The sequence below is a fragment of the Prinia subflava genome, chromosome 15 (assembly GCF_021018805.1).
Source record: "Prinia subflava isolate CZ2003 ecotype Zambia chromosome 15, Cam_Psub_1.2, whole genome shotgun sequence".
Classification (NCBI taxonomy): domain Eukaryota; kingdom Metazoa; phylum Chordata; class Aves; order Passeriformes; family Cisticolidae; genus Prinia; species Prinia subflava.
The window spans coordinates 1,565,957-1,635,402 of record NC_086261.1 but is presented as its reverse complement, the minus strand read 5'-3'; the positions used below and the strand labels follow the sequence as shown (position 1 = coordinate 1,635,402).

Sequence of the window (69,446 nt, the reverse complement as noted above, 5' to 3'; positions counted from 1 at the left end):
CAGCAGTGGGTGACACCACGGTGGGGGTTCTTTGGGCTTGAAGGAACCATGTGCATCCTCCAGTGGTCTCTCAACCCCACACGTGTGACACAGCCAGGCTGGAGAGCACAGCTCCCCCAGAGCCATGTGTGGGCTCCTGTTAGTCATTGTTTGCAAGCGTTTGAGTGATGGCCAGCACTGATAGAAACGTCTGCACAGCCCTGGAGATTCATAACTGTCGGCACAGCAGAGCCTCCTACAGAAAATCCTTAGCCTTAAATCCCTAAATCCAGGTGCCAGGCCGGTATTGGCAGCTGGGTAGGGATGCCAGCAGTCTCCTGTCTGGCAGCTGGGAGCTTGGACAAGACAGAGTCAGATGTTGCACGGAGTAGGTGTGAAATTCAGTTTAATGATCTTCAAACAGAGAGAAAAAATTGGGGTGACGTTTGCAACAAACCCCTGGGTTCATTGCAGTGCATTTACTTGAGGATTGTTTTGTTCTTCTCTTCCTTTGTGCTTCCTCTGTCTCTTTTTAAAACTGTCTTGGTTTTCCTGTCTTTTCCAAGGAGTAACTACACCAAATTTTGCAGCGAGGTGACTGTCAGATTTCACATGAAGTTTGTTTCTGATTTCTTTGAGCTGCAGTTTAACAGCGCGTGTGAAGCTCAAGGTGTTCGGGTGTGTTCTTGGGTGGGTACAACCCAGGTGTAACGCACTGCTTAATACAAAAGGGAAAAAAGGGGATTTTGTTGATCTGATGGGTGGCACTGGCTCTGACACGTGTGGATGCCTGGTCTGGGCATCACCTCCTCCAGCCAAAGAGAAAGCAAAAAGATACAAATGCATTTTTTGCAGGCCTGCTGGGAGCTGCATTTCTGTGTGTGCTAAACCAGGCTTCAGAAGCAAGTTTAGAATTTCAGCTTTCATTTTGAAGGATGACCACCAACCACCTCTATGAGGGACATCCTGTCTGGTGCTGCTGCTGCAGGGAGTGTGGGCCCTGCATTTCTGGGAGCCAGTTTGAAAGCCAAGTTTAAACATGCAGACCACTGTTTATTTCAGTGAATCATGCATGCTTAGGACCTGATCCTGCGAGCTCCAGAACATCTCCTGGGAGATCTTGAGAGCTCTCCTTGATACTGCAATTATCCCTTTTCAACTGGAAGGCTAAGGCAGCAAATGTCTTGCTTGGAGAATTGCAGGGGAGGGCTCGGTGGTTTGGGTTGTGCTGATGAAAAAACCCATTAGGGGCGAGCTCACCCCGTTAATTGCCCTGGTAGCCTCTTGCAGTGTGGACAAACATGTGGTTACATGAACAAGAGAAGCAGTTGGATGCACAGCCAGGGGTTGTTCCTGCTTGTTTGTTCACTGTTTATATCACAGGTCAGTTTGAGGAGCTGGCTTGAAGACCATCACCTTTTCCATCAGCAGAGCCCGCCCACGCAGGGGATGAGCACAGCCACATTTTGTCCCATCACATTGTCCATTTTCTGCCTGGCGTGAAGCTCAGGGCTGCCAGCAGGAGGACAGCCAGGGATTTCCATAGGTTTGAATCCATATTTACTTCAAATCATCACCTTTCCCTTCTCATTCAGACAGAGCAGATCTTGGTCTTTAACCACTGGGCAAGATCGTATAAACCCAGCACAACTGGAGAAACCTTCCCATGTGAAGGAATGAAGCTGTGGCTGCCCCATCCCTGGGAATGCCCAAGGCCAGGCTGGACAGGGCTTGGAGCAACCTGGGATGGTGGAAGGTGTCCCTGCCCTTATGGGCACAAAATGAGCTTTGAGATCCTTCCAGGATTCACTGATTCTGAGAGCACACCCCTGTTCACGTGGGTTTATCTCTTTCCTTTACTGCACCTCCTGTTTGCTGCTTGGCAACTGGAATAATATTATTGCACACACACATTAACTGAGCTCTTACCTGCAGTTAGGGTTTATTTCTCATTCCAGGTGAGCAGATCCAAGCCCTGCCATTTTGAGGGCTGCTCTCGTTGCCATACAGAGCAGCTGCCAAAAAGGAGGCAGCTTACAGCGCCGAGGGAATGAGTCACGTTCTTACACACTCGACAGGATTAGACATTTCACTCCTTAATGCTTAAATGGAAGGTCATTAAAACAGCCCTGTGGTTTGGGGAGGATAGCAGTTCCATGAGTTGCTTATTTTGGTGGCAAGTGAAAAGCTTGGTTTGAATCTAAATTGGTTCTCAGTGTCGTGGCAGGGCTCCTCCGTGCTGCTGCCTCTGTTCTTTGTGGTGTCCAGCTGTGTCCCAGGAAAGTGGGAACTTTCCTGGTTTATAGCAAGGTCCTGCTGGCAGACACACAAGAGCCCCTGCTCCAAGAGCACAGCGTCAAGGGATCAGGGAAAACAAGGGATATGGGAAGCTCTGGGGAGAGATCAAGGCTGGAGGGAGATTGGTGTGCTTTACCTGGGGTTAGTGGTCACCACCCCTCCAGACAGAGGTTTTAGAAAGCCAGTGGTACCTCCCCAAACCTCTCAGAGAGAATCTTTTTTTATGATGATAATAAAAATAACTTGCTCCATGAGCAGCAGAAATACTGAAGCTCTGGTTTCCTCCCTATTTTTACCTTGTGATGGGATTTCTGGGTGACAACAAAAGTGCAGCTTCCAGTTCCAGCTTTTTCTGACACACTGCTTCCATCCTGCCAGTAAATTCTTTGGTGTCACATCTTCTGGGCTGTAGATTGATCCTTCCCCAGCTGAGATTCTCACAGGAATGTTCCAGCTGGAATGTTCATGGAGCCCTTCACCTGTGGCACAGATAAATTCGGTGGTGACGGACCCACGACTTTAAAAGTCCCTGCCATGGCTGGGGAATGTGTGCACGTGGCCACATCCCCTGAGAGCAGCCACACAAGCTTAGAAGACCAGGTTTAAACATGAGAAGTGTATTCTGGATAAGGCCATGCTGGGGGTGATCTCCTGGTTTCCCAGGCTGAGCCCAGGCTGGGCTCACCCAGGGCACAGAACACCTGCAGCAGGTTGAGGTGAAGCAGCCTGAAAATCATTTTCACAGCCAACGATCCCCGTGGAGCTGAGCCCTGTCAGGCTGTGTCTCCATCCCCTCCGAGGGAGCTGTGAGCAATTCCCAAGCGCCTTTTGCCTCCTGATGGAGTGGTTGGAGCTGAGGGCTGGATGATGAAACGTGTTTCTCTTTAATCTGCCTGGATTAGGAATGTCTCATTGCTCGCTGGGAAGAACCTGCAGCAGGGTAAGTGATGTTAACTGCAGCTAATCAGATGGTGCCAAAGCAAGTCCCTGCACATCAGGCAAAGCCTCATGCACAGGGAGAGGGGAACACGCTCCAGTCTGGCAGGGGAAGCACGTGAGGGAAGTTCTGAGGGCCAGGAGAAGGACAGGTGATCGTGGGGCAGGTCTCAGCCCTCATCCTGGACAAAGAGGGATTTCATCCCAGGACAGGCAGGAAAGTAGAGGTGACACACCTCAGAGTTGTTTGGGGGCAGTTAATGCCAAGGGGAGGCAGTTGTTATATGCAAGGGAAGCTGCCAGGCCTTCTTGACGCTGGAGATAATGGAAGAAAGTGAAACCTGTAGCTGTTTGGGGATTTCGAGTAAAAGACCTGCTGTTCTAAAAATTACTGAATTTTAGGCTCAAGTTTACTTTGGGGGTCAGGTGGGGGACAGGTGCTGGTTTGTGGTTTGTGAGTGCAAGTTGAACACTTGGCTTGTGTTGTTTCTTGTTTCAGATCTGTGTTAATTTTATAAATTTTTAAAAGGAAAACAATCAAGCCCCTCTGTTCTTTGGGAGATCCATATGGGTATGGCACCTGGACTCAGTGTTCAACCCTCTCTGTCAGCCTTCCAACCATGTGTCAGTTTGGTGTGCATCCCATTCCAGAATTGGTGCTAAAATCTGATTTTGGCTTCTCTAACACAGATCCAGAGTAACTCCATTGGCTTCAAGTGAAAGATCTGGCACGTGGTCCTCTTCCTTGTGTTTCCACGGGACCTCTGCTCCCACCTCTAGGTTGGATGCTGTACTCGTGTATTTTAAATATCATCTCACCACTACCAAAGTAACTCTCAGCTCTTCCTGTCACCCCTGACTGTTTCCTGCTGCTGGACACCCTTGGGTTCATCCAGAGTGGTTCAGCCTGAGAGTCTGATCCTGTGCCTGGAGTAAGATTTAACATTGAATGGGGAGCACAGGCTTCAACTGTTTTCATCCCCATTGGCTGCTTGAATTCGACCTTGGACTCCAAAATAATGGAGCTGTTTCTCTTCATAAAACCCAAAGTTTCTGTTCTGCAGAACCTGGTGGGGCCAGCAGAGAAAACCTTGACACCAAAGCACTGAGGCTCCTCCTCCTGCTGAGCTCCCCGAGTTCAGCTCTGTGCCTTAACCACAGGGCCACCCCTTGTCCCTTTGGCAGGAACATTTACTAATGAACCAAAACCAGGCTGATGGAAGCCACCAAAGAGTCCCAGCCCAGAGAAAGCCTCTGCTGTGCCTGCAGAGCTCGTTCAGCCCGGGGCCAGCACGGGCAGGCTGGGCTGTGACTGCTCCCAGGGCCAGCACGGACGTGGTGACGTGGTGGATAATCACCACATGTCCCTCGGAAGGTTCACAGGGATGAAAAGGCTCTGTGCAATTGTAGATTTTATTTTTTCCCCTCTAAGGCCAGCGTTTGGCTTGGGCTCCCCAAAGCAGAAAGTTTATTAATAGTCTGTTTCTGGAGCCGAAGTGACTCCGTAGAGGGGAGTTATTCCATGCAAAACAAAACAGGAAAAGAAAACAATGTCCAGCTCCTCGGTGCTGGAGGGGTGCTCAGGGAGCTGCATTGTTCCACCTTCTCACATGAAGCACAGCAGACCCAGGACACAGCAGCCCTGGCAGAGGAGGGGGGTGAGGTCAAGCCAAGGGACAGCGAGAGCATTTGGGGACGAAATGTGAGTGAAAATGAGCCTGTTCCTGGCCCAGTCACTGGTGTAGGGATCAGGGAGAAGCGAAGGGGAACCTCCCGGGCAGCAGCAGAGTCTGGTATCGATGGGATCCGAGTGCTCATTCCTGATCCGTGAATTCCCACCCTCGCTGGCCAGGAGCGTGCTGGGCACCAGACCTGCCCGAGCCCAGCACTGCAGGGGAACACTTCCCTGTCTCTCAAACATGAGGTTTTGTGGGCTCCTCATCCTGGACCCAGAGCACTCCTTTTGCACCCCTCTGCTGTTGGTGGGATCAGCACTGCTGGTTCCTCACCTCACCCTGGTGCTGCAGACACGGGGAGGAGGTGGAGCAGGGGCACAGGAGGGACAGGAGGTGCAGGGGGAAACAACACCCAGGAGCAGGCAGGAACAGGCTCTTCTTCCAGGGCCTGTGAAGATTAAAGGAGACCTCTCAGCTCAGGAGAGCCTGGGAGGATGAGGCTGGAATGGAAGAGTTTAGGTTGGAAAAGGCCTTTATGATCACAGAATCCCCAAATGGTTTGTGTTGGAAGGGACCTTAAAGCTCATCCCCTCCCACTCCTGCCATGGCAGGGACACCTTCCACCATCCCAGGCTGCTCCAACCTGGCCTTGGACACTTTCAGGGATGGGGCAGCCACAGCTTCTCTGGGCACCCTGTGCCAGGGCCTTGGCACCCTCAGAGCCAGGAATTCCTTCCCAATATCCAACAGAAAGTCCATCCATCAAGTACAGCCATTAATCCAATTGATTCTTTCTGTAACTGCTGTTGTGGGTTTTGTTTATGCTTCCCAAGTCTTCTTCCCATCCTGGCAAATAAAGCCACACTGAAAGGACACAGAGAGGGTAGGATTGCCCCAGCTCTGTATCTTAACCAACCTGGTGGGAAACACAGCAGACAGTTGTTCCTCAGGAGAATAAAACATAGAACCTTTCCCATGGCAGGGAGAAATGTTCTTTATCATGAAAATCCCAACATCATCCAGCTCCTGCCTTCCCCTCCTCTGCCTAAATATAAAATATTCCTCACATGCCTCGTTCCGCTGGGATTCTGCAGTGCTTTGGGCACTGCTGGCTTTTTTCACTGCCGTATTTCAGACAGCAAAGTGCCTCCCACCAGGTTCAGAGCTTGGGATCATTTTCCTGCAAGAGCAGAATAAGCTGTGAACGTCCCCTGAACGGGGCTGCTGAAGCCTGGGGTGAGTTTGGGAAATTCCATGAATCTTGGTGCCAGTACAAGGTATCCACTTAATGACACCTTCAGCAGTTCCAGAAAGTTTATTGCATTAAGTCTGGGATGAAAATGGATCACTGGCAGTTGCAAATTTTTGTTCTAGTTCTGAATAAGCCAAATTATTTTCTGGGAAATGAGGACTTTAATAAAAGTGTTGGTTGAATGCATGGATGGATTCGCTCTCCAAAGTTTAGAGCGCTTTAAAATTGGAATGAAGTGCTGGTTAGAAATGGAGATGATTTCAACTCAGAGAGTCAAAATGCTTCATTCTGAAATTCTCTGAATTTCTTCTCATTGAAATTCCACATCCATATTGTAAGGAGGTGACCGACCTTGCACTGGGGCACATCTGAGACAGCTAATTTTGAATTTTTAGCTTAAGATCACTGCTCTGGGTGGAGGAGCACAGGGCCCACCAGCAGCCAGGTCTGAGGGAGGGTGAGCTGGGCACCAGGTAGGCTGGAGGCAGATGAACTCATGAACAAATTAACAAATGAACTCATTAGTGCACAGGCTCATCAGCTCCTTCCCCCCTTGAACACCACAGAATTCCTCCTCGTTAGTCACTGTTCACACAGTCGCACACAGATTCCTTCTTAAGCATTCACATATTTTATGAAGTCAGAAAACACTTTTAAGATGCAAAAACCCCGATGGTTCTCATGAATTTAACAATAAACAGGCAGAGACTGAAGTATGCACAGTGCTGGGGTCAAACCCACACTGAATTTCCACTGGCCTCAGCTCACAGGAGCTTCAAGCCCGTGCTTTCACTTCCAAATCACGCTGGGCTGGTGCAAACAGAGTTTTCACTCGTGCTTCACACATAAATGGGGAATTCTGGAGGGCTGGGGCTCACTCGGAGCTCATTGCTGGGTGCTGGGTGCTGCTTTGGCTGAGTCTCTGCAGAGGAACCCTTCGGTTTAGGTGGCTGCTGGCACCCAGCGCTGATCTGGCAGCAGAAAACTTTCTTCACATGCCTTTACATTGAACTGAGGCAGTTTAATTGTTACTCAATGAAAGCCCAAATCTGCAGCAGAGGCATCACTCCCCGCCAGGGAGAGGAGCTGGGATTGAAGAGCTGGCAGGGAGAGACCCTTGTGCAAGGGCAGGAAGATCATTCAGAAATATCCATAAAACACGAGACAAATCTTTAAATATTTATTAAAAACAAAGTTTGACTGGTAATTCCCCCTCACACATGACCCGTGAAAGAGATTGTAGAGATGGGGAAATGAAACCACAAAGCCAGTCAGGGATTTGCCTGAGGCCTCAGCCATAAATCAGGCTCTCAACTGGAGAGCAGCTCCTCCTGCTCCCTCCTGACTCCGTCTCCTCTCCCCAAAAAGCACAAAGGGCCCAGGCTTTGGCCGTGTCCCCCGGGTGTGATGCTCAGGGAGGTGTCAGAGCTCAGGGATGAGCCCTGCAGCTACACGGGAACACCAGGGAGTGGCTGGGCTGTCCTGACTTCTCCCCAGGCTTATCCTGCCCCGATGGAACCCCCAGCCTTCTCCAGCTGGGATGAAACAACTGCCAGTGCTTGGCCCCAGCTTGGGAGTGCTGTCCTGGCCTTATCAATGAACACATCCCTGGGTTTTATCCCGTGTGCTGTGTCCTTGGTGGGGAACATGATTGGTGCCGGCAGATTTTTGTTTAAAAAGAGGGTTTAAGTGTCTTTTTGGAGTCTTTCTGATTTTACCCAGCTGTTCTGTGATTTTTCATCTGGGTGGCTCAATCCCTACCTGCACAACCACGAGGCCACCTGTGGACCAGGAACCCCGGTCCCTCTCCTGGAGACAAACCCATCTCTCTTCTGCGAGTTGGTTGAGCTTTACCCCCAGCACCCAGGAGCAGCCAGGCTCCCCAAACCCCCCTGTGTTCCCCAAACCCCCCTGGGCTGCCCAAACCCCACTGAGTTCCCCAAACCCCCCTGTGTTCCCCAAACCCCCTGTGTTCCCCAAACCCCCCTGGGCTCCCCAAACCCCCCTGGGTGCCGTGGCTGTGCCGTGTCCCCGCCGTGTCACACGCCCAGATGTGCCTGCGGAGCCTCGGCCAGCGCCGCTTCCTCCCGTGGGACTCTCCAGATAAGTCACTTGTGTATTAAAAGTTGTTTACCCCGTGCTCGGAGCAGGATGCTTCCCTTATCTGCCGGCAGAGCCGATTCCCCCAGCGCCTCCGTCACCGCTGGCTCCTGGCTCCGGTGGCTCTGCGTTATCTCCGTCTGCAGCACAGCCAGAGCCTGCCCCGAGCAGCCCCCGGGCTCGCAGTGCCCACTCCGACGTCTTCAAAGGCTCGCAATTGCTCTGTAATTTGAATCTTTAACAACACGTGGAGAAATCTCCCGGAGCCGGGCCTGTACCGTGTCTCCGAGTGGCTTCATAAATACCACGCTGAGGAATTTGGGTTTTCTCCTCTCTGTGAGTGTGTGTGTGTCCGTCAGGGATGTTTGTGTTCCACAAAACGCATTTTCTGCTTTCCCCTAGAAAAAATACTGCACATCCCCTGTGCAGCTCCTTTTGCTCACCCTTCCATCCCCGCCCCACTGCTCTGGCTCTTGTACCCTCACTGAGGGCAGGGTTTAGCCCCCGTCCCTAATTCCCAAGGCAGAATTGGGAGCTCCAGTGGCTCCTCCTGGGCCACCACCGTGGTCAAAGCCCCATTCCCATCTTCCTGAGATGCAGAAGCCACATGCAGAAAGTCAGGATAGGGATAAAAAAGCTCGATGGAATGTATTTATCTGAAAACAATAGTGTGTTGGATGGAAAAGGCAGCATTTTACACCAATCATGTGGTTGTTGTTAGTGTTTTCCAAAACACCCAGAGGTACCTTATGTGTTAGGGACGGCCTGGCCTCTTCTGCCTCAAAAGCAGAGAGTGCATCTCTGCCCCTCAAGCTGCTCTTGTGTTTCAGCCCTGCTCTGAGGCCCAGCTGCTGCCAGAGGAATTTCCCGTTCCCCCAAATCTGCAGTCACGGGGCTTGAGCTCAGCCCAAGATGCTGCAGCAAATATTTATGGTTGTGTTTCAGCGCTGCCTCTCCAGCCCTGCCCCGAGGCAGGAGAGCGTCCTGGAAGCCGGGGCTGGTGCTGGCAGCCCTACTGGGCTCTGCTGCCACTGGGATGCCATTCCCAGTGCCCAGCTCTGGGGCACTCCCGGGCCAGGTGCTCTGGGGTGACCCTGCTGGAGCGGGGACATCGGAGCAGCCGGTGCTCCCTCCCAAGCTGGCCCGTTCTGGGGCTCTGGGGACCCTGTGGGGACAATGCTCATGTGCCATGGGGCAGTCCCACAGTTCTGGGGACCCTGTGGGGACAATGCTCATGGGCAATGGGGCAGTCCCACGGTTCTGGGGACCCTGTGGGGACAATGCTCATGGGCCATGGGGCAGTCCCACGGTTCTGGGGCTCTGGGGACCCTGTGGGGACAGTGCTCATGGGCCATGGGGCAGTCACACAGTTCTGGGGACCCTGTGGGGACAGCGCTCGTGGGCCATGGGGCAGTCCCACAATTGTGGGGACCCTGTGGGGACAATGCTCGTGGGCAGTGGGGCAGTCCCACGGCTCCAGCTCCATCCTTCTGCCGGGCACAGGGCTCTGCAGGGAGGGCTCGTTTGAAGCCGCTCCAGCCGAGCCGGAGGGTTCATTTCCTCGGCTGAGGCAGCCCCAGAAACCCAAGATCCACTGATAGCCATTGAGCAAGGATTTCCATTTTTGGTGCGGGCTCAGACTTAAAATAGACAGTCTTGAGCGAGGAAGAAACTCTGTTGACAGAACATAGGGAACATTCCTCCAGTGTACTTTTGCAAAGGACTATCTCTGTCTTTAATCTCCACGGCGTTTCCTGCAGGTCTCCCGGGCCCAGCTTCCCTCTCATTGTTCCTGGCGCTTTTGGAAATGACCTCAGGCAGTTTGCAGTGACTGGCGACCCACGGTCAGAATGACTAACCCAGTCTGTCTCCATCCCTTGGACATGTCCCATTGACTAAATAAATGACAGGCACTGACATGTGAATAGAAACAAAAACAGCCTGACAAGTGAAATCTTAACTCTTTGGAGCAAAGAGACGTCTGGACGCGGGCTCATCCTGCAAAAAGTCCTGACCGCGGTGAAAAGGCAGCAAGGCTGCCCAGCCGCTCAGGACACGGCCAGGCTGGGGAGACAAACGCCTCTAATATTACTTTTAATTGTTGAAAATTGGTTTGTGCAGCTTTTTATCTCGGCACATCTTTAATTAAAAGCGCAGCTCGGTGTTTATGTGGCCGTTTGGGTGTCTGGGGTTTGCATGAATAATTCCAGGGAGTTACAAGGGGCAGCGAGGACAGAGGCTGGCACAGCATCCCAGCCCTGCCTTGGACCCCCAGCTCATCACAGGGGAGCCTGGAGATGCTTCCTGCCATTCCCCTTCCCCCTTAGTGCACAGAGCCTCCCTTTGGAGAGGTGATCCAGGCTCCCCAGGCCTGCACGGACCTGCCTGCGCTGTTGTGAGGGAATATATGGATTTATGTCCCTCCTCAAAGCCACCAGTGCTGCTGCTGTCAGGTGTCAGGGGCAGAATTCCTCACTTTGCCCAGCTCCCTGCATCCCTGTCCCACCAGGGTTTGGGAGCATGCCCCACCATCCCAGCATGAGCCATTTTCTAATGCTGTTTCTTTTGGTGCTGTTTATGCACCAAACTTGCTGTCTTTGAAATCTGACAATAGTTTTACCAATAAGAATAGAATTAGTGTTAATAAGCTGCATTTGTGGATATTTTTTTGTTGTTGGAAAAGTAGGCAAGTATTCTCTTCAATTTCATCAATTAAATGCTGTAATTACAATAATTAATAATGCTGTTTAGCAGTTATTAGCACTGGGTGCCTTGTTAGGATGTCTGGGTTAGCTCAGGTTTAATAATGAGCTTCATATAAATCCAAAAAGAAGAAAATAATGATACGGAGAGTGGTTGTAGCTCTGTGGTCTGAGGGCTTCTTGCTTTAATGTAAGTAACAAATAATTCCCTCTGGCTCTCAGCATTTGTGGATAAGGCCATAAAAAAGGAGAAGAAGGAAAAAAAAAAGAAAAAGAAAGGAGGAAACCTCAGCTAATAAAAATGCCACCCTGGCTTTATGGGCGCACGAGGAGCGTTTGTTGTTTGGCTAATGATGATGGGAACAGCTCCTGTAGGGATGGCCCGTGTCCCTCTGTCCCCTGCACGTGTCCCCCCTGTCTGGAGAGCACAGGGACAGGGCTGCCGCTGGCACCTGGGGCACTGCCACGGGCACAGCCCTCGGCTGCAGATGGCTTCAGGAGGGGCTGGCAGGACCTGCAGACAAAACTTTTGTCCCATCCTGGCTTTGGGAATTTATTGTCTTTTTTCCCTCGTGCTGAGCTGGTGCTGACCAGCTGCTGTCCCTGCCACGGGGCTGGGCAGGCTCAGGGAAGAGAAGGAAGGTCCCATGGAAAGCGGGACAAGAATTGCTGGGATTTGGTTCCTGCAACCTCTCAGCTGAGCTCTCCACACTCCTCTCTCCTTGCTGTTTTGGCCTTGGTTCCCTGAGTCTGGTCACTTTGTACCTCAGGAGGTAAAAAAAGGTCAGAATTCAGCTGGAGGAGGTGAGAGGTGCTACCCCAGGGTTTGGTGTGACACCAAACACCAGCAGAAGGGTTTTGTGTCAGGAATGCACGTCCAGCTATGGAAAACCCCAGTGCTGGCTCCAAGAGCAGGGAAGGGTCTGCAGAGGGCACCCAGAGCTGCACAGGACCCCTGAGCAGCAGGGAGGGGTCTGCTGGCACCCACGGGGCCCTGGGGAAGGAGCTGCTGCTCCTGCTGCTCTCCAGCAGCCTGGAATGTCGGAGGCAGCGTTTTCCTGGACAGACACTGAGGAACAGCAGGGCCAGCCCGGGGCTGCCAGCTCAGAGAGGGCTTTCCTCACTCCATGCTGTGGCAATGGAATGGAGAAGATGCCCTGGAGGCCTGACTGGTTTCCAACCACCCCTGCCCTCTCAGCAGCGCCTGTCCCTGTGCTGGCTGTTCCAGCGGGTGTTTGCTGCTCCCAGCTGTGCCCTGCTGTGTCCTGGTGTCTGTTTAGGGGTGATCTGCTCTCAGTAACACCCAGTGGTGCCAATGGCTTCAGGGTCAGCTCCTTTCCTCTCTGATCCTGCTTTTTTCTGTTGGAAAAGCAGCCCTGGGGATGCTGCAGCCAGCTGCCAGCAGGGACACTCAGATCACAGTTTCAGCTCAAAAAGAGATGTAGCTGTGGGACTTCAGCCATGAGTGCCTCTGGCCACCTCTGGTCCGGACTCAAAACAGGGAAGCCAATATTCTCTTTTTCCCATCATGTTTTTCATATCCCCATTTAGAGGCTGTGAGAAATTTGGGGAAGGATCAGCCCAGCGTGTGCAGATCCCGCAGCCGTGTCCCAGGACCAGCTTTAGCCGCCTGCCTTTTTCAATTTTCCCTTGCTGCCTCTCCAGCCAGTGACTCAGTCCCTATTTCTATTCTCTTCCCACTTCTGTTCCTTCTCCTCCAAAGTTTTGGTCAGTGGCAGCAGCTTTTGCTGATGTCTTGTGGCTGCTTCTCTCGGAGTTATTATTGGAGATGCCTACGAAATAACAGTGCTGCTCTGTGAGACGCTGCTGCACCACTGCAGAAAATATTTACCAAAGCTGTGGTGAGCAGCTCTTTACTGGAGTCACTGGCGTCTGCTCTGAAGCTGCCCAGACGCCACTCACTCCAGCAAAGAGCTGCTGCAACAGAACAAATTGCCCAGGGCAGCAGATCTTGGGCAGGGAGAAAAGCCAGCAGCCCAGTCTGTCTGTCTTTGTGTTTTCTAAGGGAGAAAAATTATCTTTTTACAAGCCTGCCCTAGTTGGCTCTGACCAGCTCTTCCCAGAAAATGCCATCATAAATAGGAGAGCAAACTGCTGCAGAAAGGGACAGGTTGCCATTTAGGGCTGACCTTTCTCAGGTCTGCTTTGGTGTCTTCCTCAACCTTCCCTCTCCAGCCCTGCTGTGTTTTTAGCTCCTGCTTCTAGCAGAGCGCCACTGAACACAACAAACTTCAATTAAAATTCATTTTGGACATAAACATATACATTTATACATACTCCCTTTGCCTTCTGGACCAGCTCCAAATGGAATAATCCTTTTTTGAATTCTATTCCCCTGGGGAACTTCCAGTTTTGTGTTTGCAAATTGTATGGGTAAACATGGAGAGGGGTAGATTTATCTTTTTTAAGGACACTGGGCTTGGCATGCTACTCAGTTTGTTGCTGCATCAGCGTGGTGGCAGCACACAGAGATGTTTTCCTTGCTCAAATAGTCCCTTTCCAGCTCAAAAATGACAATTTATGAAAGCCAAGCCAACAGGGATGTAAAGGGCAGTTTCAGAACTGGGTGTTATCTGCCTGGAGAAGGCTCCAGCAAGGCAGACTGTGTCCACGAGCTGCCGAATAAAAGGTGATAGAAGGACAAACTCCTGGTGATTTCTGGATGAGTCCTCTGGCTGTAGCTCCCTTCCCATCCCAGCAGAGCAGCTGGTCCATGTGACAGGACTGGGCTCCTGCAGCCAGAGCAGGAGGGGTTGAGGGGCTGCTGGTCCTTCCAAGGCTGGGGATGGAAGGATTGAGGCTGAGGTAGATGGTCCAAATTCCCAAATTCCCATGCAGGCATGGACTCAGCATGTGCATCTCTCTCCTGCAGGAGCCTCAGAGGCTGCACCATTTTTGGAGTAGCTGAAGGTGACTTTTCCTCCCCATTCCATTCCTCATCTTACAGAATCCCAGAATGGTTTGGGTTGGAGGGGATCTTAAATCTTCTTTTGTCCCACCCCTGCCATGGCAGGGACATTTTCCACTGTCCCAGGCTGCTCCCAGCCCTGTCCATCCTGGCCTTGGGCACTGCCAGGGATCCAGGGGCAGCCACAGCTGCTCTGAGCACCCTGTGCCAGGGCCTGCCCACCCTCACAGGGATCAATTCCTGCTAATATCCAACCAACACCATCTCTGTCAGTTTGAATCCATTCCCCCTTGTCCTGTCACTGCAGGCTCTGGTAAAAAGTACCTCTCCATCTTTCCTATGGGCTCCCTTCAGGGACTGGGACAGCACCGTGGGACCCACTGGAGCTCCCAGTGCCCCACGAGGTGGGAACTCCTCCTGGATAAAGCACCAGACTGAGGCTCAGCCGTCAATGCCTTCACCCTCTCCAACCACACCCTCATTTTCCCAGCTCAAAAAGCCTCGGAGAATCCCAGTCAGTGGCAGCAGGAGGACACTGGGAGGTCTGGTGGCAGCCCCTGCTCACAGGTCACCCCCCTGTGCCACTGCCAAAGGGAAGCCTGGGCACACTGCACGGAGCCCTTCATCCTTTCCTGCTCTGCTGAGCTGGCCCTGCGTTTCCTGAAGGTGTCCAAGGCTGCTCAGAGGGGAATGGACTTCCCAGCACCACTGGGAATGACAGGAGAGGATGCTTCTCCTTCTTTGTGTTTCACCCTGTGACTGACCAAGAGCCAAGGTGTGCCTCTGGCTTGTTCTGCCATGGGAAAAATGGAAATGAATCTTTTATTCAGGAGAAAAGGCCCACTTTTCTCTCTGTGGAGGCTGGCATTGTGCTTGGATGAAGGCACTCTTCCTGTGCTGCGAAACCGGAGACACCAGTGCTTTCCTTGGACTGCAGCAGGGCTTTTCTGGGATGGTTGGAGTTTGTTTTCCTAAAAATGAAAGCAGCAGCACAGGGGATAATCCTGTACTCGTGGCACTGGCCTGACTTGTGGTTCAATCCTTGTTTGTCCTGAGCCAAACCAGGGAACTGCACCCACCACTCCCTATCTCAGATCAAGGCTCTCCTCTCCAGTGCTAGAGTCAGACTCTCTCCCTCAATAACTGCTTAATTATTTTTTACAATTTGGCCCAGCTCCACCTGGAAGGGATTTAAAGAATCCATGTCCCTGCTCCCCACTTTTCCAGGGGAGCACCATGGATGGATGCCATCACCCACCCCGAGGACCTTTGTGGAGACGCTTTTACCTCTGTGGGTTTGACTAGAAATCCAGGCCTCCTCCAGAAAACTTTTCCAAGCACCATTTCATGGAAACTGGTGCTTTGCTACCAAAAAAGAAGAGAAAAAAAAATCTGGTTTTGCCAAAGTGACATTTTGTGACCCAAGAAAACATTTTGTCAAAAAGCTTCCCAACCACTCTGCTGGGAATGTGCTCTTTGCCATCAGTCCCCAAGGCTGGAGCGCCGGGGTGTTGAAATGTTACTACAGCCCTGGAAACTGTGAGTCAGCTTGTCCCCACCCACAGCAGATACTCGTGGGAAGGGCCTTGAAAAGCCTGGAAACTCAGCAGCTCCTGCCTCGCCGAGTTTCCATTAACCCGTTCTCATTAATTCCTGGTGAAACGCAGAATTTGGCGAATTCCTGTTGGGTTTTGCCTCTTTTTGCTCCTCCCTGATGTGATGAATTTTGGAGGATATTGAATTTTAATCCATCCCTGAGCAGTTTGGCTGCTGTGGCCCCGGTTCACCTCCCAGCCCTGAGCCCCACGGGCAGCAGATGCAGCCTCGCCACGGATGCAGTGGGATTGGAGAGGATCCATGGATGGGGAACTCTGATCCCACCTGGAGGAGAGGGGCCAGAGCAAAGCTGGCCATGGCTGGGATGTGAATGCACCCACCTGGGCATCCCCTGGCTGGTGCACACTGGTGTCCCAGGCTCTCCGTGGGGTGCTCACACACTGGGACAGGGCTGGGGCTGATGCTGCACCCCTGCTCTGGAGCCAGGCTGGGAGAGCTGGGAATGCTCACCTGGAGAAGGCTCCAGAGAAATCTCAGAGCCCCTGCCAGGGCCTGAAGGGGCTCCAGGAGAGCTGGAGAGGGGCTGGGACAAGGGATGGAGGGACAGGACACAGGGAATGGCTCCCACTGGGAAAGGGGAGATTTGGATGGGATACTGGGAATCAGGAATTGTTCCCTGTGAGGGTGGCAGGCCCTGGCACAGGTGCCCAGAGCAGCTGTGGCTGCCCCTGGCTCCCTGGCAGTGCCCAAGGCCAGGCTGGACAGGGCTGGGAGCAGCCTGGGACAGTGGAGGATGTCCCTGCCATGGTGGCACTGGATGGGCTCTGATGTCCCAACCCAAACCATTGCAGGATTTCATGCCCCAACTCTCGTTGGCAAAGCACGGTTACATCCCATGGGAAGGGTTTTGCCAAGGCTGCAGCTCCTCCAGGATGGGGACACAGGCTGAGGTGCTGAGGTGAGATCACATCTCTGCACAAGGGGTTTCAAGGTACCAAGAGGGTCTGGGAGTCTGGATGCAGCAGTTGGGAAATTCTCCATGGAGGGAAACTCTTCAAATATATATATATATATAAATATAATTTTTTTTTTTTTTTTTTTTTTTTTTTTTACTTTGGATTTATCAAAACGCCTCGTTCTGATTTTAGCTTTTTCCATTTTGAAGAGGGTCCAAGGTCCTATCACTGTGTGTTACCACACAGGGTATAACATTTGCAAGAGTAAAATGAAAAGTCAGTTTGAACTGGAAAATCGTGGCAATGTCATGAAAACAAAGGAAACGGGACATTCTGATGTTGTCAAAACCTTTTTTCTCTGGTTCCTTTCAAAATCAGCTTCCAGCAAAACCAGCAGGGTTTTATGAGGCATTTTAGTTTTTGGCAGAGCCCCTGGCTGTGGCGCAGCAGGTTTGTGGTGGTTCCTCTGGCTGGGCTCAGACACTCCGAGCCCCCATTCCTGGGGGAAAAGGGGGTGCAGTGTGTCCCCAGCCCTCCCCACTCCCGGGGGTCCCCCTCTGCCCCCCATTTTCAAGGCATTAAAATAACCTACAAGTCAATGTCTTACATTATGTATTAATTATTCATTTTGTGGTTTAACCCTGCATTCTTCTTTTTGACCAGGAATGTATCAAATATAGAGATTAAAAAAGAAAAAAGCAGAAATTGATGATATTAATTTTCCTTACTGAGCACCTGGAGTGCCAGAGTCGGGGTTTGGGCTCTACTGATGCCTTTGAGGGTGCTGGCAGTGGCAGGGCTGGTCCCTGTCCCCCTTTTTTCCCCACCCCAGCTGCAGTTTGGCTTTGGGAAGAGGCTGGTGCCTTCCTGGCCACCCACGGTCCTCTTGGACCCAGGAGGGTTTGGCTTTCTGTCATACCTGGGAGATTCATGTCAGATAACACTGGCAGGCTTTCAAAAGCTCCTCTGCCAAGACCTATAGGATGTGTTCCAGAGCATCTCCCAGGAATGTTTGTTATTATGACAGGCAAAAAAAAAAATAGGGGAAAAAAAAAAAAGACAGTGAAAGAGCACATTGCTGTTAATGACTAGAAATCCTTTAATAACCAACATTACTATAAATTATCTGCGCATTGTGACAGGCACAATCGAGGGCTCTGTCTGTGCTGCCCACGTTGGGCAGGAACAATGTGCTGTTGTTGCAGGGGCTGGGCTGGATGGCGTTCCAGGAGCTGGGGCTGCTCCTGCATACCTGTGCCCCTGGAGATGCTCTGCTGCTCCCCATCCCTGAAAGCCCCATTGTTCCTCCTGCCATATTGCACACTCCGTGATTACAGAGCCTTGGGTGAGCCCGGAGACCTTGCTTGTTGGAATAATGACCTGTTCTTAGCTCTGGCAGTGCTGTATTTAAGATTTATATATATTTAAATGTCGGTAATTGCACATTTGGAACATATTGTAATTTGGGTGACAGCTTGGACAGACAGTGTTGGAGAGAAAAGCATTGGCTGTGTTTGGGGAGGTGAATCCTGGGGTCCTGCAGGGCAGGGTGATCATGTGGATTTTGAACAAGGGTTGGAACATCTCTGGAGCAGCCTCAGGATGGGCAGGGATCCTGCCAGGATTGGAGATCCATCCCTGGAAGTGTCCAAGGCCAGGTTGGACAGGGCTTGGAGCAACCTGAGGTACTGGAAGGTGTCCCTGCCCATGGTAGGGGTGAAACCAAGTGGGCTTTAAAGTCCCTTCCAGCCCAAACCATTCCATGCTTCCATGAGATCCAGGAAATTCCAGTTTCTGCTTCCATGTCTGAAGCTGAATTCACTTTTTTTGTAGCCCTTTTGTGCCTTTCCATTGTGAAGAAAAGGCATTTTCCTCCCACAGTGGGGTTTTGGGTGACTCCAGTGCAAACCACGGTCCAGGTGTGAAACGTGGCTGCTCTGCAGGTGGCTGAGAGCTGAGCAGTGTCACAGGCAGCAGGGCCCTCACAAGCTTTACATGAGTTTTTATATTTTTAACCAGGCAAACTGCACATTTTCTAAACCCCACCCCAAAACGGCAGGGGAAAAGGAGCTTTCTCCCTGGTCCTACAGATCAGAAGGGACAGAAGTGACCCCAAAATCAAAAGATCTATCTACATTCTGTGTTCATATTGCTGCAAACGTTGGCACACACCTGTGGATTTTAAATGGAGTGTTTGATGTCACACTGATTAAGTTTGCTCAGAAAAAAATGGTAGTCTTCATCTGGTAGATTTAAATTATGTTCTTGGGTGGATTAGGGCAGGTTTGGGGAAATGTGGGTAGAAATTTGGATAGAAGCCTTCAGGTATGGAAAAAGCCAAAAGATTCCAAGAGGAAAACTATGAACATTCAGGCTGCCCAGGATCTGTTGGCAGAAATAATTTCATTGGTTGGGTTTGGGGTGTTTTTCCTTTAACCGATCAACCGCTGGGGGATTAATTGCCCAGATTAATTTTTGCTCATTAGCGAAGTCTTCGGGCTGACCCCAAGCTTTTCCTCCAGCAGGTTCCCACCGACCCACCCCGGGGTGGGGGAACCTTCCCCGCATCCCTGGGGATGGAGCGAGGATGGGCAAAGCCGGCCTGCCCCCAGCCCTGGGCGCTGTTTTATCGGAGTTAATTTATTTATTCCATATTCGGCGAAGGGTTTTTGGGATGGGTCCCATCCAGGGGAGCCGCTCCCCACGGGCGCTCTGTCGCTGTGGCCGCGTGGGGCGGGACACGAGGCTGCCGCTGCCCCCGCTCCCGGCGGCGCTGCCGGTGGCCTCGGGCCGGTCTCTGTCCCCCCGTTCCCCCCCGTTCCCCCCCGTTCCCCCCCGTTCCCCTCATTTCCCCCCGTTCCCCCCCCGTTTCCCCCCGTTCCCCCATTCCCCCCGTTCCCCCCATTCCCCCCCGTTCCCCCCATTGCCCCCCATTCCCCCCGTTTCCCCCCATTCCCCCCGTTTCCCCCATTCCCCCCCGTTCCCCCCATTGCCCCCCTATTCCCCCCCGTTTCCCCCCGTTCCCGTTCCCGGCCCCGCGGCGGGGCGGGCGCGCGGGCCGCGCGGCGCCGGGGCCGCCGTTCATTCACGGGCACGCCGCGGCGCGAGCGGGGCGGGGCCCGCGCCGCGCTCCGGCCAATGGGAGGCGGTGGCGCCGCGCGTCACGCGGCCGCTGGCCAATGGGAGCGCGCCCGGCCTGAACTTTTGCCACGGCGGACAAGTTGATACATCGCGGGGGCGTGTCCGGCGCGCGGCCCGCGGGGGGGGCGCGTTAACCCCCGCGCTGCCGTGACCTACTTTCACAGCGCCCCGCTCGCCCACCCCCCCCGGCCCGCTCCGCCGCTCCCCGCGGGGCGATGCTCTCCCCCCGCCATCCCGCCCGCCGGCAGCGCGGGGCCGTGCGGGGCCGGCGGCGGGCGGGAGCGGCGGGCGCGGGGCGCTTTAAGCGCTCGGAAACCCGAGCCGGTGTTTGCGCAAGGGCCGGTGCCGCGCGGAGCCGCCGGAGTGTCTAGACTGGCACATGATGGGCGGCAGCCAATGGCGGCGCCGCTCGCGAGGGGCCCCGCGCGCGCGCCCCGGCCACACAAAAGCCGGCGAGGGGCGGGCGGGCGCGAGCAGGCGGCGGCGGCGGCCCCGGGAGCCGCGCACGGACCCGCCGGACCGGGGCCGCGCCCTGCGATGCGGACAAGGGACGCGCTGACAACCGGCCTGCGCTGCGGGCTCTGCTGCTGCTGCTGCTTCTTCGCCTTTCTGATTTATTTTTTTTAATTTTTTTTTTAATTTTTTTTTTAAATACTATTTTTGGCTGAAAGGATCCGACGCCTCCGAGCGGCCGCCGGCGCCGGTTCCCTGCCGGGCGGCACCCCCGCGCCGGGCGCGCTTCTGCGCTCCTCCCCACCTTGTATGGTGGAGCGGCCGCGGGGCGCAGCCGAGCGCTGCCCCGGGCTCCCTCCGGCCCTCGCCCCCGCCGCTCCCCGCCCGGCCCCGCGTTGGCAGCCGATGTAGGGCACGGCGCGGCGCGCCCGAGCCCCAGCGCCGCCACGGGAGCGGCCCCCGCGGCGCCGTCTATGCCCGCGCCGCCCCGCCGCCCCCCCCATGGTGCGGCCCCGCCGCGGGCCGTCCGAGATCCGCTGGGCAGCAGCGCCGCGGGGAGTCCGGGCTGCGCCGGGGCTGCGATGAGATAGAGCCGGCGGCGGAGCGAGGAGCCCCGCGGAGGAGGGCGGGGGGCGGCGGAGAGCGACGCGACCCCCGGCCGCCCGCGGGTCGTATGTTCAGGTCCAAACGCTCAGGGCTGGTGCGGCGACTTTGGAGGAGCCGCGTCATTCCGGACAGGGACGGCGGAGATGGGAGCGCCAGGAGCGGCCACGACCTCGGAGCCACCGGCAGCTGCAAGATCGCGGAGAAAAGCCCCTCGGCGGAGCTCCGCGCGGTAGCGCGCAGCCTGCTGCTGCGGGAGGCGGAGGAGCGGGGCGAGGCGGCGCCGCGCGGGGACCCCATGGCGGAGCGGCGCGGGGCCCGGCTCCGCGGCCCCGGCTCCGCGCCGGAGAGCGACGGCCGGACCGTGACCTGCTGCCTCTTCTCGGAGCGGGAGCCCGGCGGCCCCCAGCCTCCGCCCGCCGCCGCCCCCGGCCCCGACGGCGCGGCCGACGGCGGCTCCCCGGAGCGGCGGGGCCGGGAGGCGCGGGCGCGGCTGCTGCTGCTGGAGCAGGAGCTGAAGGCCGTCACCTACTCGCTGCTGAAGCGGCTGAAGGAGCGCTCGCTGGACAGCCTGCTGGAGGCGGTGGAGTCCCGCGGGGGGATGCCCGGCGGCTGCGTCCTGGTGGCCCGCACCGAGGTGCGCCTGGGGGGCCTGGCGGCACCCCCGCACCTCCTCCTGGGCAAGCTGTTCCGCTGGCCCGACCTGCAGCACCCCGCCGAGCTGAAGCCCCTCTGCGAGTGCCAGAGCTTCGGCGTCGCCGACGGACCCACGGTCTGCTGCAACCCCTACCACTTCAGCCGCCTCTGTGGGCCAGGTGAGCGGCGGCGAGCTGGGACCCCCCGCCACAAACACCCTCCGCTTTGGGGGCTCGGCGTTCCCGAGCCCTTCCTGGGTTTATCCGAGCCCTCGTGGGCAGCGCTGCCCCGGCCCCGCGGTGTTGCGGGGATGTGCCTGATCCGGGGTCCCCTCCGGGCATCCCCCCTCTCTTGGAACCAGCAGTTCCAGTTGTGCGTAAAAAGCCCTTTCTCTTTATTGTTTTTTTTCCCTTCCCGCGGAGTTTCCCCGCTCCCCGGGAGCCGGAGGGGCGATAATCGGCGGCTCCATCCCGCTGGCGCCAGCCTGGCTCGCTCCTATCGGAGCCGGGCGGTCACCGCCGCCGGCTTAAAGCCGCAGGCGCTTCGGGGGGGCTGCGGGGATGTCCCCGCCGCGGGGATCCCCGCACCCCGGGGACATCCTGCATTTCTCGGGGGTTTCTCGTTTTTTACCGTGGCAGAATTGAGCGTTTCCAAGGCGTGGGTCTGGTCTTCTTGAGGTTTTTTTTTTTCTTTCGGCAGTACTCGATAGCGTGTCTGTTGAGCAGAGACATGTTGGAGTCTGAGATGCAGAAATCGAAATTATATTTAACTGGCTGTACAGAAACTGTAATGAAACTGGACAGCTGGATTCCCACTGCCAGAGGGCAGGGCTAGATGAGATATTGGGAAGAAGTTTTTCCCTGTGAGGGTGGGCAGGCCCTGGCACAGGGTGCCCAGAGAAGCTGTGGCTGCCCCTGGATCCCTGGAAGTGTCCAGGGCCAGGCTGGATGGGGCTTGGAGCAGCCTGGGATGGTGGAAGGTGTCCCTGCCATGGCAGGGGGTGAAATGAGATGATTTTTGAGGTCCCTTCCAACCCAAAGCGTCCTATGATTCCATGCTGGCTGTCCCTTTTTTGGCAAGAACTTTGATTTTATTATTTCTTTTGCAATCTGGGCTCCTGCCTCGCTTTGCATCACTTCTTTCAAAGAAACTTCTCTTCTGGGCGTGCTTCTCCCGAAGGTCGCTAGAGGCTGGAGGCAGCTTTTTTATTCCAGTTAGAGTTGAGCTGCGCTCTCAGGAGCGGGGCATTTATTTTAGAAACGGGAGAAGTTTCCCAGTCTCTTTCCTGCAGCCCTGGTGGTTTTCCCAGCGGCTGCCAGCGCTGTGCTGGGAGTAGTAGAAAGCAGAGCTGTTATCAAGTGGCTCCTTATCACTCTGATAATGGGTGGCTGTGCCAGGACCCCACCCGCGCCGGCTGGGCGCTGGGAACAGGAGCCAGGAGAAGGCCTTGATGCCCTTTTCCACAAGATCTCCCTGCAGGGATCATCCTCTCGGCGTTTCCCACCCAGTTTGCTGCGGAGTGTGAAAGTTCTGGGATGTTTCGAGTGGGACCAGCACAGCCACGTCTGGCTGTTACATCCTCATGGGGACATCAGCACCTTTATTTTTTTTATTTATTTTGGGATTTGTAAGCAGCCTGTGAGAAGAGCACGCTGCTCCCTTAGGGGGAATGGGGAAGCTTTTCTGAGAAGCAATAGATGACCCCAGGGGTGTCACACGGGGGGTGCTGGGGTTCTTTTTGATGAACTCAGCCAGGCTGAGCGCTCTCAGGTCTGGTGGGAGCTGGGGAGCACTCCCGGGGCTCCCTGCCCTGGGGTCACTGCTGGCCTTTACAATTCCTCACTGGAGTCGGTGCCTGCTCAGTGCTGATGCCTTGATACAGCCCAGCTGCCTGCACGCTCAGTTCTGGCAGGTTACAGCTCAAGAAACATCACTGTCATTTTATGGAAGGGGAAAAGAGACCCCTGTGATCAGGGCTGGAGTTGCTGAAGGACCTTCGTGGGCCTTCCCCATGGTCTTGACCCTTCCAAGAACAGCGGGAGCTGGCTGAATGACCTGGTCCAGCAGAGCACCTCTGAGGAGCTGCTGAGCTTGGAGCACAGCACTGCCCGGTCCTGCTGCTTGAGGGCGAGCTCGGGAGCTTTGTGGGGTGGATCCAGGGTGAGGGATCACAGTGGCCTCTGCTCCTGAGCCGCCTCTGTGCTGAGGCCCTCTGGATGGACCAGAGTTATTGATGGCTTGGTGGCTGAGGCCAGCCTGGCTCTGGTGCCAGCCCTGTGTGCCAAGAGGAGACTTTTCATCACCCAGTCCTTCTGTTCAGTACTTGTGATGTGTTTGGGGAGCGCTTGTTAAGCTTTGTGTTGTTTTAGATGATGGAAATGTGGTTCTTGGGGAGCAATTTGATGTTTTGTGTGACTCAATCTGCGGCTGTCCAGGCACAGATATAGAGCAGAGGGTGCAGCATTTTCAGTAACAAAGCCCACTCTGAAAGTTCAAGCTGGAACTCCCATTCTTCAAAAATTAGGAAAACCTTGGTCTCCAGTGGCTTCCAAGTGTTTGATTTTCCACTGGGTGTCATAACCTTGGAGGAGTTCCTTCCCCAGGAGAGAAAGCAAGAGGGTTTGTTGATAAATGGAACACAGCACTAACCCGAAGTTTTGTTTTTCCAGAGTCTCCACCACCTCCCTACTCTCGGCTGTCTCCTAATGATGAGCAAAAGCCACTGGGTACGTGTTTTGTCTCTTTTGATCTCCGGGAACTCTTTCATGGTGCAGCCCCGGTGCTGGTTCTGAGACAGCCCTGCCTGGCACGTCAGGCAAAAGCCAACAAGTCGGGGTTTTATGGCTGCTCATTATTTCTGAGCAAGCATCAGCTGATGGGTTTTAAGAAGTAAATGGATGCCAGTTTATCCTACCAAATTACTGTGTAGACACATGCATATTTTCCAAAATAATATGAAGCTCTATTTTTAATGAAGGCGTAATGAAAGGTTAGCAGCCGTCGTGTTTTGTCTGTGTGTGTAATCTGCGGGGTGGGAGCTCCATTTCCATGAAGGCCTGGCTGTGCTGCTCCATGGAGGAACCAGCCATTACCCTTCCTCTGGAGACATGGAAAGTCTTTGGAACTGCTGCTGTGCCATTCCTGAGTGGGGTGTCACTTTTCCTGGGCCATTCCAAAAGGTTTTCCAAACAGAGTTTGGTGGAAGCAGCTTTGGGGTGGGCAGGCTGGGTGTGGAGTGCAGGTCCTGCAGAGCCTGGCAGCTTTGGGTCCTGCTCCTGTGTGCTGCACGATGGCCTGGTGGTGTTCTGAGCTGGCATCGCTGCATCCTCACCATCCTTCCCAGCCCTGCTTCGTGCTCAGTTAAACGGGGAGCAAAGGCATGGGAGTGAAGGGAGGAATCCCACATCCCTCTTGGATTTTTGCTGGGATCAGTGCAGCTGGGAGCTTCCTCCTTTTATCCCGTGGTCAGTGATTTACCGGGGTTAATGACCAGGGGGAGCTGCTCTTGCTGCCATGGGGCAGGGACAGGGAGGGGACAAACGGGGCTTGGCAGGGGTAGGAGGGGACAGCAGTGCCTGTCCCACCCAGCCCCGGGGAAGCCAAAGGTGAGTCCCTGCCCTGCTCAGCCATGCGTGCACCCTGTGCCCACCACAGGGCTGTGACCAGAGCAGCCTGCAAGGCCAGGCTGGCTGGCGGTGGCTTTTTTTTTCCTTTCTTTTTTGTTAGGTGTGGAGGCCAAAAAAACAAAGAGTTGTCCCTCCCCGCGCTCCCCCTTCCAAGTTAATTCCCTTTAGAAACTGCTTGTGCTGCAGGGAGAGATGATAGTGAGCGACACGTGACTTTATTAAAACAACAGCCAGGGGTTGAAATTTGCTTCACTGGCTTGTTTGATTGGAAAAATAATAGTTAATCTGTGAGCAAACAGTTGAGCACTTAATTAGAGGGGTGTAAGCAAGAGAGAATAACAAAGACTCTTAACTTGTTAAAACAAAGTTTCCTTCGCTTCAGCAAAGAGGAAGGAAGGAAGCAAGAATAAACAGCTTCAAGAATTTTAATGGTGATAATTAAGTATAGTAACTCTGACTTGTTTAGAGGCTTAATGTAACTTTATCCAGTAAGCACCAAGTTCCTACTTGTTTGATCAACTTAACTGGAGTTATTTTTGTGGTCGAGGCAATTCAAACTTTGCATTTGCGTGGTGGAGCTACAAAGTTAATCGCTGCTTTCTGGCTCTGTGGAGAGTTTCTCTCGGGGAGGTGGTGGGAAGCCGAGCAGCCACGGGTGCTCACGTAGCGCTGGCAAACGCAGCAGGACTAAAAGGGCTTTCTTTCCTTTTCCTTTTTTCCCCCCAGATCTATCAGATTCCACGTTGTCTTACACTGAAACAGAGGCTACGAACTCTCCCAACGCGACGCCCGGAGATTTCTCAGGTTGGCAGCTGTTGGTGCCTTCCCCGCGGGGCGCGCCGGGGGCGGGCGGGGGGGCAGGACAGCAGGAGGGGACGGGGTCCTGTCCTGCCCTCGGTTTGTGCTCTGGGTGTGAGGAGAGGGACAAAAGGAGCAGTTCTTTGGGTTGGTGTTTCAGACTCTGTGATAAGGTGTTTCAGAGTTGTGAGAAGATGCTCTTTGCGGGGTGAGCAGGGAGGTTTGGGAGGTGGCCGCGTGTGGAGGGCACCCGGACCCATCCCAGGCTGTGGGGCCGGGCCCTCCCCATCCCCATGGCAGGGCCAGCCCTGTGCTGCTGCTCTGTGCTGGTTCCTGCCCGCTCTGTCGGGTCGGTGTTGCCCCCGCCGTGTTGCCGGCCCCGGGCTGTCAGCCCTGCTTTCATGAGCAGCTCCCAGCTACGGAGCCATTGAAGATCCCGAACAAAGCTTGGCTTAATTAGGCCCTGGTTTTTGCTGTGCCCCACCCTGCAAGCTTTCATTCCCTTAATGGGGCTCTGCAGGGCCTGAGGTGGTTTTACCTGACAGCAGGCAGAGCTGGGGCTCTCCTTGGCTCGCTCTGGCTCTGGCTGTGGTGAGAATTCCACGTCTTTGTCCTTGGTGCCCATCCCGGGCTGGGGGCTGGCTGTGTGTGGGACAGGAGGGGCCTGCCCGGAGGACCAGGATTGGTTTCTTTGCCTGGTTCATGGTCTGAGAACTGGGATGAAGGCAGACAAACGTGGGTTTTGGTGGAGCCCCACGAGCCTCCATTGTCCAGGGCTTGGACACCCCTGAGCCTCCTTGCTGGGTTCTGAGCACAGGGATGGGATCTGCTGCTCGCCTGGGGGGTGCTGTGAGGCAAGGGAGGTGGTGGGGAGACCTCTGGGGTCTGCTCCCTTGGTCGTGGCATTTCTCTTCGTCTTCTTTCCTTGCAAGAGTTCCTGGTCAGTTTGGTGAGGAGTTTGGTGAGGCTTGGCCATTCCTCAGGATGGTCCCAGCCCCAGAGGGTGTTCAGGCAGCACGGGGTCTGTATCATGGCACGGGAGTGCATTTCCCTCTGGGGATTTTCCCTTCTCCTTGTCCTCTCAGGGGTCTCTGTGTGGCCAGCAGTGCCAGCCCAGGGGCTTCTGTTGTGCTGCCCAGAGCAGGGGAACAACGGATAGCAGGGCTGGGATCATTCAGCCTTGTGCTCTAATAAATACATATTTACAATTCCTAACAAACATTCCCTGGGCTGGATGCACATCCCTAAAGCTCCCCGTGCCCGTGACTTTTGTTGTGACTCGATGATTGGCATTAATCACAGCAGCCAGGTTGGAAAAGTGGGGTTCCCGAGGATGTAATGGTTTAGCTGCTCTCATGGCTCAGTCTTTGTGGGACATCTGGTGGGTTTGCTGGAAGAGAAGAGAGATTTTAACTTTTCCTTGAACAATGTAATGATAACATGTGACCAAGATTGTGCTGAAACCGGATCCCTGCTCTCCCCCTGTGCTGTTTGCAGTGGTGTAACTTTTAATAAGAGTCTGGGGCTGGGTGATTTATTTTTCCCCAGTGCTCACGATTGCTGAAAGAGGATAAGAGCCCTGCTGAAGTTAACCCATACGTGTCATCACGGGCAAGTACAAGGGAAAAACCCACTTAGGCTGCAGTCTACTTGCCACATTTCAGTTTGTTTATTCTCTATTTCAACTCATTTAATGGCTCTGCTGGAAGTGCAGGTCTGTGGCAGTGATACACAAAGCACATGGTCCTATTGTGTACCAAGGGAGCTCGGTGTGCATTGAACTCATCTTCCAAAAATAAGTACATTTTGGGTCTAGCATCAAGCCACTGCTATTTATTGGTCCAGCTTTGATCATCAAAAAGGCTTTTCCTACTAAAACCACAAAATTCAATTTTGTGTAACAAAGAGAACCATTCTTCTCCTATCGCTCCTTTACTTGATGAGCTCCTAAACAGGAGGTTTTAGCATGAAAGCAAAAGATGATCTCTGTCATATGTGTAAATTAAAAAAACAAACAAACCCTCTTTTTGAAGTAGAACCTTTCATGGCTGTAATATTGCCCTTAGAAAGAGGGAAGGTCTTCAGTGGAGTAGCAGGCTCACTGCAGAGTTCAGAGGAGCAGCCAGGGCTAACTGGGAGCACTGGCTGTGGGTAGCTGGGTGGGTATGACCTGCATCCCTGGATGATAGCCCTGAGCCTTCTTCATCTCCTGCTCGAAGCATTTGGGTCTTGGGACAAAGTTGTTTGTCCAGGGATCCGTGTCCAGCCCTTGGAAGGGGGATGCTCCTGTTTTCCCAGTGAGGTGCAATGGTCTGGGTTGGTGGGAAAAGGCATTTGGAGAGTTTGACCCCAGAGTTTCCTCTCCTGAGCTCCAGCAGTGCCACTTCAGGCTCATGAGAGCACCACGAGGGGCTCCATCTTTTCCTCCTGGGATTCATTTCTGCCTGGGGAGCAGAGCTGCAGAAACCCTGCTGTCTGGGGAGCTGTATTTCAAACCCAGGTGCTGCCTGGCCCGGGCTGAGCCCTGCCTGTCCCCCGGGAGCCGCGGAGCCTTGGCCAGCCCCGGCGTCACCGCGGCTCCCGGCCGGGGCTGGGGAAATACCAGGGAAAGGGCAAAATCCAGCAAGGCAGGAACAAAAGCTCGGCCTCGTGACTCATAATTGGTGGAACATTTGTAGTAATTTTTTTTTCCCTTCCCCTCAGACTTGGCTCCTCCAGCACATGCCAAGAAGCTGCTGTACCCGTTAGACTTGCCAGGCGTGTGGAGGGCTGAGCGGGCTGGGCTGGGCTGGGGTGGTGGGGACGTGCTGCAGCAGCTGCCGTGGGCTTTGGGACTGCCTGCCTTCCCCTGAACCCCACAGGGCTCTCCCTCACCAGCCCGGGGAAGGACCTTGTCTTAAAACCCAGGGAACGGCCCCATTTCTGATGAAAAAGCCCCATGATGAGCATTGAGCGAAGTTCTTGGTGGTGGATTTAAATTCTGGAGGTGCTGGGGGGAGGACAGGCAGGACAGCAAAAGGTGGCCTTGCCACCTGTAGGTCTTTGTGCTGATTTGACCATCCCCAGGGAAGATGCTGGCTTGTTTTTCCAAAAATAGTTATTTTGGGTTTTTTTTAAGCTTTGAAATCACTTCCCATGTGCTAAAACTCTCCAAGAGTTTCAGCTCTGGTGAGCCCATGAAAATTGTATCCTAAAGAAGAAATGTTGCACTGGTGGTTTGTCAGAGGAGGGATGAATTCCTGTCTGTGCTCCAAAGCAGCAGGAAGGTGTTTTCCACTCCTATAAAATAGGAGTTTATTCCCAGCAGCTCTGCTGCTGTCCAGAAGGTGCTGGGCTCCGTGTGGAGATGAGCTCTGCTTGGTGGCTGATGGTGGTGGAGGAATGGGAATTAACAGGGAGAAGAAACAGACTGAATGGACTGGAGCTTATTTAAATTATTTCTGATATTTTTTTAAGGCCTGGGAAGATGAGGAAGTTTTTACAGGGCAGTGGTGGGGCTGGGACACTGAATTTGGGGAGCAGGGTCCCTGTACCACCAAAGAGAGGAAGAAGGCAGGAGCATCCATCCCAGCTGGTGACTCAGCCCTGCTGAGGCAATGCCACGGCCCCAGGCAAGAGCCAGAGGGCTTTTTCTGCTTCCAGCAATATTTAGGATGAACTTAAGGAAGCATATTTTAAAACCCACTGAATGGAGAAAGTGAACGTCTCCCTTCCTCTCCCCCCCCAGAAATAACAGGCTGCAGGATTTATGCTAACAAGGAAATTTATGAAGATCCTGTGTGTTAGGAGTAGGAAAAAAAAAAAAAAAGCCCATTAAATCTGTCAGGCGGATGTGTGTGGCAACTGGGCAAACATTGCCCTTTCCGGGCTGGGGGAGAGATTCTGGAATTACCTGTTAACAGAAAAAAAAGGGTATTTTTCTCATTCATAGGGCAGCAGTTTCTTCTGGGGGGAAATGTTGGGTTTTGAGGACAGACTGGCTTTGCTGTGTCAGTGCCAGCTCTGGGCTGGGGGCTGGGTCGGACCCAGCACCACCCTGCAGCCTTTTCATCCCCCCACAGAAACAAATCCTTTAAAATAAAAGGCACAACATATCTGTGCATCCAGTTTAATCACAGACAGATGTTTGTTTGGGCCAGCAATGGTTTTGGTTTCTTTTTTTCTCTCATTTTTAACTGTAGGTTTGCTGGCTTGTCTTCCCCAGTGCAGCCTAGAACAATCAGGGTTTGGCTAAAACCTCTCCTGGTCGGAGGAGCGAGGCTGTTGCCAAGAACTACTTCTTTGATGCAAAAAAATACATCCTGGAGCTGCTTTGTCAGATGTTTTTATATTAAACAGTTTCCCTCCATAGTTTCAGTTTGCCAACGGGAAATAAAGTGCATCTATTTTCCAGTGTGCTTAGAGAGGAATTCTTTGCTCGCTGTGGAGGCTTTTCCCACGTGGCCGTGGACTCGAATCCCCCCGGGAGAGCTTCAGAGCAGCAGCCTGCCCTGCCTGGGGTTTGCAGCTCCTGGCCCTGCCTGGGGCTGACATCAAAGGCAGCTGAGGGGTGAATCATGGATTTAATCCCTGACAGGGAAGGTGGGGAAGCTCTGGGAGCTTTCCCTGGGCTTTCAGTGCTGTCCCTTTCATAGAGATGTGCTCCTTTATTTTGTACTAAGGTGTTTTTCTGGCGTGGTGATAAGCCCACTGGAGCCAGGGGATTGGTGGATGAGTGGGTTTTTCCACATCCCATTTGTGCTTTTACCACGATGAGGGGCTGAGAGGAGCTCCTGGAGTCTCCACATCCCTTTGGAGCAGGAGGTGAAGGGACCATTGACTCTGTGGCCAGGTGGGCTCCTCGTTGTGTCCAAGTCCTGTTGACAGCAGTGCTTTACCCATAAGCAGAGTAAAGAGAGTATTCCACCTGGGAAAAGCAGATAAAGCAGATAAAGAAGTTGTTCACAGTATTGAGCAAGCAGCAATTAAAAAAAAAAATCAAAGTTAGAAGAATTGCCAATGAAGAGAAGCACCCTAGATCAAGGCTGGAGAGAGATATTACCTCCACATGGTTGATTTTCCATTAAAACCCTGTGGGATAACTCCTGTTGGGCCACCAAACCAGCAGCTGGAGCACTGAGCTGTGCCTGCAGAGCTCTGGGGGCAGCAGACCTGCGTGGTGCCACCTGTACCTGTGTCCTGTGTGGGGAGGTGCCCGTGGCCCCATCCCTGAGAGCTCTGGGAGGAGGACTGAGCCCTGGCAGTGGCTGTGCAGCTCCAGAGCTGATTCTAAAGCCATATAGATATAAAATAACCTGCGGGTTATGGGCTTGTAGTGCAGGGCTCGGCCAGGACAGTGATGTGGGGAGGGGAAATGAATTTTGTGGAGGCTGAGGGACCACTGAGAATTTGCTGGAGGTGGGAAGAGGTGGTCTGTGCTGAAGGTCTCCTGGGAGGGACATCAAGGTTCCTCTGAGGTTTTGCATCCTGTGCAGGAAGGAGCAGCAGCCCCCAGAACCAGTCTGACAGGAGGGCAGGGGTCTCCTGGACTGGGAGGTGGAGAATGTCCCTTGGTTGCTATAACCATCCAACAGGCCATACTTGAGAAACGAGGACAATCAGAGCTGTCCCTAAAAAAAATCTGGGCAGCTGGAATTGGCCCTTGTTCAGAGGAAGGAAAGAAAAAATCCCAAGTCGCTGTCAGAGCCTCAGGATCACTGCCTGGAGTGGCACAGGCTGCACAAGGGGTGCAGAGGGTTGGACTGGGCAATGCTGGGCCTGATGCAGGGATTAAAGCTCTCTGCAGGTGATGCCTCTGTATTTGTGCACACACAGCTCCCAAACTCCAAAGGAGAGTTTGCCAGGAGGGAGCCAGGCAGGCTGATGCTCCACGGGCAATATTTGGGGAGCAGGGATCCCTTGGAGGCAAGACACTGAAGGTCTCAGTGTATTCCAGCAGAGAAGGAGAGAGTTGCTTTTCTCCCTCCGTTACCTGGAACTGGGATGGATTTTCACAGCTAGCCTGGATGTTTTCAACCTAGAAGTTCTTGGAGAAAGTACAACACCCAGATAAAATATGTTTTTGTCTGTGGTTCATGGAGTAGTTATGATGTTTGGCCTTGAATCACAGAATAATCACATCCCTCACTTCTCCAAGCACCTAGGCATCACTCTTAAAAAAAGAAACATCAGGAAGTAAGCGAGTTACTTAAAAGTAAATTAGTTTAATCTTTGTAGCCTAAACGTTACATTCTTGCACCCTATTAGGGATTGGATACAACTTTCTAGGTAGTAAAAGTTCCTTTGATGTAGCTCTGGTTGTCTCCTTTAACCAGCATGGATCCGATGCTTTGTTTGAACTTTCCTTTTTCCCCCGTGCCTGTGTTTTGCTTTTTAAAGGGATTTGCTGAATACTGGACACAGTGTATTTATGACCTTTGAAAACGGCGAATGTTTTGAAGGAGGAATTTTGGCTTCTTATAGGGGACCTGTAGAGAGAGGCTTGTGTTCACAGTCCCAGTAATAGATTTTTTTTTTTTTTGTGGCACTTTGATGAGTGAGAGGTGTTTATAGGCTTGATTCATAACTGAGTTACCAAGGTTTTCCACGGAAATAACTTATTAAATGTGTGGCGCTCACCGGAGCGATTGAAGTCTGGAGATTTGCTGTTCATCAAAGGCACCTCCTCTCCCGGGCTCCAAGACCTAACTCAGCATTTTACCTCTGGAGGATGCTCAGACCCAAAAGGGCTGTGTGCTGTGGGAGCTCGAGATGGCTTTTAGTAAGAAATTAAAAAAAAAAAAATAAAAAGGCAAACTGGAAGGAGGAGGGGGAAAAAAAAACCCCTCAGGAAAAACATCCCCCCGTCACTGGGAGCTGCTGATGGCTAAACCTGGTTTTCTGGAACACTGCTTGTTTGTGTGGATTTTGCTTCTGTGCTCGACAGCTGAAAAGTCCATCCCTTCAGTGCTGCCGAGGGCTTTGAAGTGTCCCGAGCCCCTGGAACCACAGGTTGAGTTTCCTGGCAGAGGAGACTCAGCTCTTTGTGCTTCCCAGGAGCCCGGGGTGGGCAATGGGGCTGTGATTCAGCTCTGCCCTGTCCTGCAGCTGCTGCAGGTGATGGGAGGTGATGGAGGAGGAGGGCCATGGCCTCACTGAGCTCCCCCTTGCTCCTGAGGGTTTGGGTGGTGCCTGCCCTGCTCTGCTCTGTGCCTTTCCTTTGGTTTATTCATCAAATCCTGCCTTGGGTTGGAAGGGACCTTCAAGCTCATCCCATGGCAGGGACATCTCCCACTGTCCCAGGCTGCTCCAGCCTGGCCTGGGGCACTGCCGGGGATCCAGGGGCAGCCACAGCTGCCACCCTGTGCCCACCCTGTCAAAATCCTTTTCCAGCTTCCTTAGCCCCAGAAAATGGGTGTTGAGCTGGGAAAAGGCATCAGCCCGGGGGCAGAGTGCTGGGAGAGCAGAGAGAACAGAGATTGAGGGGAAGACATCTCCAGCACTGGGGTCTGGGCTTGGCGTGCTGAGGGCTGTTGGATTCCTGCTTGGGTGTGTTTTTTTCTGTAAGAACAAAAACATTTCACATGGAAATGCCTGTGTTGGCTGACCTCTTGCAGGACTGCTGATGCTGGCTGGTAATGGCCTTTGCAGCTCTGGGGCTGGAGCAGGGATCAAACAGCTCTGGCACTGGAGTGCTGGGCTGTGCTGCTGTCCCACCACCCCTTCTCCTTCAGTGAGGAGCTGGTTCCTCATCCCAGGCTTTGGATGTGGGAAAATACGTGGGAAAAAACCACCAGCATCAGAGGATATAAACAGAATTAAACCCAAAGCTCTTTCTCTGCCCCAGCATCTCGTTAATCAGCCCTGCACCCCAGGTTTCCCCCTCTTTTTTCTTTTTGTATTTTCTGGTTTTATTCTTTCAATGGATAAAATTTGATGTTCTTTATTCTTTGCCTGTGATGGCCAGACCTGAAAGCCCTCACAAAACACAACCTGTCCCTGCCTCTCCACAGGGAGCAGGCACAGGCTGGGGTGCTGCTCCCTGCCCTCGGCATTTTGCCTTTCAGGTTATAAAAGCCCACGTATGAAACCTGCCAAAAAGCCAAATTCCCAACAGTGCAACAGAGAGAGAGGGATGTGCAGAGAGTTTGTTTTGCCCTTGCCAGCAGTTCTGTGTTCCTGGGGGGTGCAGGAGGTCTGTGCTGAGGGTTCAGGGAGCCCACGAGCTCCTGTCCTGCACCCACCCGCTCCGAGTGCAGCTCCCAGAGCGAATGCTGGGCCAAAGCCTCCCCTCCCTTCCCACTGGCAGGTCGTGGAAGTGCCCTGGTGTCACATTTGCTGTCCCAGCTGGACACTGATGCTCAGCTGGACCCGCTGCAGCCTGGCCACGTCCCTGCCTGCGCTGGGAGAGCTGCCCTCCCCTTCCTGTGCCTGTGTTTGCTTTATGGCTTTGGAGATGTTCCTCCTCCTAAGTGCCTGTAGCAGCTGAGAGGGATCAGGCTGCCTTTTCCTCCAGGCTGGAGGAGCTGGAGTCTTGGAGCTGCTGCAGGGGCATCTCTTGATGCCAGGGCTACTCGGGCAGGATTTCTCACAGTGGCTCCACGGAAGGACGGGAGACACAACTGTGTTTGTTTTATCTGTGTATTCCATGAGCAGGAGCAGAACCCGCCAGCAGAAAGGCTATTTTTCAGCTCTTTCCATTTATTAAGGTCTCATTTGCTAAGATTTTTCCATCAGAGAAGCCAAAGAATGTTAAAGACTCTTTAAAAAAAAAATAGTGCCGGCTGCTTTGTGCTTTCACACACAGTGATGCAAAGTCCTGTTGTCTGTTTAATCAGGGAAAAAAGGTACCTGCAGCACTGGGGGGTGGCAAGGCCCTGGCACAGGCTGCCTGGAGAAACTGGGGCTGCCCCATCCCTGGAAGTGTTGGATTGGGCTTGGAGCAGCCTGGTGTGGTGGGAGGTGGGATGAGATGAGCTTTCAGCCCCTCCAGCCCAACCCATTGTGTTTCTGTGATAAGAGAGAAATCTGTCTCCAGCTCTCTCCCCCTGTGTGAGGCTCCCGCAGGGATGGACAGCTCTGCTGTGCAGAGCACATCCCTGCTCTGCCCTTCCCTCCCTTTCTTCTCCCCTCCTGGCTGCCCCAAAGCCCGGCCTGTTCCTGTCCCTGCTCACACAAGGCCCCGCTTGTGCAGCCCTGCACCGGGAAAGGCCAAGTTTGTCCAGGGGGAAGAATGAGGCACTTGATTCATCCCCCTGCGTGAGGCTGGGGGGTCTGGGAGCATCCCTGTCCTGCACAGGGAAGGCAAACACGGCCCGTGGTGCCTGGGAACTCCCCTGCTTCTGCTTTCCCTTATTCTGAATAAATGTTGTTCCTTTGGAGGCACTGCTGCATCTTCCCCTCAGCTCTGTGGCAAACAGAGTCATTGTGCCCTGGTTTTTACCCTGTTTCTTTTTTGTATTTGGTTTTTTGTTTTTTTTTTTTGGAACCTTACAGTGAGCTGTAGGTAAAAATGAATTCTAGGTAATTTTTTCCCAGCATTCCTCTTAAAATCCAGGGAAGTCATGACATAACCCAACAGGAGCTCTCACCCTGGAAGTGTTTAGGGCCAGGCTGGATGGAGCTCTGAGCAGCCTGGTCTGCTGGGAGGTGTCCCTGCCCATGGAAGGAGGTGGAACAGGATGGTCCTAAAGGTCTCTTCCAGCCCAGACCATTCCATGGTTCTGTGATCCATCCCCTCGTCACAAGCAAGGCTTTGCCAGCTCTCACAGCAGCCAGTGGTGCTTATACAAAGCTCAGGCTCTGAGGTTGGATCTGGTTGGGTCTGTCTGGTGCAGCAGCTCGGGGTATCCAGCTGTGGAGAGAAGGAGCAGATGTGAAAAGGGGCAGTTTAATGTCCCAGACCCAATCCCTCCCTATAAATTGTGTGTCTGCAGCTGCCACCGAGGGCTCGAGCCGCTCTGCCACGGCTCTGATCACAGTAAAACTGAGTCCAGCAGGTTTTGATTTTGGCCTGTTGTGGAGAGCTCTTTCTGCTGAGGTTTTATGAAGCCCTGAGAACTCGACACCATTTCCAGAGGGGCCGTGGGTGCCTGGGCCGGGTGCAGAGCAGCCCTTGGTGGCTTTCCTCAAGGGTCACGCAGTTGCTTTCTGAGATCTGCAAAAGAAACCCAACAAAACTTTATGAATCGACCAGGAAGCCAGTAAAAATTAGCAGTAACAAGCTCATTTCAATAGAAATGGGTTTGCTGCTCTGCTGGCTGCCAACCATTTATGAGACTGGCCGGGTGCCGGGTCCAGCGCCGCATCCCTCACCCTCCTGCTGCTGGAAATCATTTGTGACTCCAAAAAAATAAATAACGCTATTGTGGAGCTCGTTTTATGGCTGGGGCCTGAGCTGGGTGGCAGCTCTGGAGTGTGCAAGCCCTGGCTGGGGGCTCTGCTCCCTCTCAGGTGGGTTCCTGTGGGTTTGCAGGGTGCAGGTGAGGACGGGGTGGGAGTTGCACCCATGGCAGGTTGGGTCTGTTCCTGGATCTGATGCCAGGGGAGAGCTGGGTCAGCGTGGCTGTGCCAGTTCAGGCTGTTGCAAGGCAGCGTTGGATGCTGTTGGGAGTTGTGCCAGCAGAGGTTTAGGATGGATATTTGGGAAGATTTCTTCCCCAGACAGAAGGGCTGCCCAGCCCTGGCACAGCTGCCCGGGGCAGTTGTGGAGTCACCATCCCTGGAGGGATTTAAGAGTGGATGTGGCACTGGGGACAAGTGGAATGGTTGGAGCTGCTGATCTTGGAGGGCTTCTCCAGCCTTAACCTGGGACTGCTCCTGTCTCTGGTGGGGACACCCCAGCCCCCCAAACCCCAGAGTGGTGTCCCAGTGAGCCAGGTTTGTGTGGAAGACCCCAGAATGGGCATTTCTGCTCACCTTTAAATAGCACAGGGGCTATTTAATTTGCAGCATGGAATTCATCTTCCTCTTGCATTCACACTGAGCCTGTTCCAGGGCTTGCACAAAGGGATGTGTGTGCCTGAGGAGACTTCCACCCCCAGCAGAACAAGGAAAATCCTGGGAGAGTACAAAGTAAGGTAAAGATCCTGTCAGTATGGGGAGCTGCTCTTCCCCCACTGCTGTTACATGAATGGAAGGGAAAAGTCAGCAGAATTATGGTTTTTTAAAAAAAAGTCACTCACACTTCCCAGGTTACAGACTAGGAGCACACTGGGCAGCTTCTTCATCACTGGGACAAGAAAATTGGAGTCATTCTTTATTCCCCAGTAATTACAGCCACGTATTTTGAAATATCCATGTCCTTTCCATGTTGAATCACCAGGACAGACCTTCAGAGGCGGATTGAATTCAGCTGTGCTTGAAAGGGTCGGTCATTTGAGACTCCCAACATTAAAAGATCTTTGCAAATTAGTTTTGCTCTTGCCATGCTGAATTTGTTTGTGTAGAAAACCTCAGTAGATTTGGTATGTGCCTGTCTTTGAAGGGCTCTGCTTCAAAGGCTGCAGCTCTGGGTGTTTTATGTGCTGAGCTCCGCAGTCCCCCGAGCTCCTCTGCCTCGCTGGGCAGCGTCAGCTCGTGTTAAACCTGCAGGAAGGAAAAGCTGAGCGTGGCTTTTCAAAGCCTTCAAGGAAACTGGATGCCCAGGGCTTGTTCCTGTAGGAAACAGAGCTGGAGCTCCGTGTGTGCCATTGGTGCAGCCCCAGGAATGTTCTCTCCATGCCCCTTCCCTGCGGGTGAGAGGAAACCTGTGTGCACTTGGAGGATTAGGGATAGTTGGCCCCAGAAGATTCAGCTGAGATCTCGACAGTGAGAAGCCACAAGAGATTGAGTTGGACCATAGCTAGTATTCAAAAAAACATAAACAGTAAAAATTATATTGCGAAGTTTCCTGGTTCTTGGCTTGAAATCTATTTTTTCTTTCAAAGAAATTGAATCTCAGAAGGAAAATGGGAGAAGCTGCCTCACATCCTGGACTTTTGCATGTTCAGATCAGGTCTGTCACCAAACAGGTTTTGTTGGAGTGGGGCTGGAGCCCTTTTGCCTCCAGCCTGGTGTGTCCATGCACATCCCAGCAGGCTGCACTTGGGAACCGACCCTTTAAAACACAGAAACAGCAGAAAAAAACCAAAATAAAAGGTGCTAATGGAAGGGCTGAAGGGCTGTCACCTCCCAGAGCCTCGAGCTGCCCCAGAGAGGAGCTCTCTGTGCCCAGACAAAGCTGGGGAAGGTTTTTGTCAGCACCGAGTGCATTGTCCGCGTTCCTTGGGCTGCCCGATGTGCCCGGGGGAAGGAGCTGCCCTGGCTGGGTGTGTGCAACAGGATCAATCCAGGTTTAAATGAGGACAAACCAACCAGCCCTGGGACATTGCTGGGAGCCAGCAGATAATCCCAGCTCAGCCTCGGGCTGGCTCGCTGGTGCTCCGGCGCTGCCTTGCAGAAAGCACTCGTTTCTCTCCTCTTCCCCCTTCTCTCCCTCTCATTGAGATTTCGACACAATATTATTTTAATCCCGATCCTCTCGCCCCTCCTCCTCCTCCCTCTGCCCTTCCCTGCAGGCTCTCTCCCCCCATGCAGGCTGCAGAGGCTCTCAATGAGAACCAGCTGCCTTCCAAAGCCGTTTCCCCTCGCAGCGGGGCCGCGCCAGGGCGAAGCTGGCACCGTGCAGGTCGCGGCTGCCTGGCTCTGCCCCAGCCCCCAGAACGCTTTTCCTGCTGGCTTTGTCCTCTCTGAATGCTGTTGGTGCTCGTGGGGTTTGGGGCTGGCTTTGGATGCCCTGGAGCAGCGCCGGTGTGCCCGTGGGTTTGGGATGTGCCACGCGCCTTCCCAGCTCCCTGCCACGGCCCGGCCGCCTGCAGCCACCCCAGCCCTGCCTTGCTGGGGTTAGAGGTTGTTCAAACACGGCTTTATTTGTTTCTGCAGCTCGTCTGTGGCTCGGGCTGTCTGGTGCAGGTCCCTGGGGCTGAGTGTTCGCTGTGTGTTGAGCACAGGGAGCATCCGCCGGGATCTGGAGTTGTGTTTTCCAGCCTGTTCAAACACCCAGGAAGGTTTTGGGGAGTCAGGGGGTGCTTCCAAGGCAGGCAAGTGGCTGAAATTGGTTCAGGCATTAAAAACTCCCCTGTGCCAGCTGCAGGAAGTACCAGACTCCTCACAGCAGCCTTCAGTGCCCCAGGACAGCGGTGAGGGTGGGCACGGGTTGGTTTCACAGGGGCGAGGAGCATCCCTCACTGCCTGGGTGAGTGCAGCCACCCCAGGGAAACAGCACAGGCTTATCTTGGAGCTTTTATTCCTTATTTCTCCTTTAGAGTTGTGCCTAATGCTTGTGTGAAGCAGTGTGTAGGGTGTATGAGGAGCAGGCAGCAGCAATGTTTTTGCAAAGTGCTGTGTGCTCATTGTGGGCTGAGCAGTGGCACAGGGGCGAGGCTGTGGCTCCTGCTGTGAGGGGAGCAGTGGGGCAACTCTGCAGGTTTGGTGGGCTCCAAACAACAAAGGCAACAGTGAGTGCTGAGTGCAGATCCACTCCCAGACTGGGAGCATCAGCTTGGATACCTTGGATTCATTCCCTGGGCTGTGATGCAGAAAGAAATTCTCACCAGTTCAGCATTTCAGAGCTTCCGAAACGGGGTTTTTGTGACTAACTCAACCCAGCAGGTCTGTGAGAAAGGGGGGATGAGAGAACACTTCCAGCACGTGCTGGAATTCCAGCGTGGCCCTTGGAGAGCTGTGCCTCCCCCGGGTGCCAGCCAGCCTGGTGGCACTCCCACAGCCGGGGGGAAATCAGGGCTGGCTGGAAATGCAGCGCTCCCAGAGCGGTGCCTCTCTGTTTGAGTGAGGTCGTGGGTGTTTATTTGAGGGAAGAGCAGCTCAGCCAAACATCCTGCTTTTAAACTCGCCTCTGCAGCCCTCGGAAAGATGCCTGCAGCTATATTTGTGTGCAGCCTCCAAGAGCTGGGCTCTGGGCATGGATGGGGTTTGCAGGGAGGGCTTAGGAGCAGCCTCCCGTGTCTGGGGGTTTGTGCTGCACTGGAAGCTGGGATTTCCTCATGGCTGCACTTCCATCAGGAGATCCAGTGTCAGGCAGGGAGCTGGGTGTCCTGCAGGGCTCTGAAAATCCCACTTCCCCAGGCGGGGTGTTGGAGCCCTGAGTTTTGAGTCAAAATAAAAATCAGTGGGAGCTGCCAGGTTAGGAGAGGGGAGTCTTGGTTTGGGGTCAAAACCGCCGTGGGTTTTCCCCCCCCTTGTTTCAGTCCCAAGCACAGCCAAGCCAGAAACTTGGCTCAGCTTCCCCAGCAGAATTAGGGAGGTATTTATGTTTCGGGGTTTGTCAGGAAACCTGAAACAAGGTGAGTTTGGCCAGGCCGGGCTCTGGCTGGGACAGGGATGTGCCTAAGGGAGGGCACAAGCAGGGCTTATTTTTGTAGACATTTCATAGCAACAGGGCTAAAATAGAGCTGTTGCTCTGCCTTCTCCATTGCATTGAAAGGAGACCCTTTTTCTGCCAGCAGAGCCCCTGTGGGGCTCTGGGCTGGGCTGTCACAGGGTCCTTCAAGCTGCACGAGGAGTTTGTGGCAAATTTTGGTTTTAACCCTTGATTCCAAAATAATGGGCTCAGAAATAAGAGTTTTAACCTCCCCCTGCCCTGCACAGCATTGTGCTTCTCCAGCCCCTAACATCCTTCAGTTATGTAGGTGTAGCTTAATGCCACCACTTGTACATCAATTCTGTGTGTGCAGGTAAAATGCACCAGTGTATTTATTCTCACAATCCATTTCCAGCTCTGTTTCCCATTCAGAGTCATCCAGGCAATGACACATTACCCTTAAGATTTGAATTCCCTTAGTGAGATGTTGCTTTTGTGTGTGATTAAAGACCTAATAATGTTTTGGACCATTTTGATGGTGTTTGGGTAGCAATTCTTGCACTTAATCTCAGATTAATACAGATGTCCATGTCTGAGATGGTTTTTTAGATACTTAACTGCAGCCAACAGGGAGAAAGAGCCACTTGAAGGGCACAATCCATCTTCTCTCTACAGAACAGGGCTAAAACAGGGCAGATGAGTTGTGTCCCCATCATTCCCTGCTGGGGAGTGCAGGTGGGAGGGCCTGGGCTTGTTCACATGGACTTGAGATGTTGTGATTTATCCTTGGATCAGCTGAGCCAGCAGAGAGGATTTGGGTGGTTGTGAGGCACTCAAAAAGAAAAAAAAATCTGTTTTTAGAAGAGGGAACTGGAGGATGTTGGCCACTGGAGCACCCAGCAAAGCCCTCCATGACTTCCACCAGCCCCGTCTCCACTGCTCCATGGCCGGGTTGGGAGCGTGATGTCATGGGCAGAAAATAGCCCCTGTTGTTATCAGAGTAAAAGCTGAATTTCTTGTCATCTTGGGCCCTTCCAGCCCTCCCTCCCGGCAGGAACCTGGAGCACACCCCCAGCCCCTTCCTGATTGTTTTTCCAGCCCCATTACGCAACGCTGGTTTGTTTGGATTTGCAAATTGGTCCCGAGCAGTGTCAATAGCTGGAGATCCACACCGAGGGGAACGGACTTTATTTGGGTTTTAGGGCCTTGGGAGTGAGCAGTGCCAAAGTAAATAGGGAGTTTTATCCTGGGCCGTGTTAACCAAACAGCCCTGGGAGCTCCTGGGGAGAGCTTCAGTGGAGAGCAGCAGGGATGGAACCATCAGGGATCCCAGGGCGCTGTGCAGGACCCGGGGCTCAGCAGTGTCCCCTCGAGCCTGGGCTGTTGTTTTTTATTCCTTAATGATGGATTTACAAGGAAATAAGGACACCAGGGTCGGCCACAGCGCGCTGGGTGACTGAGCCCAGTTATCTTCTGGCTTTGGAAACCACATTTTGTTTATTGAGCTCTGTCTTGGGGGAAATTCAGATTTTCGTTCCTCTGCTACTGCTGCGTTGTCCTGCAGCATTTCCACTCTTAATTGGCTCGTGGCAGGTTTATCCCCATTTATCCTGGATCTCTCAGCTTTGTGGCAGAGCTGGGAGAGGCCAGGTCAGAGCTTCCTTGCATTGCTGGAGCATTGGGCTTGGTGGCTGCGTGGGTTGTCCCTTCTCAAAAAGCTCAAGGACTTGAGGTTTTCCTCTTCCTGGGGCTGTTGGAGGCACTGGTGGTGGAGCCGTGCTCCGTGTCCCCATGAGCAATTCTGATTTCGTCACTGACAGCACCCTGGAACAGCCCAAGAGCTGCTAAAAATGACAATTTGAACACCCAGGCCAATTTCTGTTGATTTTCAGCTGTCTAAATACAACCACGGTGAAGTCAGTGGAGTAACTTTGAATTTCTGGTCAATATTTGGAGCAGAACTTGGCAGTGCCCATGTGCAGCATGGGAGGATTTATTTGTAAAAAAAAAAAGGAGGAAAATATGATGGGGGTTGGAGAATAAATGGGGGGTGGAGAATAAGGCTCAGGCTCTCCTGTTCTTCCTGATTTTTTACCATCCTGGAAGAACTTTCCCTTTGGAAAACAGGTTGCCTCAAGTGGCCCTGGTGGCTTGCTGAGGGCAGTGGGTTATGACAATAAATAAAAGCCAAAAGCGCTTCTAGAAATGTGAGGAATGTGAAAATGTTTAAATGATTTAGTACCAGAAAACTTTATTTAAACATTTAATCGAAGAACACGCTTTCATCTTTAAAACATCATCAGTGTTTGAACTGCCATCCAAGTTTTTTCCAGACTTTCTATCTGCCTCATCGTACACAGCACCAAGCTGTGCTTTGCAAAGGGAATAAACTTCCAGTCCCTGATCCTGTTTGTTGTTGTTGCCTCTAAATTACAGTAGAGAAGCTGTTTTGGGAAAAAAATCCTAAACATGTTATTTCCAATGTTAAATAAGGTCTCATTTATGGGAAGAATTGGAGCTGGTGAGTGCTGTGTCCCAGCAAATCCCATAAAGCTGCAGGGTTTCCCTGTAGAAACCAGCCTGGATTCAGATGTGTCAGTCAGCTCATGGGGGGTTTTTCCCAGTGCAGGGGAATATTCACCTCTGGGAAGTTCATCTCCCAGAAAAGCACCACGGGAGAGGCTGGGGTGGGCGGGTGGCACTGGTTTGGTTGCAGTCTGGACCGCTGAGGGATGCTGGAATTGGCCTTGACTTCAAACCTTCCCCAGGCACTGAAGGGAAAAAAAAACCAAAAAAACCCCACCAAAACCCATTTCATTCTTAAAACGGATGAGCATCAGTGGATTGTTTTGGAATTACATAATTTTTTGAGCGCAAGAGCTGCGCTTTGAAGAGGAAAAGCCCCGTGCACAGCACCACCCAGGAGCCATCAATGCAGGATTGTTCTGGGAGCAGCGCTGACCCCGGGCACGTAACCACGCTCCCCTCCTCGGGGTGAGCCCAGGAGCAGCCCCGGGACATTTCCCTGGCATTGGGACCCTTGGGAGCAGCATTAGCACTGGAAACGTCCCTGTTCGTGTTCCCCTAGCGCTCCGCCGGGGAGATTTATGCTTCCTAAGTACGCTGTAAAAGTTTTATAAAGCAGCTTAAATATTTACACAATAAGCATTTAAGGAAACAGTTATGGCTCTAAAGGAGCTGCTGATCCTTTGGGTCCATCAGACCATGGACATGAGGGGTTTTTTAACTGTCTGACCTCCAGGAATTGCCTTTTTTTTTTTTCCACCTAACTGGTTTTAAGCAGGCAAACAAATGGAAACTCATACACAGGAACTTATAAATAATGTTAATGACCTGGCTTGTATCCTCAAAAGCCAGGAAATTTAGGAACACGCCGGCGAGCTGGCCCTTTGCTCACTGAAGGGTGGAAAGCGTAGCTGGGAGGATTCCTCCCCAGTATCCCACCCAGCCCTGCCCTCTGGCAGTGGAAGCCGTTCCCTGGGTCCTGTCCCTTGTCCCAGTCCCTCTCCAGCTCTCCTGGAGCCCCTTCAGACCCTGGAAGGAGCTCTGAGCTCTCCCTGGAGCCTTTTCCAGGTGACCATTCCCAGCTCTCCCAGCCTGGCTCCAGAGGAGCTCCCTTGGAGCATCTCCGTGGCCTCCTGGAATTGCTCCAGCAGCTCCAAATCCTTTTTTGCCTTCCTCTTCCTCCAGCACCACCACCTTTCTTCTGCTGCCTTTGCAAGGTTCCAACTGTGCTGCACCTCCAGGGAGCTGTGCAGCTTTTATTTCTTGCTTCATCCAGAACCAGGCTGTGAAACTGCCTGGAATTCCCCACTCAGGAGCTGCTCCAGGCCACTGTAAGAGTGGAATCCTAGTGGGAAGGGACCCGTGAAATCACCAAATCCAACCCCATGGCTGTGATGAGGAGGGTGGGAGGCTCCAGCCCCTGCTCCTTTGCTTGCTCTGTGTCAAGGAGAGCATCCCCGACCCCTTGGATGGACACTCCCTGTCCCTTCAGCCAGCAGGGAACGGGGACCCCTTGGGTGGCAGGGTGGGTGCTGTGCTCCCCTCCCCTTCCCCTGTGCTTCCTGAGCCTCTCGGGGCTGGGTTTTTCCCTCCGGCTCGCACGGCAGGCGGATGTTTAGATCCGAAAGGAAATGGGATTGCTGTTTGCTCGGCTCCTCCTGGAGCAAACAGCCCTTCAAAATAACTCCGGTGGCGTAAGTGCCAGGAAAAACAGCGCAGCCAAAACCTTGTAAGCAAATAATTGGCCTTTCTGTGAGAGGGCTCCTCTTCAGCTCCGAGTCTGCGGATCAGAGCTGCTCTCTCCACGTTTTGTTTTGAGGTTTTGCAATTCTTCTCAAAGCAAACAGATCCGGTGTGTGCCAGAGGGGAGGGTTCTGCTGATCCCTGAGTGCTGCTTCCAGGTGATTCCCCTGGGTGTGGATTTGCTTTTGGGTGGGAAATGGCACTTTCTGGAGCTCACATCTGGACGCTCAGTGCTCGGTGCTGCCCTGGAGGAGGTGGCCCCAGAGCGGTGCCCTCGGGCTGTCCCGTCCCTGTCCCTGCTCCCGCAGGGATGGCTCCTGCAGGGCTCTTGGCCGGGGCTGTGGGAAGAGCTCGCCCTCCCCACGCAGCCCAGCCCAGCCTGCCTGAGTCACCCCGGGCAGGGAGAGCTCTCAGCAGGTTGGGAAAACCGGCTGGGAGCTCCCTGCCTGCCCAGGGCTGAGCTTTGCCCCGGGGCTGCACCTTCTGTTTGGGAAAACGGGGCTGCGACCACCCTAAAGCAGAGGAGGGCCCAGAGGAGCTGCCCAGGCGAGCACTGCACGCCCTGTGCCTGCAGGGAATTCTCTGGGATACACCAGCCAGGAGCCCAATTCCTGCCACCCCTGGGGCACCACAGAGGGGCTGGGGTGGGTGCAGGGAGCAGGGTGTGTTTAAAACACACCAGGGGTGAAGTGTCACCCACACCGAGCTGCTTCTCAGCCGTCTCATCCCGGATTTCAGCTGCTCAGCCTCCAGGGGAAGGGCTGGAACGGGGGCTGCAGCCTCAGCAGGGCATCCCTGAGCCCTCTGAGGGATTTATGGACACCTCACCCATCACCCACCAGCATCCAGGGGCTCCTGTGGTGGAGAAATCTGAATTTTAGATCTGACACAGAGGATGCAGAGGTGGGAGCGTGTCCCTTCACCTCCCTGTGGAAAAACTCATTGGAGTAACAACTGCAGGACACTGAGGTGAGGTACAGGGGGAACAGGTACTTTTTTTAAACTTTATTTTATTTTTTCCTTTGGAAATGCAGCCTCTCACAGCCATGCTGTCACAGTTAAAATAAGGTTTAAATTACAGGGCTGGCTGTGGCTTTTTCCCTTTCTTTCAGAATTTTTGCCAACTTGCAATTTACTTAATGAAATCCTGCTATTTCGTTTAACAGGGATATTTTTTGCAGATGTTGATTTAACCCAGCTTTATAAAATATGTGAACTGTGCAGTTTCTTTCCTATTTTTAACAATTTAAAGATTCTAGTGCAGAACCTGGCAGAGTTTATAACACCAATATTTATAACACCAATATCTGTACCAGGTAAGAGTGGGGTTGAACGATGAGGCTTCCACATCATCCACAGCCCCATCAGAAATGGTGTGAAATGCTGCAATAATGGGCAAAAATTACCCAAAGTGGGAATTGGTGTTGCTCATTGGAGCTTTGTGAATGTATTTCTGGAAAAGTATCTGACCCTGGTTTTACACCCAGTTGTTCTTCAGGGTTTTTGCAGGGGGGTTCTCTGCATCCATGTGGATTCTTTGTATGTGTGATATATATGGAATGAGGGAAAAAAATGGGTCTGGTTTAGGCTGGTGACAAGCTGCCTTTTTAATGTGTAATGCCTGGTGTTTCCCCCAGTATTCCTTATTTTATTTTTCAGAATGGATTCCCCAGAGGGAGGGGAGGAATCTGCTATTTCTCCTGCAGTGCTGAGCTGAGGGAGCGCAGTGTTGAACTCATTATCCCTGAGGAGGCCTTCACGTGCTCCCTTAATCCCTGGCCTTGATGTACAGAGAGCCCGACCTGCTCCCCTTCCTCCCCTTCCCCTTTTCCTCTCCATGGGAAGATCATTTTTTTGGGGCTTCTTTTGCAGTTTCTGAGTTCAGCCTTTGCTTTCAGCCCCAAAACAGCTCATGCAGGAGTTGCAGCCACAAACCCTGCATAGACCAATCCTGATAAGGGCTCTTCTTTAGCTTGAAAATTCAGCTCCCAGGAAAGATGAGAGCTTGTCCTGGAAAGGTGGGAGAGTTTTTAATCCAAAGTTTCACTGGCTGTGTCCATGCTATAACTCACAGCATGGAGGGACAGGACACAGGGAATGCCAGAGGGCAGGGATGGATGGGAGATTGGGCAGGAATTGTTCCCTGGGAGGGTGGCAGGCCCTGGCACAGGTGCCCAGAGCAGCTGTGGCTGCCCCTGCATCCCTGGCAGTGCCCAAGGCCAGGCTGGATGGAGCTTGGAGCACCTGGGACAGTAGGAGGTATCCCTGCCATGGCAGGGGGTGGAATCAGATGAGTTTAAAGGTCCCTTCCAACCCAAACCATTCTGTGGTAACTCATTAATCTTCTCTCCTAGAACATCCCAAAATTGTCTGGGATTCCTATTAGTGCAGCAGGACAGGATGTATTCCATGGAGTTTCTGTGTATTTTGGCATTTTCCTATTTCCCCCCTTCCCCCCCCACCTCTTTTTTTTTTTTTTTACAGAAACTGTGGTTTGTAGAAATGAAAACAAGTCCTTCTTGGCCAGGGAGGGTAATTGGTGTGAGTCACCTCCAGCCTCCATGGGCAAGTCCAGCGTGAGGAATTTGGTCACCTGGGAGATGACACCAAAAGATGGGGACTTGCAGAGGCCACACGTTGTTGCAGTGGTGCTCTTCAGTGTTATGGGTTTCATGCAAATACATTGATTTTTATCCCCCACCTCTGCTTCACACCAATCTCCTTGCTGTTTACCTGTACTCTAATAGGTTTTACAGCACCATTCCAGGGACTCTAAAAATGTGGCACTTGGGCTCAGTGGTTTTAGAGATGCAGTGTAACAATTCTAAGGAAAGATATGTTTGATTTTCAGAGAGGATCTTGTCCCAGGTTAGCAGAAATGGGTGCTCTGTGCATCCACTTCTCTGATCTGTGGGTTTTCCAGGAGAAGGGCACACAAATGGCACACAAATGGCACAAGGGCTGTTTTCCTGCAGCTTTGCAGGAGATGCCAGCACGGCATCCTCGCTGCTGCCCCCGTGGATGTGAGGGACCAGCCCTGGGGCTTAAATCCCGACTTGCTGCAGTCATTGTTTAGTCTCAGCCTGAAGTGGGAGCAGGAGCCCGTGGACGGTGGCCGCGGGCGCTGGGAGTGGAGCGAGCTCGCAGCGAGGGCTGGGCGGCCCCCAGATGTTTACACACCAACACACGGGGCAGCTATCGGGAAATCTGGCGTGTGTGGGTGCCCACGCAGCCCTGGGCACGCTGCAGGAGGGCAGGAGCCGTCCCTGGGCTCCCTCCCACCTCTCTCTGACAGGATCCCTGCCCCAGGCCCTTCCCAGGGCTGCTCACCCCAATCCCATCCCGGCGCTTTCGATCCCTCTCTTGAGGCAGCGCCCCGAGACCTCCCCGTGCAGGTTCAGCCTTTCAGCATGACCAGGTTGGCCGGCACACAGGAGGGATTTGTCTCCTTGCAAAGGCCTCCCTGGCACCCCAAATCCTTTAATTCCCTGTAGAACTCGGGTAAATCCCGCTGTGACCGCGGGGCAGCCCCGCAGCCGGGGCTCCCCTCTCGGGGTGCCTGCGCAGACACAGAGGCTCTGCAGAGCTTTATCACAGCAGCATCTTGGGCTCTGGCCAGGCAGAACAAAGCCTGAATTCCCATTCCACTCCCAGCCCCCCTCTGCTTCCCTTATATGTGAGGGCACTGATACCAGGCTGGAAAAAAGCGCCTTTTTTAGGGATTATTTAGAATTATCAGATGAGGGGGAGGCTCAGCTGGAGCCCTTTTGGAGAGAGGGTTGGGTTGGAACAGAGGACCCACAGCGGGTCTGGGGTCTGGGATGAACCCTCTGGCACAGGGTGGGGTTGAAGGGCAGAGTTCCCAAGCCGAGGTCTGGTGTCTGCCCAGTACTGGACTCCACACCCAGCCAGCCAAGGAGCAGCAAAGCAGCTCATTCCCAGACTGGATGGAGAAAAATACTTGTGAGGCTGCTGCTTGTGGCCCCCTCAGGGAGCCTCCCCTGTCACAGGTTGTTTTCCAGGTCGGGGATGGTTTCCTGAAGCTTTCTCAGTCCTTGATACTCGCAGTGGTGTTGGCGTGGAGCTGACAGAGGTCTGCCCTCTGAGGTGCCACTGTGGCTGCCGAGAAATCAGGGTGGCCTTGGGGTTTTTGAGCCCCTTTGCTGCTCCTCACGTCACCTCTGGAAGCCATCAGCTCCTCAGGAGTGAATCCCATGGAGGTGTGAGAGCAGGGAGAGGCTCTCGCTCCAGAGGGAATGGCTGGGGCTGGAGCACGGTGCAGGATCTCAAAATACTCTCAGAATAGGTCTGATGGTGGTGTTCTGTTTGGTATTGCTTTGGTTTTCTTCCCAGGGAGGCAGCTCCACTCATTTCTGGTTAGGAAACTAAAAAGCTGCTGCAGCCACAGCCTGCTCAGGGTCCTGTGTCCTGTCCGAGCTGCCAAGCCCAAAGTTCCCATTTTCCTGGTGTTTTGGGAAGTGGATTTTCTGTGATTGGCTGGGACATCTGAAGGAGGCCTCATGAAGGGGAAGCTGAGCATTCCCCTCTGGAAATGGCAAATTTGGGCTGGTACTGAGCTGAGCTGTAATTTGGGGTTGGGCTCCCTGGCCTTTGCAGGACAGCCCTCCTGCTTTGGAGGAGCTCAGTGCCCATGGATTATCCAACAGCTGGATATAAAAAGCAGCCAGTGCTGGGCCAGTGCTCCTGCTGCTGCTGGGGGCACCCTGGTATTCTTAAAAATGTGGAAAATGAGGAGGCTCAAGCAGCATCTCTGCAGCCCCTTCGTGCCATCCTCACCAACGCGGCCTCAGCTCCAGCCCCTCAGTGCCGCCTCCACCCTGGGAGCAGCCCCTTCCTTGGGGGTCTTTTCCAAAGTTAGTGAGTCAGAATTGGTGCTGGTGTGAACCAGCAGGGTTTGGTTTGGTGCAGCCAAGGCCTGTGGCCCGTCCCCCTGCGCTGAGGAGATTCCCAGGCTCGGCTCCAGCGCCCAACGTGCTCTTCCCGAGCGGCGCGATGGAGGCGGGAAGGGGTGTTATTCCTGTTTCTCTTCTGAGGGACCTGCTAATTAGTTCCTGCTTTTAAAAGGCTTTGAAGCGCTCAGCCGAAACTTCTCTGGGAGCGAGAACTATGATTATTTATATTTATCCCATTTCCCAGAGCCCCGGCCCCACCGCGGGACGCCGCGCTGTGCCGCAGCTCCGGCCGCCGGGGGCATCGCCCCGCTCCCCGAGGGGATTCTGGCAGCACCTGGAGCTGCCCTGCCAAGCCAGAACGGCTCCCAAAGGTGGATCAGAGCCCAGGAGATCCCATCTGGCCGTCCCAGTCCATGCCCATCCCGCTGGGATGTGGTTGGCGTGGCTGGGATTGCAGCCCCCGGACTGATGAGCAGTGGGAGCGGCGTGGGGAGAGGAGCTTTGGACATCCCAGCAGTGGCTGGAAGGGAATTCTGCCATCCTGGGATTTATGGGGTGATTTCTCCCAGATTCTCAGCGTTTTTCAGGGTCTGGGAAAACAAAAAAGGGATTGCACACTTGGTTGGGTGGAGGACCTGAAAATGTTCGAGTTCTCAATGTAAAAGTGGAAAAAAAGGGGTTTTCCCACCCATTTTAGTCCCAGCTTCCCTCACCCTGCTGCAGAAGGCACTTGGGAAGGAGCCTTCTCCCCTGTGAGTAGATCTGGTTCCCTGCCAGGAGCAGGCAGAAGGAAAGGCCAATCCCAACCAGACAATGCTCTGAAGATTTTCCTCACACCTCCGGATTTCACAGAAAATCAAATATTGGGCACCTTCCCCTCCCCAGCCTTTCCTCTGTGCTTTCCACCAGCTCCTTTTCCTCCCCGTTTTCCCCTGGTTGGGGCTCAGGGGTGGATGCTGGTGGGCTTGGGTGGTTTGGATTTCCCCAGGGCTGGTTTCCAGGAGAGAAGGGGTCCCAGGGGGCTGTGGTTGGTGACAGGTCTGGCAGTGGCAGCACAGGCGCTCCCTTTGGAGCTCTGCTCACCCCGCCGTGTCCCCTCAGACGTGCCAGGTGCAGGTACCAGGGCCTGCAGGAGCCTGAAAGCTCTGAGCAGCACAAGCTGAGCTTCCTGGAGACTCAAAAACATTTTGAAAACGTCACCTAAATCTCTGAAAACTTTGGCGTTCAGAAGGAGCACGTAAAAACGTCAGTGAAAAATACCCGAGATGGGTTTTTCCAGTTTTCGCCCTTGGCTGAAAAGTCCTGTCTGAAACAGGAGCTGGGGGGAAAAACCCTGCTAAAATACCTTAAACTCATGTTCTGGACTGTGGATTTAATGGCCAGGGAAGGTCCAATCGAAGCAAACTCCTTGAGTTTAGCTTCAAAATAAGCTAACTGATGATGACTTCCAAATTTCCGGGCAGAACTAGACATGGCATGTGTTTTGCTTTGAAGGATATAAAAAAAAAAATTAGCATGAGCTGATGATTTTGCAGAGTGGTTTCTTTTATGCAGAGAAAATTGTTTTCATCCTCATTCTTGGCATTGGCTCCTTGTCCTGTGTTGCTTTTGTTTCTTGGGCTGCCATGGAAATGTCCCCCTTTCCCCCCAGGCTTCTCCACACACCTCTTGCACCAGCCCTGGTGCTCGTCAGACCCTTTTTTTTTTGAACTAATTTAATTAATTAACCCAGCGCAAGTGTTCTTCGGAGTTAATCATCTCCTGGGTTAACAAATTAAATCTGCTGGCAGAGGAGGCTGGGGAGCAGCAGAGCTCTGCTCCAAGGGAAGGGCTGGGAGAGGAGGAGGAGGAGGAGGAGGAGGAGGATGGTGGATGTGGTGGGGACAGGGCTCTTCTCAGGGGCCTTTCCGTGGATTTTGTGGGGTCAGTGAGCTGAGCTGGTGTCCACATCCAACAGCAGGAACTGCCTCTGAGGGGAGGAGTTGGGACCCCGCAGTGACAGCAGATTAACGAATAAAATAAATAAAATCACATTCTTGTTTTATGGTTGAGATAGGAGCCGGGTGAATCCTTACATTAATCCAGAAATCTGGGAGAGAGCTGGGGGCTGTGCAGCACGGGAGGGTCCAGCTGGCTGTCCCTGGGGCTGGCCTCGCTCTCAGGCCTCTGGGAACCAGGGAGAAGCTTGTGTTGGTGAAAGCTGGGACAGTAAAGGATTCTCTGCTGATGTGGGCTTTAAGGAGAATGTCCAGGAGGAAAACCAGGGCTGCCCATCCTGCTGCTTGCACCCACCTGCCTTTTCCCCTCAGGAGCCCTAACAGCAGCTTCTGCTTCCCTGGAGACGCCAGGGAGGAGCTGGGGAAGGGGACTGAGCTGTCCTGTCCTGTCCTCAGCAGGGTTTTCACAGGGGCAGAAGCTCCTGCCCAGCCTCCTGTGTCCGTTCCCTGCTGGGACTGGGGTGTGCCCTAAATGCCCACAGTGGGGCTCTCCCGTGGTGACACCAACCCCTGCAGGGTGCCCTCTGTGCCACCCACGGCCCCCAGCGAGGGTGGGCAGCCAGAGGGGGCCTGGTTTGTGTCCCCACAGGGCCCCCGTGCTGGGGACAGCTCTCGGCCTCTCCCCGGCCGAGGGGGCCGTGCCGGGGTTGGTGCTGCTGGCAGGGGGGCTCTGGGGGCACAGTGATGCATTCCAGCTGAAACTTGTAAGGCAGAGGTATTTAAAGTATATTGGCTTAAAGAAAATGGTTGTGAGCTTTGCTGGGGCAGATTGACAATTAATATTTTTTCCTTTTTTTTTCTTTTTTTTTTTGCGGGGCCATAAAAATTCCATTTCTGCTGTGGAAAGTTTTAACCCCTTCCTTACCCTGGTGCTTGTTTCCAAGGGCAGTAATGGGGGATTATTGTAACTGATGGCTCCCCAGTGAACTGTAAATAGATTTTGGGGAAATGTGTGTGTTCTTTGTGCTGGGCTTTTTATCTGGACCTTGTTCACAGTGACCTGTGCATGGCTGTAACCCTCCAGCTTCCCTGCTCGCAGTGTAAATACAGATCTGTGCTGTGGCAGAGGGGAGGAAGGTGACTGAGCGTGGGTCTGACAGGCCAAAAGTGGAATAAAACTGAAGGAAGGATGTTGAGGGAGGATGTAACTGAGCCCCGTGGCCAGTAGAGTGTGAGGCTGCCCTGTGACACAGGAGTACAGGAGGGAGGGACATGGAAATGGGGAGTGGGCTCTGTGGTGGGGGCACTTCCGAATACCCTGCGTCATTTCCAGGCTGCCCAGATGTGCACTCAAGTCCCTGTCACATCTGGAGAGTGCAGTGATTTATTTTCCGTGTGCATGGTCTCCCCTATGGGCACCTCTTAAATGTGTTTTGAGCAGCTCTTCCTTGCAGCCACGTACTGGAGGGAGCAGTTTGACCTGCTGAGAGGAGGTTTGGTGGCTTTGGAGAAGCCAAAGAGTGAATCAGAGCTGTTTAACTTCGTGTGTTTCGTGATCTGCCCGTGTTTTCCATCCTGCTTTCAAGTGCAACATCAAGCAGTGGGACTGTGCGGCGTTTTGTTTTGGAAAAAAGCATCTTTCTTTTCTCTTTTAAAGCACTCCTTTGAACTTTACTGGCATAAAACGCTGTCAAATCACAAATAGTCTCAAACCTCAAGTTATTTTCTTTACCTCCACACTCTGCAGGGAGCGACAGCAGCAGTGCTGCTAACCCGGGGAGGATTTACAGTGTTTGCTCTCTGCATTTATTCCCAGATTCCTTTTGCCTGAGCCAGGCAGGAGCCTTTCCTCTTTAAATTCTGGGTTTGATTCTCCTGTCTTTTTCCTTTATCTCTAATTGTTTGAATTCACTTTGGGATGTGCTTGGAGGCCACGGAGGAAGCGGTGACGCAGAGGAAGGAGTAAACACGAGGCAGAGTTTCAGCCCCTCCACCTGATGGATGAAGGTGGCTTTGATGGAAAGATAGCCCTGACGCCAGCCCCTCTGGAGCTGCTACAAGTTGTAGCTGCCTACAATGATAGTTGTTAAAAACCCATCCTGTACCACTGCGGCACTCAAATATTTTCCTTTCTTCAAAAAGAACGCTAACAAGCCCGCCTCTGTTCCAGCAGAAGTGGGAGGGGGGGGAAAGAACAGAACAAAAAGTGGATTTTCTTGTCTGTGCATAATGGGCATCATGGAAAAAAAAGAGGAGGGAAAAGTGGAATATTTATTTAAAAGGCAGAGGAGGAGGGGTGGTGCGCCCCTGCTCTCTGCAGAGTGGTAGTGGCTAATAGCTGGAGGCGAAACTAATACTTGGCAGGGGATGAGACACAGCACAGGCCCCCCTGATTTGGGGGCTTGCTGAAGTGCTTGTTTTATGTCAGGGCTGCGGGATGAGTTCATCTTTGCTGGAAGTGGTTGAGTGCACTGGGAGATAAAAGGAGGGAGAGGAGCCCACCGTGGCACGGGGCGCGCTGGGAGAGGGACCCTGCCACAGCCTCCTGCGGGCAGGGGCTGCTCAGATGAGCCTTGAACTGTCCCCTCCCAGGGGTTTATTTCCCTGTGGGTTCCTTTTTTTTGGATTGTAAAGACTTTCCTCTCCCCTAGCCAGAAAAAGTGGGTTGAAGGGAAACTTCTCACGTCCTGCCTGTTTGAAGGAGCACAGGACGTCTCCAGGAGGGCTTGAGCTGGCAGAGCTGGCACTGCCAGGCAGGAGCTGTGGGATGACAGAGATGAGGAGCACGTGGGCACGGGGATGCATTCCTGGATGGAAGGAGTGAAGTTCCTGCCATAAGTTGTGTGGAGGTGCTTTTAATAAAGCTATTTCAGATGTGTGTGAAAAGCCCTTCTGCTGTTTTCATGGATGATTTTGCTTAGATATTTCCCAGTTCCTGGAAAGCAGAGATGGCACCAGGGCTGTTGGCACAGCCAGCAAAATATTTTTGTAGGATAGGCACTGTTTTCCTGGGGCTTTATTTGCCCCCCTTGTATATTAATTTGCAATAAACCATGAGAAACTCCTATTTAAATGTTTATTGCTGACTGTTCCCCTGATTCATGGAGCTGCTGGGGACACTGGAGGCTTGAAGCTGTCCCATCCTTAATCTGTAAGGGAAATGCAGGGGCTGAGCAGTAGTTTCTCGAAAATGTAATAACAAAACCAACATAGCTAATGGGCATGGAGGGCTTTGAGGAGGTTGGGAGGTTAAACAGATGCAGAGCTCAGTAATTGCTGCCAGCCCCCGGCCCCGGCACATGAAAGGCCCTGAGCCCCCAGATCACTTGAGTGGGACAACAGCAAAGCTCAGTGTTTGTGGAGATCTTTGGAAAGGCACTGGGAGCATCTGTAGGATGTCCCAGGGGAAAAATGACTGTGAAAACTGGATGCTGTGGAAGATGGATGGGTCTCTGAGCACCCTGGTTTAGCGGAATTTGTCCTTTTTGATGGCAGGGGGATGGACTGAGGTGGTCTCCCCAAAAATGTGACCTGTAGTGGGTAAAGAGAAAGAGACTGGCATGGTCCTTCAAAAATGTGACCTGTGGTGGGTAAAGAGGAAGAGACTGGCGTGGTCCTCCAAAAAATGTGACCTGTGGTGGGTGAAGGGGATGAGACTGACGTGGTCCCCCCAAAAATGTGACCTGTGGTGGGTGCAGGGGGTGTTTCAGGCTGATGAGCATTGCCCACAGCAAGGGCCATCCTGCTGCCTCCCCGCCTGCCCCCTCACCCCCTCCCCCACGGCCCTCCCCTTAAATTTGTATAGTTACAACTCCGGTTAAACTCCAACAAAGCCGCTTAATTCAGAGCTGGTTAATGGGGAGGGGAGCCCGGTCCCCTCCAGGGTAATCTGAGCCTGAAAAGAAGCGGGGCTGGAGGGCCGTGCCTGCAATCCCGTGTGTCAATGGGGGCTCTGGAGCAAAATAATGGCATCACCCCGCGGGCGAGTTAATGGGACATGATGGCACGGAGGCACCGGGGTCAGCGGGCCGCGGGCACGGGGGGGATTGTCAGGGAGCTGAATGCGGGGGCAGAGCGCCCTGCTGCAAACCCCACGGCGCTTTGCTGCTAGCCGGTGTGGTAGGAATGATGTTCAGCAAGTGGTTAACTCGCCCTCTCTGGGGCTCCTTCTTTTCCTGTCTCCCTTCTGGAGACACCATAAATTCTGGAGGCATCACGGATTAAACAGATTTCTGGCAGCCCGCGTCCCTCCCGTCTTCCCTGGATGTGATTCCTAGAAAGAAGAGACGTTCCTCATTGTCTGGAGAGAGTTGCAGTGGGTTTGTAGAAGGACATGTATAGTTCATAGCAGCTACTCCCCCTTGGCATGAAACACTTGCTCAGATTTCATGTTCCCCGTGGGAACATCGGCGTCGCTGTCGGAGAGCATTACACAGAGGAGACACCCGGCCGGTCACTCATGTCCAGCACGTCCTGGACGTGCCCTGGGGTCAGCCCGGCACAAACTGGGGCTGCAGGAGCACAGCGGTGCTGGGGAGCCCCAGGATCGAGGGGCTGGGACTGTGTCTGTACCAGCTCCAGTGGGAGGAATGCAAATGTCCTGAGGACACAGCCACTGGATGCAGGGCTGGATATCAAACTGGAGAGAGAGGGAGAGGTGCTGAGCTCATGGGAGATGGTGGCCGTCCTGTGGGGTCTCCAGCCAGGGCCTGAGCCGCTAGTCTTGGTGGCATCTGACATAACTGAAGGCAGGATTTGGGTTGAGCAAAAGCTTTGAGTTGAAGATGGACTTCGGGTTGAGCACAAATTTTGGGTTAAACAGAACTTTTGAGGTGAACACAAGTTTTGGGTTAAATACGAGTTTGGGTTGAACACAAATACAGGGCTGAACATGAAGTTTGTGTTGAATACAGGTTATGGGTTGAGCACAGGTTTTGGGTTGTGCACAAACTTTTGGTTAAATACAAGTTTAGGTTTAACACGGAGTTTGTGTTGAGCATGAACTTTGGGTTAAATTCCAGTCATGGCTTGAACACAAGTTTTGAGTGTGAAATTTCTGTTGAGTTCAAGTTTTGAATTGAGCACTGTCTTTGGGTTGAACACAGATTTTAGGAAGAGCCTGAAATTTGTGTTGAACACAGGGGTTGGGTTGAGCAGCATCTTTGCGTTGAGCACCAATTTTAGGAAGAGCCTGAAATTTGTGTTGAACACAAGTTTTGGGTTGAGCACTGTCTTTGGGTTGAACGTGAAGTTTGTATTGAACACAAGGGTTCAGTTGAGCACCATCTTTGGGTTGAACACAGATTTTGGGAAGACCATGAAATTTGTGTTGAACACAAGTCACAACCGTCTTTGGGTTGAACATGGGGTTTGTGTTGAACACAGGGGCTGGGTTGAGCACAAGCTCTCTGGGAGCAAAGCTGCTGTGTGTGAGGAGCTGTTCCCCGGCTCCCTGGCCGTGGTTCCCGGTGATCCCAGCCCTCCTGACCCCTCTCTGTCCCCGCAGACGCCAGCACGTCGCCCGATGCCGTGAAGAGGAGCCATTGGTGCAACGTGGCCTACTGGGAGCACCGGACGCGCGTGGGCCGCCTCTACACAGTGTACGAACAGTCTGTCAGTATCTTCTACGACCTACCTCAAGGAAACGGCTTCTGCCTCGGACAGCTAAACCTGGACAACAGGAGCGAGACTGTGAGAAGGACTCGAAGTAAAATCGGCTACGGGATTTTACTGAGCAAGGAACCGGACGGGGTGTGGGCCTACAACCGCAGCGAGCATCCCATCTTCGTCAACTCCCCGACACTGGACATCCCCAACTGCAGGACTCTGATCGTGCGCAAGGTGATGCCGGGCTACTCCATCAAGGTCTTCGACTACGAGAGGTCGTGCCTGCTGCAGCACACGGCCGAGCTGGATTACGCAGACGGGCCCTACGACCCCAACAGCGTCCGCATCAGCTTCGCCAAGGGCTGGGGGCCCTGCTACTCCAGACAGTTCATCACGTCGTGCCCGTGTTGGCTGGAGATCCTCCTCAGCAACAACCGGTAACGGCCGGCCGCCAGCGAGAGGAGAACAACAAACACACACACACACAGAGAAAGAAAAAACAAAAAAAAAAGACAAAAAAAAAAAAAAAAAAAAGACACAGACTATCCCAAATATCATCTACCTAGATTTAATATAAAGTTTTATATATTATATGAAAATATATATTATACTTGTAATTATGGAGTCATTTTTACAATGTAATTATTTATGTATGGTGCAATGTGTATATGGACAAAAAACAGAAAATGCACTTTGGCTTATATAATTCTTTCAATACAGATTTCTAAAAAAAAAAAAAAAAAAAAAAAAAAAAACCAACAAAAAAACCAAAAATTATACAGCAAAAATAGGAGAAAGCCCTAATTTTGATGTATGGTTTTTTGAAATACTATTAATACCCAGACAAAAAGCTAATACCAGTCACTCATTGATAATAAAGTATTCGCATTATGGGGGGGGATTTGTCTTTTTTCTTCCCCCCCCAGCTGAAGCTGGCAGCAGTCAGGAGGGCTCCAGGGGGCAGCTGCTGTCTCCCATCTCAGCCAGGACCTTGGAAAACCAATAAATGAGTTGGAAGGCTGCAGCTGGCTCCAGGGGGACGGGGAGCGAGGCCAGGGGAGGAGGTGAGAGGAGGATCTGTAGCTCTGCTCACTCAGAGCTGTGTGAGCTCTCTGATAACGCAGAGCGTGGTGGGGATGAGGGTGCACATCCATGTGTGTGCAGATTGATCTTCATCACTGCTGATCCGTGGGCCTTGGGGAAAAGCAGAATATTCCATGGCCACAAAGCTGCCCAGCAGGACCAGTCTGGATTTTCAGCCTTAGCCAGGGGCTGTCTGTGAGTCCTGCATGTCCTGGACATGTTTGAAGGTTGAGAAACAAACGGAGGGTTTGGACAACTCATGGTTGGGTGGATCCTCTGCTGGAGCATGGCCGGGATTTCGGGAACGTCTCCAGTGCCTCGGAGGAGTCATGAGCAGCTTTGTCCTGTAGATCTCCCAGTCTGTCATCCAGGCAATAAATGATCCAGGAGTGTTTGGGAAAAATGTATTTACTCTGAGGAGCAGCTGCAGCCAAAAAAAATGTCCTGGTCAGATGTGCCTGTCTGGGCTGATTTACTCTCCCTGGAAATCCTGGATAAAATCAGCCCCTTTGCTCTGACTTGTGCTGGGCCTGGCAGGGGCAGGTTGGACACGGGCTCTGCTTGGTCAGGGGAGTTATTTATTGCCAGGGAGTGGCTCTGCCAAGTCCCAGAGTTCTGCTACAAATCCCTGTGCCTTTGATTTCCATAAAATCCCAGCCTCTGGAGCCCAGTGGCTGGGAAGCTTTCAAGGTTGCAGAGGATGTTTTTGTCACCTTCATCCTTGCAGAGAAAAAAGATGCACTGAGACCTCAAAGAGTTAAATAGGGCCTGAATTTACATCTCAAAATCGCTCCTGGTGTTCCTGTCCTGAATTTTGGCACCTGGACCTGATGTTCCTGCCAGAGCCATGAGTGAGGATGGGGAGTCACAGGACTGTGGAATCCTGGAATGGTTTGGGTTGGAGAAGACCCCAAATCCCACCTTGTTGCACACCTTGCACTATCCCTGGATGCTCCAAGCCCCGTCCAGCCTGGCCTTGGACACTGCCAGGGATGGGGGAAGGTGGGGGCTGCATCCCCCAGGGAAACACAGAGACCTGGGTGGGATCTGGGGAGATCCGAGCAGGGAATGTCGCAATGACATTCCCGCAGTCATTTTTCAAATTATAACCATATTTGATGTTTAATTGGGACCACATTGGTTGAATTCCTGCAGCATCAGTATTAATATTGACATCACTGATTTTTGTTTGTGTTACAGCCATTCTTAGGGAACGGTGTCAAAACATGTCACTCTCATTTAAAGCAGCTTTCAAGAACTTTGCAGGGGTTTTTTTATCCCTTTGGCTTGGGTTTGGTGGGTCCTGCCAAACCACCCACCTCCCCTGCTGTATCGCTTTCACACAGTCCATCAAGAGGCCATTTCTATGTTTGGGGGGGCTTTTCTAAGAGATTTTTCTTAGCACTGTCCTCATTTTACCTGGGAAGCACCAGCAGAAGTCACTTTCCCTGTTTCCTTTTTTCCCCCAGCATTTCCCACCACCACATTCACACCCTCTTTCCTCTTCTCCTCCTCCTCGTGCCACCATTTCCCACTTTGTACACACTTCATCCATATTTTGGACAAAAGCACCAAGGACAGGTTTGAGGGTTAACTCTGGGCTTTCCCTTGTGCAATCCACTGATGGTGCTTAATTCTCTTTTCTTCATTACTCATGCACTTCCCCAGGAATAAATCTGCAGTTTTATTTCAGTTGACAGCGGGGCTTTAAAGGGAATAAAAAGGGATTTTATGGTGAGGCAATGAAATAGGACATCAAGTATCCTTTTCTATCTCATTTTGCCCCTTTAATACCTCATAATCATTGAAACTTTGAACTCTTTAAAGGCGCTTTAGGACTTCAAAGCTGCTGAGCTCCACCCTGGACCCTCTCAGAGCTCAGCTGGAGCCTTCCCTGGGCATCCCCTGCCCTGGGGCTGGGAATTGGCACCGGGAGCAGCCCTTGGGGATGGGTGGAGGGCACTTCTGGGGCAGGAGGAGTCGATCCCTGCCGGGTTTGCAGGAGCAGCTGGGCATGGTTGGGTTGGATTCATGAGTGATGGGATTCTGCTGTGCAGCCCCCACAGCTGCTGCTGTTTGCCCTGGCCCCTCTAAAAGCAGGATGGGCACAGCCCCTGCTCTTTTTGGGCAGCCTCCTGAGCTTCCCTGAGTGGGATTTTTCCTCCTCCCTGCAGGAGCGGTGGTCTCGCAGCACCCGAGGTAAGTGGCGCGTTCCCTGTGGTTCCTTTAAGGTCTGTGTGCTGTTACAGCACGTTGAGAAACCAAAAAAATGCAGTATTTTAAAAAATCACCCCCTCGGCAGGAGGGTACTGGGCCCAGCTCGGGCTGAGCTCCTGGTGCTGCTGTGGGGTTTGTGTGGCTCCTTCTGAGCTGGAGCTGGCTCAGCTTTGTCCTGAGGAGGCTGCTGGGTCACCCCTGTGGTTACAAATCACAAGGGGATTTTTTTGGATGTTTTGGGCAGTGCAGTGGGGAAGTGAGGGTTTGGGGTTTTTTTTCTCTCTAGCAGTGCTGGAACACCCATTGTGCTGCACCCAGGGGTCAGGCTGAGCTCAGGGTGCTGCCTCTGCAGTTCTTGGTGCCAAGGCTGGGTGTCTGGAGCACCCCTGACACCCAGGGCAGCGAATCCCTGAGCAAACTCATTTCTGTCCTTGTGCTGGAGGGCCCCAGCCCTGCTCTGGTCGGTGCCTGTGGGAGAGGGGAGGGTTCTGTTGGGTGGGTTTGGTGCCCCAGCTGGTGACTGTCACCCTCCGAGGTGTCCCCTGAGGCAGTGACTCCTCAGGTGGCGCTGCCCCCGAGCACAGCCCCCAAAATTGCCTTGGCAGGGAGGAGCCAGCTCTGGATGCTGCAGCAGGGCTGGGCTGGGGGCTCTGACCCCCCTGGCTCTGTGGATCGTGGGGGTGGTGGGACAGGGAGGGGTTCCCAGGTGGTGTTCAGGCACTGAAACTCGGCACAGCTTTTTCTGCCAAGGCTTTGATGAGGCATCAGCCGGATCAGAAGGAGAATCACCTGGATTCTCCTGGTGCTACAGGTGCACCTCGTGTCCCCTCAAGTGGAAGTCCTGAATTAGAAATTCTAGTGTTGGACCTGAGTCCTTGCAGGCTTTGGGGTGTGGAGTGAGTTTATTTGACAGGATCCTCTTAATTTAGCACTGATGGGGTTTAAAAGTGTGCGCTGGGCTGAGGAGGAGCAGCCAGTTGCTGCTGCTGGGTCCCAGAGGCTGCTGCTCCTCCTGTGAGCAGAAATTCATCATCCCAGTGCTTGGCTTTCATGGCTGCTGTGACTGAGAAATGCTTTTCACCGGCCAGAATGGAAAAGAAATTATTGCTGAATTCATCCCCCTCAGCTCCTCTTCAGCAGAGATGCTGAGAGCCCTTTGTGGCACAGCTTTGGCCATGGTTTTATGGGGGCTGCCACACTTCAGGCCACCATCCTCCTTCTTGGGGCTTCACCTCCACAGCAGGAGTGGAGGGGCTCGTTCAGGGCAGAATTCAGGGCTGGAGTTCAAATCCAGGGCTCTGTGTGAGCTACCAAGGGAAAAGACAGAACTCCCTGTTGGTGCAGAGGAAGGAGCTGGAGGTTTTTTTGGGGTGTGATGCTGCCTGGCCTTGTGGGCTGTGTGAGTGTGGAAGGCCTCCAGCTCTCTGGGGTGTGGGTTTATGCTTTCAGCAGAGCTGCTCACACACCAGCATGTGCTCCCCAAACCTCTGGGGTGGGGCTGAAGCAGGGGCAGAGCTTTGTCAGCTGCTCGGGTGGTGCTGGGCAGAGGATGGAGCTGCTGGTGGATCCAGGGGTGTGGGGTGAGCCTCGGGAGGGGGCTGGGGGTGTTCCCTGACAAACACCAGGAATAAAAAATCCAATGTCTCTGGTGCAGGTGAATGCCCTGTGGAGGGAGGTGCTGCTGGTGCAGGGCACGGCCTGGGGAGGGAGGCTGGTGGGGAATGTGCAGCTCCTGGCTGGGCTCAGCTCAGCTTTCCGAGACAGGGGGAGCCGGGTGTGCCTTCCCTCGCTGTGTCCCTGCTGTCCTGAGCCCTTTGGGAGCAGGAGCTGCCTGGGAGAGCAGAGCTCTGCTCTCACCAATGCCCAGCAGGGACCACGACCTTCCTGGGGAGCAGAAATGAGGATTCACCTCCACCTCCCCCTCCCGGGGAGAGCTGGGGGCACTGCAGTGGGTCCAGGGCATCGCTGCCTGCTGGGTGACATCTGGGGCTGGTCCAGCACCCCAAAAGTGCACCCAGGAGCCCGGCTGAGTGCAGAGCATCCCGAGTTATTTCCCGTAAATAACTCCTCTTGCTTCCCTCAAAGGCCTTGTTTTCTGTCTGGAGCGTGATGAGGCATCACTTGCTGCTTTGTGGATAATCCTTCCTGTATTCCTGATTTATGGATGTGCTGGTGTGATGCACAAAGTGGCATCTGTGCTCTGCACACTGTGGGAACAACCCAAAATTGCTCTGAAACTCAACTGGCTTACAATTATATTGGATTCTATTAAATTAAAACACATAGCACATATATTACACAATAAACCACAGCTATTTCATGGATCAAATTAAGTTTTATTTGGGCAAATTACAACCTTTCTTACAGTTGGGCCTTTGTGAAACCATTCCTTTTTAATAAAAACAGGCATTTTTGGCAAATGCTCTTAAAGTGTGCATTCCCAATAATTGCATATACTGTTGCTATTTTCTGGGATATATGTGGCTAATTATCTTCTGTTCAGGATAGGTTTAAATGAGTGGTATCTTCCCTTTGCTCCTCCCCCACACCTCCCATCTGCTGGAATTTCTTATTGCTTTCCAGTTTTTATTAGCTTGGCTACGGAAGAGAGCGGAGGGAAAAAAAAAAAAAAGAAAAATCTTCTCATTAAAAGCAGGAGTGCTTTTCCCGGAATTTCTTGGGGAAATGTGACTCTCACAGCCTCCCTCCAGCCCTGGCTCAGGGGGACACGGGGCTGAGGGGGACAAAGCTGGAAAGGGACCTTGGAGAGTTGGGCTGGAGCTCCGGGAGGGCAGTGGGAAGTGCACCCCACTGGTGGAGAGGCAAATTCTGGGGAAAATCAAGGTGTTCATTGAGGAGGGGCCTGGGGGGCTCCAGCTGCCGTGGAATTGCATCTGGGGGTTGGATTTTCCTGCTTGCCTGGGAGGATGCAGGCTCTGGTTGTGCCTTTGAGGCTGGGACAGCTCGAGTGGTTCCCTGTTAAGGCAGGGTTTGGGGCTGTGGGTGGCACAGCAGAGCCCAGGGAATGTCTTTGGCAGCGCCTCATCCTCACAGCTTTGGTGAAAAGCAAGCCAGGGGTTCAGGAATTGTGGGGATGGACAGGCAGGCTCATTCCTGTGTTTCCTTAGGAAACTCAGCTGAAAAATGAACCCCCCCAGCTCCTCTCTGGGTTTGGGAAGTTCTCCCAAACTCCCAAATAAAAGCTCTGCTGCTTTTGCTGCCTCTCTTTCTGCTCACTGCCAGGCTTGGAGGTACCAATTCTTTTTCCTGGGAATATTTTTCCCAGAGTGTTTTCAGCCTGGACAGGGAAACAGAAGAAATGTCCAGAGTGCTGCTTTCCTCGGGTAAGGCCAGGGTGATTTCCAGACCCCCAGGGTGGAGATCAAGGGCAGAGCAGCCCCCAAGCTCCCCAATCCCTGAATCCAGCCAACGCCAGGCTGGTGTTTCCTGCCCCAGCAGCACCTTGGGGTGTGGGGAGGGTGCTCACCCTGCTGGGATGTGGAGCTGTGGCTGGGGATGTCCCAAGCACATCCCATTAAACTTCAAAGCTTTCTGTCAGCTCTCCAAATCCTTCTGGGCACCATTGTCAGGAGATCAAGAAGGTTTATGGAGCCTCCCAGATCACATCTGGATGCTGTTTGTGGGATTGTGTCTGGTGTGATCACACTGTGGGAGGGGTTGGGTTGGGGGCTGGGCGTGCCAGGGCCGTGGGCTGGTGGCATCTCCCTGTCCTGTGGGCACAGAGGAGCCCCAGAGCTCAGGGTTTCCTTGTTGCTCTGAAAGCGCTGCCAGGAGTTTCCTCAGGGGTTGGAGCTCCCCAGCTCCTTCCCTCCCAGCCCTGGGAACCTCAGCACCCTCCAGCTGCCAGTTTGGGCTGGGTGAGGAGCTGGTGGCCTCGTGCCAGGGGTGGTGGCACTGTCTGGGTGCTCCGCTGTGCTGACAGACTGGGCACCACCCTGTGCCACAGGGAAGAGGAAAGGAAGGTGTTCTCTCCTCTGAAATACTCACAGAAATGCCTTTATTGATTGGTTTTTAATTGGTTTTTTTAATAATAAAATGTCTTTGACTTCTTGCCTCTTCCTGGAATGCCCAGGATGGGTTTTCCATTACCACAGAATGTGTGATAGTGGGGCAGGAGACAGTGGCACTTGCTTGGTCCCTCAGTGTCTCTGCACCCCTTGGTGGGGCAGGAACCCAATTAAAGGCCCCAAAATGTTTTCAGTGACCTGCCTGTGTGATTCAGTGGCAGCAGTCACAGCCTGGCTCTGTCCCTGGGGCGTCCCTCCAGCCTGGCATCCCAGGGACAAGCACAGGGAGAGAACAGGGATGGGAGCAAAGGGAAGAGTCCCCAGAGCTTCCCTTGCAGGTTTTGGAGGGAGAGGGTTCTGCACCTTGTCCCTGCTGCTCTCTTCCCTCCAGTGTCCTCTGTCCCTGCCTGTCTCTGGGCGAGGCAGGTCGTGGGTGGCATTTGGGACACGAGGCTCTCTGGGCTGGTGGCACAAACCCCTCTGAGGAGGGAACTGAGCCCCCAGCCCAGGGCTGTGTGTGGAGCAGGGCTGGGCCTGCTCCCCTGGCAGCAGGGAGGGATCTGTGCTCGTTTGGGGAGGCGGAATTGGAACCACAGCCCATTTCTGGGGCAGCTCTGGTGGGTGTGAAGGGTGCCAGGGGGAGGGTGAGAGGAAAACACCCCCCACATCTCTGGAAGTTGCTTTCCTTCCTCCTCTCCTTCCAAAATAGCGTAATTAACAGAAATAAACTCCTGGGTGCTGTTAATTTGGAAGGTCTGTGTGCCAGGCTGGAGCAGGCAGGGCCGTGCTGGGAACAGTTAATTATTACCCAAACGGGGTCTGAGCGGGGCTGGGAGCGTTGGAGAATTATGAAACTGGAACGAGGGAGGCCCGTTCTTGGCAAACACTCCCGTGATTCAAATGCTGGGGAATTCAGCGTGGTTTCTTCTCTTTCTTCTGAGGACTCTGTGAGCCAGCCCCTGGTGGGGATGGAGTGGGACCATCAGCCCAGGGAAGCTGGTGCTGGAACAGCTCCTGCAGCTCTTCTGTCACAGCAGCGGTTTAAAAATAGCTTTGGAAGTCCATAATTAACCCATCACTGCTTCTTGGAGCTGCCGGAGGTGTGGGTTTCTGGGTGTGGGGTTTGGTGCAGGGTCTGAGGGTGCAGCTGAGGATGGTCACAAAGGCTGTCCTGCTTTTCTCTGAGTGTCCCCCAGGGAAACCCCTGCTGAGTTTCTGAGGTCCCCTCTGCTCGTGGCTTCACAAGGGCACATCCTCCACTCCTCCAGCTGGTTGTGTTGGCAGAGAAATCCCTGATGGGATCCAGGCTCTGCTCTCCAGAAAGTGGCTGGAGGGAACATCTGACATCGCCCTCCATCAGTGGGAACGTGGTGGGAGAACTTTCCTCCTCTCTGCTTCCCAGTTGTACCAGTCCCTGGAACTGGAGGTGTTGCCCAGTGGCTGGGTCAGAGCTGTCCCCTGTGCTGGGGTGACACGAGCAGGGTTTTTGCTGCTGTTGGGATCAGTGACCTGTGGAATTGCTGCTGGAGGAGCTCGGGCAGAGCCTCCCAGCACCTGAGGTGGTTCCATGTGTGGTGCCCTGATGGGAACTGAGCTCAGCATTGCTGTTGCCTTAAAAAAAACCTTGATAGCCTTGAATTCCCACCTAGGAAACCTCTCACAAAAATGTGCACGTGAGCTGGGATCAAATGAGATGAAAGGTGTTCTGTGGCCATTTTTGGAGTTAACCAACGTGGTTGGAGCTTTTTAGCCTGAAATTAGACAAGCTGAGATGAGACTGCCAAGAAGGCTTTTGATAGCAGCTTAATGGTCATAAACTTTGGTTTATTTAAATGTAAAAGAATTTTTTAATGTGATGTTGTGAAATGTTTCCTCCGAGATAAGTCAGTGGTGGTGTGTGGAGGGAAGGTGGGAGGTCAGAGCTGCTCCTTGAGTAAGACTTGGGCAATCCTTCCTCTCTCACCACCCCCAGAGCCCCCTCTGTGGCTTTGGGCTGGTGTCACACACCTGAGAGGGGGACACCGAGGCTCAGAGGCCCCTGGGCATCACCTCTAGGAGCAGCAGCCCCGAGTCAATGGAAAATCAGCAAAACAACTCTGAGTCCTCCACGGGGGCAGGAAAATGCAGCAGATGGACTTGGAAAGCTCAGCCTACCTCTTATTGACCATGAATGGACTTCAGCAGCAACACTGGACATGATCTTTATTTATTTCAGAAACACCTCTGGGGCCATTGTTTTGAGAGGGGCTGGGAAATGCTCTGCTCCCCCACAGGATGGGCTGCCTTGGAAGGGGCCTTGAAGGTGCTGGAGCTTCCATTCCTCATTTAGAGCTGGTTTTGGTATCGGAGCCCTCAGGGGGATCAGGAGAGGGAAGGATTTGGGGACTGGGCTTCATTTAAGGCCCTGAGGCTTTGTGTGGCACAAGTTCAGTGCAACCCCAGCCCCGTGGTGGGATATGGGTCTGGGCTGAGGTTTGGGCTGTTCCTGACCCTTTCCACTTCGCTGTGCAGCCTCACCTTGCTCCGTCCAGCCTGGGGTGACACCACCAAACTGGGCAGCACCAGGGAACCCCTGGAGAGCTCTGAGCTCTGCACCAGTGTGGGGGGACCGGGTGAATCCGAGGGGCTGTGACCCCCCTGTCCCCCTGTGGCGTCACCCTCGCCCCACAGGGGCTGTGTCTGAGCACTGCTGGGGCTGAGCCCCCTCCCTGCCGGGCCCCAGCATCCACCCGGGCTGAGCAAGGCAGGTCCAAGGTCAGCACCCCCCTGCAGGGCTCTCCCACTCCTCAGAGGTCACTCGTGCCGAGGCAGAAAAACAGCGCAGCAAAGCAGAATTGCTGCTTGAGTTGCTTTTTTTCATTAAAAAAGGAGGCAGGGAGAAACATCAAAATCAACCCCCTGCCCCCACAAATCCTTCCCTTGTCTCGGAGTATTAAAAACATCCTGGAGCCGGGGCCATGCCTGTGTTCCTCAGCGCTGGAGGAGGATTTCTGCCAAGACACTGACCCCTTGTGGATTTTGCAAATGTCTTTGAATCTCTTTTTCTCTTCAATGCGAGGAGAGGGGGAAAAAAAAAAACAACCAAAACCCAAACCCTTTCAAACCTTTTCTTAGTCCTTTGCTAGGCAGAGCTATGGGGAGATTTATTATTAAACGGAGGCTGCGGGGTGATTTATGGAATTACAGCTGAGCCGCGTTGTGCGCTGGTTACAAATTGCACAGATATTCCACGGGACGTGAGCTCCAACGAGCTCGGGATATATTACACTGCAGGGAGAAGGGGAGCTCAGAACCAGCTGGCCGACTGTAACAACTCCAGCCACTTCTCTTTGAAGAGGAGATGATCTCCATCTGGGTTTAATACAAACCATGATGGACTGACACCGGCTCTCGGAATATCTTATACAAACGGGATCATTTCTGCCCGGCTTTTTCCAGAGCTGTCGCACCGCTTCATTCCCTGGTTTATTCCTTTTTTCCCCCCATCCCTGCTCTGTTGTTTCCTCATGTTGGCCCCTCCTTGCCGAGCTTTGGGAGCTGCTGGGAGTTGTTTCTCAGCAGAGGAAGGGTTTGCTCTGAGCGGGGAGGGCGATGCTGCAGTGCCATGTGTGCAACCACGGAGCTGAATTGGCTACCTGGAAACACGGCCCAGATGTGAATGGGGAGAAGGAACTGGAACACATTACCAGGAAGGATGTGTCTCCTTTGGGGTGGGTCCCTTCGCACGGAGCCCCCTCCTCTGGCTGCTGGGCCCTGAGGTGGAGGGTGTGGAGTGAGGACACCCCTGGAACCTTCCATGCAGCACCAGGTCCTGGGGAACCCAGCTCTGTGCAGCTCTGGAGATCAACCTCCAACATCTGAGATCATCATCTCCCCACAAGGGAATGTCCTGGCCAGGTTTTGGTAGCAAGTGGGAGGATTCGGTGAATGGATGAGATTCCTTCTAAGCACTTGTTGTCCTCTAGGATCAAAGGTTTCTACATGAGCAGTCTCATATTTTGGCTTGTTAGGAAGTCATGGGGGTTTTATTTAAATCCCTTGGCTGGAAAATGGATCATTTAGCACTGGTTTTGTTCCCTGGCCTGGTTGAGCTCTTAGACCTGACTTCTGTTGTGGATATCTCATGGCAAGTCTGGGGTTTTTGGTGTGATTTGGCTGTTGTGGATGAGCATTCCTGGCACACCCATTGCCAGGAAAGAGCCCTTGAAATCAGCTGCAGCTCAGAGTGCTTCAGCCTCCCCTGAGCTTTCCAGGCAGTGTCCATGGTTCCCTTCCCCAGTGCTCCTGGGAAGTGCCCATAAATACCCACTGGGATGAGAAATCCCAATTTTTAGTGGTTGATGGAAGTATTTGCATCCCCTGAGAGAGCTGCTGGCCCTGGGGTTTTGGGATGGAGAGGGGGTTGCATCCTTTCCACTTCATCTCCTGCACCCCAAGGAGCTGTGCCTGGGTGGATGCGACTTCCAGAGCTGAGCTCCTCACCCTTGGGACTAAATGGACAAAATGTGGGGGAATTGTCCCCACTGGGAGCTGCAGGCTGCAGTTGTGTCTTTTATGGGCCAATCTTTGGATGGTGATGTCCTTATCCCCCCATGCCTGGTCCAATCCAGCACATTCCCAGTGCTGGCTTCAGGCCAGGGAGCTCCAGCTCCCAGATGATCCAGTTTTGGTCGCCTTTTGAGGACTTTCTGGGCCAGAGAGTGCTGTCATGTCTGGCAGTTTGGTCCCTGGCACAGCCCGTGGTCTGGCCTGGGAGAAGTGCTGGGAGGACAGAGCAAAAACTCTGAATTTCTGCAACCCCAGGCAGTCCTGGCTGGGCTGGTGGGGTTACGAAACTCCAACATGGCTTTCTGAGATACTAATTAGGGATGGACAAACCAGAGGGAAGAAAATAAGAAATCCCTTTGCACTCGTTGTGGGGTTAAACAAAGTTCAGCTGACTTTTTCCTCCCCCTGTGTTATTTTCCCCTTCGGTGCAGGCTTTGCTCATCCAGGTTCCAGCAGGATTGGGATGCAGAGCTGCTGGAGTGTTGTGGCTGTAGCTGCAGGATTTCCAGACAGTCTAACCTAAATCTGGGAGTCTGTGGGACTTGGAGCAGTCCTGATGTGCTCCTGGCTCTCCAAACAGGTTAAATCTGTGCGCTGCGTATCCTGCAAGGATCTGGATGTGGCTCAGGGTAGCAGATCTTTATCCCTCCTCTTTCAGGTGGGGCTGAGCTTGGTGCTGGAGGCAGCAGCACTTGGGACACCCACCCCAGCTCTGCTGACTCCTCCTGCAGCCAGGCTGCTTTTGGTGCTGTTTGTTAATGGTTGGACTTGATCTTCGGGGGCTTTTCCAGCCTAAAGGATTCCGTGAATCCTCCCCTTAGAGACCCTCTCAGTGCTGCTGCTGGCCTCTCTCCGAGTTCAGCT

At 53.3% G+C, this 69,446-nt stretch overlaps 1 protein-coding gene across 1 annotated transcript; it reads left to right on the top strand.

Annotated features, from left to right (window-relative positions):
• The first annotated feature begins 19,915 nt into the window (after nucleotides 1-19,915).
• On the top strand, nucleotides 19,916-57,597 carry SMAD6 (SMAD family member 6). Its single transcript, XM_063413056.1, has 4 exons — nucleotides 19,916-21,397; nucleotides 23,888-23,944; nucleotides 25,571-25,648; nucleotides 56,606-57,597. The coding sequence occupies exons 1-4, from the start codon at nucleotides 20,653-20,655 to the stop codon at nucleotides 57,145-57,147; spliced, it is 1,422 nt and encodes a 473-aa protein (XP_063269126.1). The 5' UTR covers nucleotides 19,916-20,652; the 3' UTR covers nucleotides 57,148-57,597.
• The last annotated feature ends 11,849 nt before the right edge of the window (nucleotides 57,598-69,446 follow it).

Excerpts from the sequence above, each read along its gene's own strand:
- SMAD6 (XM_063413056.1), top strand. The coding sequence starts at position 20,653 with ATGTTCAGGTCCAAACGCTCAGGGCTGGTGCGGCGACTTTGGAGGAGC. Across the intron at positions 21,398-23,887 it reads CAGCCGCCTCTGTGGGCCAG|AGTCTCCACCACCTCCCTAC; the intron begins GTGAGCGGCGGC and ends TTGTTTTTCCAG. Across the intron at positions 23,945-25,570 it reads TGATGAGCAAAAGCCACTGG|ATCTATCAGATTCCACGTTG; the intron begins GTACGTGTTTTG and ends TTTTCCCCCCAG.